The 54,458-nt window shown below is 40.3% G+C and overlaps 2 protein-coding genes across 2 annotated transcripts; one reads left to right on the top strand and one right to left on the bottom strand.

Moving 5' to 3' along the window:
* Positions 1-10,960: 10,960 nt before the first annotated feature.
* LOC112250248 (oligophrenin-1-like) lies at positions 10,961-45,654 on the bottom strand. Its single transcript, XM_024420227.2, has 24 exons — positions 45,227-45,654; positions 42,047-42,142; positions 41,428-41,489; positions 40,895-40,966; positions 35,882-35,983; positions 35,547-35,657; positions 34,461-34,565; positions 34,142-34,271; positions 33,937-34,037; positions 33,634-33,725; positions 32,816-32,894; positions 32,519-32,552; positions 32,303-32,365; positions 31,291-31,365; positions 30,648-30,732; positions 29,847-29,905; positions 28,676-28,781; positions 28,091-28,250; positions 27,407-27,557; positions 25,510-25,839; positions 25,127-25,277; positions 21,279-21,329; positions 12,739-12,787; positions 10,961-12,439 (listed from the first exon to the last, which is right to left on the bottom strand). The coding sequence occupies exons 1-24, from the start codon at positions 45,378-45,380 to the stop codon at positions 12,428-12,430; spliced, it is 2,430 nt and encodes an 809-aa protein (XP_024275995.1). The 5' UTR covers positions 45,381-45,654; the 3' UTR covers positions 10,961-12,427.
* Positions 45,655-46,005: 351 nt separating this feature from the next.
* LOC112250249 (protein YIPF6) lies at positions 46,006-52,266 on the top strand. The gene is made up of 7 exons (XM_024420229.2): positions 46,006-46,107; positions 46,864-46,992; positions 48,319-48,397; positions 48,946-48,988; positions 49,449-49,574; positions 49,767-49,924; positions 50,371-52,266. Exons 1-7 carry the CDS (start codon positions 46,075-46,077, stop codon positions 50,490-50,492), a joined length of 690 nt encoding a protein of 229 aa, XP_024275997.1. The 5' UTR covers positions 46,006-46,074; the 3' UTR covers positions 50,493-52,266.
* The last annotated feature ends 2,192 nt before the right edge of the window (positions 52,267-54,458 follow it).

Here is a 54,458-nt window from a genome sequence, read left to right as displayed (position 1 = left end):
CAACAGATGTCAACATTTATGTTTATGTTCTGTCATGAGAAATTAGCTATTGACCAGCACCTGCCTGCATCATTTTTTTTTTTACCCGACCTCACCAATAAACACTTCATGTGCAGGCAGTAATTAGCCTAAACATTTCTCAGAAAGACATTTTGGTCATTCTTGCATTTTTTATTTAAATGCATTTGGGAACATCTTCCCATACTAAATCAACTAATATGGCAGCTTAATGATTTCAAATGTTTAACCATTATGATAATATTGTGCTACCAGTAAGAGGCGTAACATCAATGATGGTAACACCAATTACACATTTTTGGTAATTGAGGACTTTTGTAAATTGAGTAACACCATTATCTAGGTTTCAATCCAATTGGTAACAGATTTTCATGTGAAAATTCTAAAATACTCATTAAGAAAATATGCACATTTTTCCACCAAATGGACTTGTTGCAGACATTCGCTGCATTCACGTCCAGCATCACTACTCTGGACGGTTCTGACTTGTGGACAACTGTGGACAACTACAAATACCTAGGTGTCTGGTTAGACTGTAAACGCTCCTTCCAGACTCACATTAAACATCTCCAATCCAAAATTAAATTTAGAATCGGCTTCCTATTTCGCAACAAAGTATCCTTCACTCATGCTGCCAAACATACCCTCGTAAAATGGACCATCCTACCGATCCTCGACTTCGGCGATGTCATTTACAAAATAGCCTCCAACACTCTACTCAACCAATTGGATGCAGTCTATCACTGTGCCTTCCGTTTTGTCACCAAAGCCCCAAATAATACCCACCACTGCGACCTGTATGCTCTCATTGGCTGGCCCTCGCTTCATACTCATCGCCAAACCCACTGGCTCTAGGTCATCTACAAGTCTCTGCTAGGTAAAGCCCCGCCTTATCTCAGCTCACTGTTCACCATAGCAGCACCCACCCTTAGCACGCGCTCCAGCAGGTATATCTCACTGGTCACCCCCAAAGCCAATTCTTCCTTTGGCCACCTCTCTTTCCAGTTCTCTGTTGCCAATGACTGGAACGAACTGCAAAAATCTCTATAGCTGGAGACTCTTACCTCCCTCACTAGCTTTAAGCACCAGCTGTCAGAGCAGCTCACAGATCACTGCACCTGTACATACAGTGGGGCAAAAAGTATTTAGTCAGCCACCAGTTGTGCAAGTTCTCCCACTTAAAAAGATGAGAGAGGCCTGTAATTGTCATCATAGGTACACTTCAACTATGATGGACAAAATGAGAAAAAAAATCCAGAAAATCACATTGTAGGATTTTTTATGAATTTATTTGCAAATTATGGTGGAAAATAAGTATTTGGTCAATAACAAAAGTTTATCTCAATACTTTGTTATATACCCTTTGTTGGCAATGACAGAGGTCAAACGTTTTCTGTAAGTCTTCACAAGGTTTTCACACACTGTTGCTGGTATTTTGGCCCATTCCTCCATGCAGATCTCCTCTAGAGCAGTGATGTTTTGGGGCTGTTGCTGGGCAACACGGACTTTCAACTCCCTCCAAAGATTTTCTATGGGGTTGAGATCTGGAGACTGGCTAGGGCACTCCAGGACCTTGAAATGCTTCTTATGAAGCCACTCCTTCGTTGCCCGGTCGGTGTGTTTGGGATCATTGTCATGCTGAAAAACCCAGCCACGTTTCATCTTCAATACCCTTTCTGATGGAAGGAGGTTTTCACTCAAAATCTCACGATACATGGTCCCATTCATTCTTTCCTTTACACAGAACAGTCGTCCAGGTCCCTTTGCAGACAAACAGCCCCAAAGCATGATGTTTCCATCCCCATGCTTCACAGTAGGTATGGTGTTCTTTGGATGCAACTCAGCATTCTTTGTCCTCCAAACACAACGAGTTGAGTTTTTACAGTTTCATCTGACCATATTACATTCTCCCAATCTTCTTCTGGATCATCCAAATGCTCTCTAGCAAACTTCAGACGGGCCTGGACATGTACTGGCTTAAGCAGGGGTACACGTCTGGCACTGCAGGATTTGAGTCCCTGGCGGCGTAGTTTGTTACTGATGGTAGGCTTTGTTACTTTGGTCCCAGCTCTCTGCAGGTCATTCACTAGGTCCCCCCGTGTGGTTCTGGGATTTTTGCTCACCGTTCTTGTGATCATTTTGACCCCACGGGGTGAGACCTTGCGTGGATCCCCAGATCGAGGGAGATTATCAGTGGTCTTGTATGTCTTCCATTTCCTAATAATTGCTCCCACAGTTGATTTCTTCAAACCAAGCTGCTTACCTATTGTAGATTCAGTCTTCCTGGTGCAGGTCTACAATTTTGTTTCTGGTGTCCTTTGACAGCTCTTTGGTCTTGGCCATAGTGGAGTTTGGAGTGTGACTGTTTGAGGTTGTGGACAGGTGTCTTTTATACTGATAACAAGTTCAAACAGGTGCCATTAATACAGGTAACGAGTGGAGGACAGAGGAGCCTCTTAAAGAAGAAGTTACAGGTCTGTGAGAGCCAGAAATCTTGCTTGTTTGTAGGTGACCAAATACTTATTTTCCACCATAATTTGCAAATAAATTCATTAAAAATCCTACAATGTGATTTTCTGGATTTTTTTTCTCATTTTGTCTGTTATAGTTGAAGTGTACCTATGATGAAAATTACAGGCCTCTCTCATCTTTTTTAGTGGGAGAACTTGCACAATTGGTGGCTGAATAAATACTTTTTTGCCCCACTGTAGCTCATCTGTAAATAGCCCATCCAATCTACCTCATCCCCATTTGATTTGATTTATTGATTTATCTTGCTCCTTTGCAACCCAGTATCTCTAGTTGCATATTCACCTTCTGCACACCCTACCATTCCAGTGTTTAATTGCTATATTGTAATTACTTAGCCACCATGGCCAATTTATTGCCTTACCTCTCTTATCCTACCTCATTTGCACATGCTGCATATAGATTTTTCTACTGTATTATTGATTGTATGTTTGTTTATTCAACGTGTAACTCCGTGTTGTTTTATGTGTCGAACTGCTTTGCTTTATCTTGGCCAGGTCGCAGTTGCAAATGAGAACTTGTTCTCAACTTGGCTACCTGGTTAAATAAAGGTTAAATAAACAAATAAAAAATAAAACACAACGTGCCATTGGAACACAGGAGTGAGGGTTGCTGATAATGGGCCTCTGTACACCTATGTAGATATTCCATAAAAAATCTGCCGTTTCCAGCTACAATAGTCATTTACAACATTACCTATGTCTACGCTGTAATTCTGATCAATTTGATGATATTTTAATGGACAAAACAAATGTGGTTTTCTTTCAAAAACAAGGACATTTCAAAGTGACCGCAAACTTTTGAACGGTAGTGTCTGTGTATATATATATATATATATATATATATATATATATATATATACATAGCACATAGCATTTGTTTTTATTTAACTATACAATATATTAAATACTTTTTTTTACTTTCCAGCATTCAAATAATAGATATCTCTTAACCCCAAAAAACATGTGGTAGTAGCTAATAATATTATAACCGCCAATAATGCAATAGCTGCACATAATATAATAACTTTTGCATTTATAATGTAATAAATTATGCTAATGTAATGCATTGACAATAATGTAATAAATATGCTGAACGTAATAATGTTTTTGTGCATAATGTAATAATGCTTTTGTGCATTGATCATTACATTATGAAGTGTGTGGGGGGAATCATCAATTGTGTCATAACTTTAACCAATATTGTAATAACAACCAATTAAACATGTAAAATGAAATGGACTATTTATTTTCATTTATATCAAGTGTAATGCTTCACTAATAGCTGACTATACACCAAACCATATTCCTGAATCCTAGCTCTGAAGCTTACTTGCGCAGTAATTTCAAGACTTTCAATTGACACAATTTACACAATTTACTCCCCAATACACACCCAACAGCCCCTAACCCCCCCCCATATAACCAAGTGCAAAAACTCCTAAGATGCTGTTTACTGTTAAAACAATGTTGAAACAATCCAAGACACTTTCAACAATTGTTTTTATGAAAAACATTTCATTTAATCACTTAATCACTTTAACACTTAACAATCACAGTTTTATTCAACAAATGTGGCACTATTTTAACTTGTGCTCAAATCTCTAATGAACCAAAATCTTTAATGAACCAACATATTAATCTTACAAAACACTTAACCAAACTCTTCTCCACAACTATAACAATTAACTAAAAGGTTATCCATGGGGATTTGGAAAATCAAAAAATAACAAAAAAGGTTAGCCATCTGGGGATACTCCTCTCTGACGGTCATTGGGCTGGTGTTGGTAGTGTTGGTGGGGACACTTAAGGCGGTGTGGGTGGGGCTACGCGCTGCCTCACCACAGCCTGCAGCAAGCGCTGCCAAACAACTATTTTTCTACTGTATGGAGACAGTAGCCTGGTCAATCCTGGGATAAGGAGGAGTGAATATCACTGCAAGGTGTGTCTTTTTTTCTTGACGACACTGGATGTTTGCAATGTCAAACAAGTCTGCTTTGGCAATGGATGCAAATACAAAGTGTTCCTAAAGTGTCAAGTGTGAGATAATGCATTCCATTAAAGAAAGAGTGTGATTTTAGGTTGTTATTACATTATTTGTTTACGTTATTACACTATAGATGTTTAAAATCTACTTTACCATGTAATAATCAACGTTGTTACATTATTACATCAACGTTAAAACGTTATTACATTATGCGTTCAGCATATTTAGCACATTATTTATGACAATAGCAGCATTTATAACATTATACATGCAAACGTTATTACATTTTTAGCAGCTATTACATTATTGGCAGTTACATTATCAGTTGCTACACGTCACTACAACTCTACTCACTACAACTCTACCCCTGTCCAGGGGTATCATCGGATGGGGCCTCAGTGTCTCCCGACCCCTCCTGTCTCAGCCTCCAGTATTTATGCTGCAGTAGTTTATATGTCGGAGGGCTAGGGCCAGTCTGTTATATCTATTTCTCCTGTCTTATCTGGTGTCCTGTGTGAATTTAAGTATGCTCTCTCTAATTCTCTCTCTCTCTTTCCTTCTTTCTTTCTTTATCTCTCTCGGAGGACCTGAGACCTATGTCCATGCCTCAGGACTACCTGGCCTGCTGTCCCCAGTCCACCTGGCCGTGCTGCTGCTCCAGTTCCAACTGTTCTGCCTGCGGCTATGTTTTCAACTCTCTAGAGACAGCAGGAGTGGTAAGAGATACTCTGAATGATCGGCTATGAAAAGCCATCTGACATTTACTCCTGAGGTGCTGACCTGTTGCACCCTCGACAACCACTGTGATTATTATTATTTGACCCTGCTGGTCATCTATGAACATTTGAACATCTTGGCCATGTTCTGTTATAATCTCCACCTGGCACAGCCAGAAGAGGACTGGCCACCCCTCATAGCCTGGTTCCTCTCTAGGTTTCCTGCTAGGTTCTGTCCCTTCTAGGGAGTTTTTCCTAGCCACCGTGCTTCTATAACTGCATTGCTTGCTGTTTGGGGTTTTAGGCTGGGTTTCTGTACAGCACTTTGAGATATCAGCTGATGTAAGAAGGGGTTTATAAATAAATGTGATTTGATTACTACTGGGACAAGCCAATTTGATTCTCCTATGTACTTGAAACAATGCACAAAGTTTTGCAATATAAACCACTTGCATTATGTTTTATCGTTGATAAACAGTTCAATATAAACAAAAACATGTATGATGTGTAACTATTTGTAATTTTCACGGTTGCAAAGCTAAGGGACACAAATGCCACCACAATTCAAGAATGACCCATATCAAATTCAATACAAATTAAATTGTATTTGTCACAAGCACTGAATACAACAATGCTTACTTACAAGCCCTTAACCAACAATGCAGTTAAAGAAATAGAGTTAAGAAAATATGTACTAAATAAACTAAAGTAAAAAATTCTAATCAAATAATGAGGCTATATACAGGTGGTACCGGTACAGAGTCATTGTGCGGGGGAACAGGTTAATTCGAGGTAATTTGTCCCCTTAGGCCAATTACTAAATAAGGGTATCTTCTAATTGGCAAAAACATAATATAATCCAATCTATCTTCTTAATTCTTTCTTGATAAGACCAAAGAGCATTTAACAGGTTATTATGAGTATGCTTTATAGGCCCAGTGCAGTCAAACACGTGATTTTCCTGTGTTTAATTTATATTTCCACACTATAAAGGTTGGAATATGTCAGGGAAAAATTACATACTTACCTGATTTGTTTGATATTAATAGTAAACGGTTATATATTTAACTAAGAGTAAGACTGGCCTGCTAATGCTGAGTTTTTATGGTGTCCACTCTAACTTCCTGCAGTTAGGCTGGGCTTCTGGTTAAGGAAATGGGTTTTGCTAGGGATAGCTTGAGCTGACAATGACTTGGTGATAAAAACCTAAAAGATGTCATTCTATAGACAAGGTGCGGTGTGTGTGACCCGAGATAGAGATAGCCAGGAAGAGTTTAGATCAATGTCTCATTGTCTCATCTTCCTAGCATCTGGGAGACTAAGCCAGGTTGGAAGTAAAACAACATCCCTTGCAGATAACCAGGAGATGGACCAAGGTGGCTTATGGGAACGGTAGAAATGACTGACTGAGCATTTAGGGCCTATAAAATATCTGTTTTTTCATTATCAGTTAAGCTCTCTGCAACACAACCTAGAGTGTGCGGTCGACGGTTTCGTTATTGCAATAATTAATCGATGTTGAATAAAGATGATTGAATAATTGTCCAAGTCGTTCTCAGTACTGAAATTTCCACTACAAATAATACTGTGAAATTGTGAAAATTGTGATAAAGCCCTTTTAGTTTAAGAGCTGTTTGAAAAGACCGCCTAAAAATTCAGCCTCTTTTGGTGGGATGGAGTTTTGGGCTGCCTGGTGACATCAGAAGGTGGTAAATCAGTTAACAGACCAATAAGAAAGAGAGTCCCAAACCTATCTGCCAATAACAGCTAGTTTTCAGTTTTTCCTTCCCCATTCAGACCACTCCCAGACGGTCCTAGCAAAGTTTTTTCTTGAGAAATCTACCTTCTCTAAGAATATATTTTTGTTTCTTTTTCACCTTTTTAATTGAAAACAAACACAGTAAGGTTCATTTTATTTAACTAGGCAAGTCAGTTAAGAACAAATTATTATTTACAATGACGGCCTACCCCGGCCAAACTCAAACCTGGACAACGCTGGGTCAATTGTGCGCCTCCCCATGGGACCCTCCAATCACAGCCGGTTGTGATACACCCTGGAATCGAACCAGAGTCTGTAGTGACGCCTCTAGCACTGAGATGCAGAGCCTTAGACGGCTGCACCACTCAGGAGACCATAATTGTTACCCAGAAATGATTTGATATTGAGATAAATACAGTTGCAATGGACCTTCAAAAATAGAATCTGGCTCCCCTGGATTCCTAAGGAACTGATTCCCCAACATTCTGAAACCTCTGAGAGGAATCTTGGTTGATACAATCCTGCCCTTTAAATAATTACTTTTCTTTCACCAATTATCAGTATTGATAACCGACTCGACCTGTTTTTTGTTTTGTTTTTTCCCAAGTTGAGAACTCCAGAAGGCCAGGTATATTTTGTAATGTGTGTGACTTTTAACCATATGATTTATTGAAAATATGTTGTGGGAAGGACCTGGCTTATGGCCAGTTGATATTTGAGATCGATGATATTCCTGTGTTCAGTGAAATATCTAAGATAATGGCCTTATGCAGGCTGCAGTACCAAGCTGTACTGCTACATGTATCATTGCCACTTGTTCATCTAAATCTCCCTTTTCTCAAATTCTGACGTAATAAATCCATTTTTATAAACTTTCTTAAAAAGGTAATTTGGGAGCAGCAATGCGTGTGTAGTTTTTTATAAAGTATTATCTTGCCCTGGATCTGATTTCTAGTTGTTTTTTGTGTTATAGGGATTTGGATATGACCACACTAGTCCCTTTTGCTCCACTTATTAACCATTCTGATTCCACTTTTCATTGTTATTGAGACAGAGTGGAAAGTTTAAAAAAAATGTTACTTTATTTTTCAATGTTTTCTTTAACCATGCTCATACATGGTAAATGCTTCTTGAAAAACTCTTACAGAATGCATATAAGGGATAAAGAAAAGGAAAATGTAAACATTAGATAAGAAATGACAGGACATTGAAGAGCATATTGGTTTTATACAATCATATAATTTTCAAACATCATACAAAAACAGATGAAAACAGTTGTTGTTCCTGTAAGAACATATTACAGACATGGTCAAGCAGGTCAAACACATAAGAAAATGTATGTTTCATGGTTCAAATGTTCACAGAAATAAAAATGGGAGTTGAGACTCAATTTAAAGATGAAAAACCTCTGGGAACTCTAATGACAAGATCTTAACTGCGCTGTCAACTTTCACAAAATATTCTAAGACAGAAATCATTGAAGACAACAAAATAAAATGCTTATCAACTTCCACACAACCCAGGATTCCTAACAATTCCCTTCACTGCTTAAAAGATTTATTAAAATGTCATTTTCACAACATTCCACAAATGAAACATTCATTAATGAATCAATTAAATTAAATCAAGTTATCCGAATGTAGATAGAAAATATATGTTTTCTAAGGACCCACGTTAATTCCAAAAAAGGTGGTTATAAACATGTTAGATAAAATTGTTTCCTTCATCGTAAGTGTTGCTAAAGTTCAGGTAGGTAAATTACAGTCCTCACATCTGTGATACATTGACATTTTAATACATATTAGCTTTGCATAAACCTCCCCTCATAATATAATGCATTCTTAAAATGACACCGTAATCTCCATTGTGAATTAATTTGCAAGTCTTTGAAATGGTACAAGCCACAAACCGGTATAACAGTTGCTGGTACTGGGAACACACTGGGAACACTGTACAGTACCTGCCAATTTAATTACTATGTACAGTTGAAGTCGGAAGTTTACATAAACTAGTTTTAATGACTCCAACCGAAGTGTTTCAACCACTCCACACATTTCTTGTTAACAAACTATAGTTTTGGCAAGTCGGGCAGGACATCTACTTTGTGCATGACAAGTCATTTTTCCAACAATTGTTTACAGACAGATTAGTTCATGTATAATTCACAATTCCAGTTGGTCAGAAGTTTACATACACTAAGTTGACTGTGCCTTTAAACAGCTTGGAAAACTTCAGAAAATGCTGTTAAGGCTTTAGAAGCTACTGACAGGCTAATCGACATCATTTGAGTCAATTGGAGATGTACCTGTGGATGTATTTCAAGGCCTACCTTCAAACTCAGTGCCTCTTTGCTTGACATCATGGGAAAATCAAAAGAAATCAGAAAAGACCTCAGAAAAAAATCATAGACCTCCAAGTCTGGTTCATCCTTGGGAGCAATTTCCAAATGCCTGAAGGTACCACATTCATCTGTACAAACAATAGTACGCAAGTATAAACACCATGGGACCACGCAACCGTCATGCCGCTCAGGAAGGAGGCGCGTTCTGTCTCCTAGAGATGAACGTACTTTGGTGCGAAAAGTGAAAATCAATCCCAGAACAGCAGCAAAGGACCTTGTGAAGATGCTAGAGGAAACAGGTACAAAAGTATCTATATCCACAGTAAAACTAGTCCTATATTGACATACCCTGAAAGGCCGCTCAGCAAGGAAGAAGGCACTGCTCAAAAACCGCCATAAAAACAAGCCAGACTAAGGTTTGCAACTGCACATTGGGACAAAGATCGTACTTTTTGGAGAAATGTCCTCTGGTCTGATGAAACAAAAATAGAACTGTTTTGAAGCACTAGGGTGGCAGCATCATGTTGTAGGGATGTTTTGCTGCAGGAGGGACTGATGCATTTCACAAAATAGACAGCATCATGAAGAAGGAAAATTTTGTGGATATATTGAAGCAACATCTCAAGACATCAGTCAGGAAGTTAAAGCTTGACCACAAATGGGTTTGCCAAATGGACAATGACCCCAAGCATACTTCCAAAGTTGTTGCAAAATGGCTTAAGGACAACAAAGTCAAGGTATTGGAGTGGATATCAAAGCCCTGACCTCAATCCTATAGAAACTTTGTGGGCAGAACTGAAAACGTGTGTGCAAGCAAGGAGGCCTACAAACCTGACTCAGTTACACCAGCTCTGTCAGGAGGAATGTGCCAAAATTCACCCAACTTATTGTGGGAAGCTTTTGGAAGGCTACCCGAAACATCTGGCCCAAGTTAAACAATTTAAAGGCAATGCTACCAAATACTAATTGAGTGTATGTTAACTTCTGACCCACTGGTAATGTGATGAAAGAAATAAAAGCTGAAATAAATCATTCTCTCTACTATTATTTTTTTTTTACATTTTACATTCTTAAAATAAAGTGGTGATTCTAACTGACCTAAAACAGGGAATTTTTAAATGTATTTGGCTAAGGTGCATGTAAACTTCCGGCTTCAACAGAAAATTATGGTCTTAGTCACACTACATACATGACACTACTTAATAAACATTCATGTTGGAGTGTTGTATGAATGACAGTACCCAAATGGAAATGGAGAGATGCCAACCATCGGCTTCAACAAAATAACAATGGCAAAAACTAGGACTGCTGAGCCTTCAAATTAACCAGTGCTAATTTGGATTCCACTACCCAAAATAATTTAGTTATGAGTTCTTAAAGCTGAGATCTGCATGAGGTAAAACAGCATCAATAGTCGCCCCCAGGCACATATCTTATTTGTTTTGATTATGAAGAGGATAGTAGCATCGTGGTAAAAACAAGTCGTTGTACATACTGTGCTGTTCTATTGTGTGTGCAATGATGTACGAAGGGGGAAAAAACAGTGTTGGTTTTCGAAGTGTTTTTGTTGTTGTAATATCGCAAATGAACATGGCAGTTTCACCACTACGAATTTAGGGGTTCCAGCTTTAACATGGCAGTTTCACCACTACGAATTTAGGGGTTCCAGCTTTAACATGGCAGTTTCACCACTACGAATTTAGGGGTTCCAGCTTTAACATGGCAGTTTCACCACTATGAATTTAGGGGTTCCAGCTTTAACATGGCAGTTTCACCACTACGAATTTAGGGGTTCCAGCTTTAACATGGCAGTTTCACCACTACGAATTTAGGGGTTCCAGCTTTAACATGGCAGTTTCACCACTACGAATTTAGGGGTTCCAGCTTTAACATGGCAGTTTCACCACTATGAATTTAGGGATTCCAGCTTTAACATGGCAGTTTCACCACTACGAATTTAGGGATTCCAGCTTTAAGGGTTCTTAACTTCTTAAAGCATTGTTGGCTTGTAAGCATTCCACTGTAAGGTCTGCTGTATTTGGCACGTGACAAATAAAATGTTATTTGATTTGAGTTATATGATAGTACTGTTGACTATACTCCTTCTGTTCATGATGCACTTTGGTGATTGAAAAACAGACCACAGGAATTCTGATGTGCTGAATACCATAATTAAATTTGGTTAAGCTTAAGGTTAAAGTCCTACTTAACCAACCATGATAGCAAATAATAAGTAATGAATAATGATCCACTCTCTGTCACACTATGTTAGATGCTGTTAGAGAGAAAGTGTCTCTGACAAAAAAATCACAACCATTCCCATGTTCTTAAGAAAAATAAGTGTTAAGTAAAAAAATAGACAAGTAAAAAGTTTAAAATAAAAGTAACAAATAATTAAACGGCAGCAGTAAAATAACAACTGAGACTCTAAAATAATAACTGAGACCTTTGGCTCTCAGTTTTGCATTAGATACTACAGTAGTTAACAATATTGTGCTACAACTGAGTCACTTGCTTTCATTTCAACCTGTTACAGTAGGGTACTACAATATAGCCTACATGTATGTGAATCCAAATGGTATTAGGTAGCTACAGTAGCTTGTTTTCGAGCAGTTTAAAAGTCAAATAACTGTATACTGGAACTAGCCACTTGGACTAGGATTCATTTAGTTAACATTACATCATTCAGTTAACAAGTAAATTGTTTTTGATTAAATTACATCATTATTGGGTTGATCCCATAGAATGTATAAATATTGATCCAGTTGCCAGAATCTCCAAGATTTGGATCAGACAGAGACATGATCCAGTTGCCAGAATCTCCAAGATTTGGATCAGACAGAGACATATAGGCCTCCTTTAATAAACAGATTGTTTTTAATATCTAGACTGGAGCTCCTTTATCACAAATTAAACAACATGTTAATTGGGTCCCTCATAGCAACAGCAGGAGGGTGTCCACAGACAGGACAAAATGCACTCTGTTTCCTTTGTTCCACTACAGTACAGTATGTGTCCAGATGCTCACTGCAATTCCACAGGTCAGTGACAGGAGTAGAGGCCATGGTAACAGACTCATCAACTTAAATTCTAAGAGAAAATAAAAAGAGTGGTTTTGATCACAAACGGCAAAGTAAATTATTTAAAAAACAAATGTGGAGAGGGCCTGGGCATTTACTTCTGGTTTATGGGCCAAATTAGTTCATAAAAGCTTAGCAGGCCTATTTGAAACCCATTTCCAGGTATACTGTACGTATGAAGCTGAGCTATTATCTCAACTAGCTCTAAATCGCTTCTGCAGTAGCTCATTGAAACCATTACTCTCCCTCTGCCTGCTTGTTCAAAGTGTAAGAGGGGAGGGGGGGGGGTGAAATCACAGGACATCATACCTCCTCTTTCACATTGAGTAAAGTAGATGCTGGAGGTGAGACCGATGAGCTACATGAGGAAAGCAGAACAACCCATTAAACATGAAATAAGCAACAATGTCAGATAAAATATTATTTAAAAAATACATTTAGAATTTCTCCAACAGTTACAGTTGGCAAGCAATACTATTGTCTACAGTAACCTGTCAGCTTCAAAGAACATCCCTCTACATTATTATTCTGCATTTGCTTTACCCGCCTGGCTTGTGTATACAATTATTATTTAATTATTAAATAGACTTCAATCATCAATTATAACAGTATAATTACTGTATATACAGGTAACTGCCAAAATAAAGGAAACACTTCAGTAAATGAGGGATACGGCGGCAGCGTAGCCTAGTGGTTAGAGCGTTGGACTAGTAACCGGAAGGTTGCGAGTTCAAAACCCCGAGCTGACAAGGTACAAATCTGTCGTTCTGCCCCTGAACAGGCAGTTAACCCACTGTTCCTAGGCCGTCATTGAAAATAAGAATGTGTTCTTAACTGACTTGCCTGGTTAAATAAAGGTAAAATTAAAGTATATTGAAAGCAGGTGCTTCCACACAGGTGTGGTTCCTGAATTAATTATGCAATTAACATCCCATCATGCTTAGGGTCATGTATAAAAATTCTGGGCAGTCCATTATTTTGGCTACCATGGCAATGCCCCATAGGATGACAATGACCCCATACACAGGGCACGAATGGTTACCGAATGGTTTGATAAGAATGAAAACGAAGTAAGCCATATGCCAAGGAAATCTAAGTCATCCAATCGCAACATAATTGAACACTTATGGGAGATTCTGGAGCGGAGCCTGAGAAAGCATTTTTTACCACCTTCAACACAACACTTGTGGAAGAATGGTGTAGCATCCCTCCGATAGAGTTCTAGACACTCGTAGAATCTATTCCAAGGTGCATTAAAGCTGTTGGTAGCCCAACGTTCTATTAAGACACTTTATGTAGGTGTTTCCTTTATCTTGGTAGTTATCTGTAACGGCATACAATGATTTACTGGATTTGAACCAAACGGTCACTGAGACTACTGATCATTTGACTCTATGCTAAATTTAGGACAAAACAGCCATCCCATCGGTGCCTGAGCTTTATTTATTCTGAAACTCAAGTGGTTCTTTCAAGGTTTAACTCATAGTTACCAGGTCACACCTGACACCAGGAAAACACAACATCACTGAGGGCTCTATTTTAACAAACCTAACGCAATGTTAAATCTTAGCACTGGCGGTTCAGTGGTATTAAAAATATTTTCAATATTTTTTACAACTGGAATTATGGGTGCAGTAGATGAGAGGCACGAAAGGGCTGAGTTTTGATGAATAAACAAGTTGTATGTGTCGATGATTGACTCTTCACTGACCAATCGGAACGTGCTCCATGACTAAATATGCGGTTTCTTGAAGTTGTGTATTTACAGTTTTATGTATTGCGTTGGAATCAACTCCAATTCAAATGTTAGTACGTTATAGGCTAGTTAGTTAAAAATAGTCTACAGAAACTAAATGTATGTAGGTCTATCCCATCTTTTCTAAATATGTTGAACATGTAAGAAGCCTAATTGTATGGCTTCAATATGGAAATATACAGTTTAACATAGCATTCACACTGATATAGGGGCTAGGCCTATAGTAAATTGAATTAATGTCTGCCATGTCTGAGCCATGGAAACGTTGTCAATAAGCAAGATTAAATTCACTATTGATAAGGCTTCAAAAGAGAGTGAATATTTGTAATCAAATGAAACAACTTGTTTTAAATAGGTTGTCTTAATACAGTTACAGGCACTACAATTCAAGATGGCGCTTAACCATACCTCTAATAAACCTGGTTCATTATCAAAATCCTAAAAATAGAGATGTTTCTATGTTAAATGCACATGTTTAGTATTAGTGGATGGAATTTCTTTGCTTAGCTTTACTTCCTTATGTGTTTCCATTCCCCTTTAAAAATAGTTTATTTTCTTGTCTCTACACTTTACATTTTAGCCTCAAGGCAAAAGCACAGAGTTAGCCTACTAATAGCTAACAAAATCTCTTCACCAAGTAATGCTAGCCTATCAAAAATGAATGATTATCCCTCTTATACAAATATAAAAGTACTGTAGGCCTACCTTACAACAAAGCATGCTTAATTTTGATCAAAATCATGCAAATCATTAGGCTTCATGTGGCAAAAGCAAATTGCAACTGAAAACGTGGGTATAATTCACCGGGAGTTGAGATGTTGGCCTGATTTATATGGAAACCCATTCCCGCCACCCAAAAATAAAGGTTGTGTTTCTTCATTTGTGCCATTGTGTGGCGATATCTATCTATCTACGCTGCAGCGGGCCGCTGGTAAATGTGTGGCGAGCAGGCATTTGCCCCAGCACTTTGATTTGGTTTAATAAAAAATATTGACACAAAAGCGTCGAAAAGAGGGTCAAAGCACTGTTGTTTAGACTGATTTGCCTCATGATTTGTTTGACAGGATGTTAATGTTTTCATCCTCCCTAGGGTTTTTCCAGGATTTAATATTTTTTTTAAACCATATGACCAGACCAAAAAATTATTCACATCGTAGGCCATATAAAACAGTTTTTATTTACAGTTGGTTTATTAGTCATACCACCACTCTGGGATCTGTTGTGCCACCTTTGAAATCACCACACAATGTTACAAATTAAAAAACATTCTATTCGTATGATCTATCTCAAAATGTTGACTTATGCAGTTTTACTTGCATATCTCAACATTTTGAGGTAGTGCTTGAGACGTGATAATTTCACAAGTTTACACAACGGTATTGTCTCTAGAGAATCGATCCCTCGAGAACCTGTCGAAAATGTCCCTTTGCTATCGTCATTGTGAAAACGGTCTAAGAGGACTATAGATTTTAAAAGATGAGACATTGAGGATTGTAAACACTGATGTCACATGAGCAAGTCAAACACCTGTGAGTCGAAAGATGAACTTCACTTTTCATGTCATAAAACATATACAGTGCCAATGTTTATGATCACTATGTTTGATGTACAGTTACCAGATGACATGGCATCATTCCCTGGGTTGTTCTGAACAGAATCATGTTTGTCTACTGTGAAGAAAATGTATCACGGCACACGCACCTGAATGCGCTCATGATTCCTTTCTAATCCGCACCAAAATGACATTGTTTCTCTGAATTGCATTGTGAAAACCTAACACTGATATATCGTATTTTATAACTTTGGGTTGCATAAACAACAACAGTAATTATGTGATGGCTGGGATGCAGGGTTGTGTTCCAAACAAAACTACTACAATTGTGCTTGCCCTAGTTCCTTAACGGCAAGGCTAGGAAAGCTCAAAACAGCACCTTATAGTTGAAGACTGTTCTTTGAACCATAAAAGGGCATTGGAATTACTTAGGAAATGTGCGCACTTTGGAGAGGTGTGTGGCCATTTGGAGATATCAGTTAGTACTCTCACTCAAATCCTTGTAATTATTTTGTCTTATGCTGTATGAATTTTCCATGAATATTCTTATCATGTTACTGAATGTATCCAAAGCATTTTCAGATTTCGTTATAAACAAATATGTCAACATACAGTAAATCTAAAATGCACATAAAATCAACAGTGTAATGTTTGGATTCAGCTTTGTGTCAGGTGAAGTGTTGTGTCCTCACATTTGGTCTGATAATTCCCCCATAATCTCCAGTGTTCCCTTTCAATTGCTACCAGATTCTTCTGTACGAAACATTTAAATGTATCCCTATCTGTATAGGCCAATTCCCACGAGTCTAAAGGGTTAAGGGAAAGTTAGGCTATGCATTTCGCTACACCTGCAATAACTGCTAAATATGTGTATTTGACCAATAAAATGTGATTTGATGCTTGGTTTTGTATCAAAATAAACAAAATGGGCAGAAAACAAATGTTATGTTTCACTATATTGTATCACTCCATTATATTGGTATCACTCCACGGTGGAGGGATACATCCGAGTAAGGATTTACGCCCGTGTACACCTGTGTCACGGCTGGGGTCCACCCCTATATATAGACCCCGTGGCCACGACACATGTTCTATTTCATTTTCTCGGCGGACGTCTGTACGGTTTGAGGTACAAACTTTATGAAGTTCGCTTGGTAAGTCACTGGTAAGTGTGTAATATCTTGCGTAGAAGTATACTCACTGGCTGTTTACAGCGTGGAGCATGTGGCTTGGCCACATGGCCAGCTCCTCTTCTTGAGTGCTCCCCTCTTCTTCAGTGCTCCACTCGCTGCGTGCGGTTGATCTGCATCTTCCGCCTGTGGTTTGTCGTGCTTGTGTTTCGTTAGTGTTACACTATGACTCTGTGTCCATCTATTAATATATTGGTGGCTCTTGCTGCCACAAACTGGATGTACCTTACACAAATTTGCCGACTGGCTTGTTTTGTGTGTGTTGTGAATTGCTTTAACATGCTGTCCCCACGCTATAGGCATGGTTTCTCTGCTAATTACCCTACATGGGTTCTCTGCTAATTACCCTACATGGGTTCTCTACTAATTCCCCTACAGGTTTTTTTTGTTCTTTCTCTTGTTCTTTCTCTGCAGAATGTAAGAGTATGGTGGTGGGCTGCCATTACGTTGAGACATTAACTTTGGAGTTCCTTAACGGAGTTACTCCATCATACGGTGCTGTTTTTTGTTTTCTGCTTGGATATTAAACATTCTAGGTAAAATCGCAGTTGGCGTAAAACAAAAACAAAAAAACACAAATCAAATCCATTACCTGGTTGCCGTTTTTTTTTTTTAATTATGGCTGTTTTTCCCACAGGGGCCTTCCCCTGGGTTTGCAGAGGTACTGGGTAATTTATCCCTCACCGGGTTCCTATTCCTCCGGGCGGGTCACAACATAAGCTCTCCCAGGGCGTCGCACCCCTGCTCTGTGGCCTTATTGGCTGAGCTTATGGCTTCCCTTTGTGACAGGTGTCAACCGTCACCGCCATAGGGACGTGCCTGGGGGACCCATGCGCTCAGGGCGCCAGAGGAGAGGGAAGGGTGTGTTCCCTGACACACCCTTCCCCGGCCGCTTCTCCCGGTCTCAAAGGGCAAAGTGGGAAGAGTGTGTGGAGTCCCCTTGGGTGTTGTCCTCAATGCTCGAGGGGTACTGACTCCAATTCCGGTGCTGGCCTCCGTTCTTCAGGGTCCTTCGTGTCACCACGGTGGCCGACCCTCTAAAGAAAACCCTGCGGCTGGAGATTTCCTCACTCCTTGACAAGGGTGTTGTCTGCAGGATTGAGACATCAGAACAGCTAGGTGGGTTCTACTCCACTTATTTTGTGGTCCCAAAAAGAGACGGAGCGTTTCAACCGATTCTGGACCTCCGCAACCTCAATAGGTACTTGAAGGTACTGAGATTCCACATACTGTCCCCAAGACCACGTGTTGTAGGGACCAGTGGTTTGTGACGCTGGACATGATGGATGCGTACTTCCATGTTCCTGTTAACCCAGCTCATTGGCGGTACCTCTGATTCGCTTTCGAAGGGACGGCTTACAAATTCATGGTTCTACCCTTGGCACCCTGTTCTTTCACCAAGTGCATGGGCACTGTCCTGGCGCTTCTCACGTCCCGAGGATTGTTGATCCTCAATTACCTGGACAATTGGCTGATTGTGCACCGACCAGGACCCAGGTCCTGTCAGACAGAGACGTGCTCCTGACACACATCGGTGGGCTGGGCATTACTGTAAATGACAAGAGTCGTCTGATGCCCACCAGAGTGTGGGCTTCATTGGCATGTAACTAGACTCGGTCCTCATGAGAGCATGCCTGCCCACCAGAAGGGTTCAGGCGACCTTATCTTGCCTCAACTACTTTCGGCAGGGGATCCACCCTAACCTGCCAACGCCTGTGGGCTTGCTGACGGCGGCCTCGTTGTTGATTCCCCTGGGCCTGCTCCATCTCCGGCCTCTTCAATGGTGGTTCAACTTCCACGAGCTGCACCCAAAGCGCCACAGTCACCACCAGCTTTGGGTGACCACACAGTGCCTCAGGGCATTGTTGAGGTGGCGCTGTCACTCCTTTCTCTCAGGTGGGGTAGAGATGCTGAGGATGTGCCGGAGTGAGCTGGTCAGCACAGACGCCTCCCAGATCAGCTGGGGGTGTGACCAAGGGCAGGTCGGCCAGTGGCTGTTGGCTACCCCCTTGGAGAGGCAGACTCATCAATACACTACAGCTCCGAGCTATACTGCTGGCCCTGCAGTCTTTCCTTCCACATCTGAAGGGAAGACATGTCCTTGTGAGAATGGGTAACACCACAGTGGAGGCTTACATCAACCATCAGGGTGGACTGAGGTCCCACCGCCTCCATATTATGGCACAGGAGCTCCTTCTCTAGGCTCAGTGATGTCTAGCGTCTCTACATGCAGTGCACATACCATGCATCCGATGCTCTCGAAGGAGGGCCTGCCAACTTGGGACTGGAGCCTACATCCGCAGGTGGTGCAGCACCTGTGGGACAAGTTCGGAAGGGTGCAGGTGGACCTGTTTGCCTCCCTGGACAATGTACACTGCCCCATGTGGTACTCCATGTCGGAGCCACCAGGGCCTCTGGGCTTGGATGCTCTGGCTCACGATTTGCCAGAGCTGGAGCTTACGCATTCCCCCCTTTTTGCCTAATCCAGGCTGTGCTGGACAGGACCAGGATGGCAGAGCATTGTCTGCTGCTGGTGGCCCCATACTGGTCCAGATGACCCTGGTTCAACCTTATCCTGTCCCTGTTGTCTGGGACACCTTGGCAACTTCTCCTGAGACCTGATGTCTCAGGTCGGGTGAACTCTGTGGAATCCGGGGCCGCACCGCCTTAGTCTGTGGGCTTGGCCACTGAACGGCACCAATGGTCCATGTTAGGACTACAGGAGGGTGTAATGAACACCATGCAGAGCGCAAGGGCGCTGGTTACAACCGCGGCATACCAGTTGCGCTGTTGGTTGTTCTGCTCTTGGTGCAGCGGTATTGTGGTATTGAGGTTGTGCCCGAGTCATGCGGGGTGCAGTATGTCCTCCAATACCTGCAGTCTTGCTTGGATGAAGGCTTGGCAGCCTCTACAGAGGGTATTTGGCTGCTATATCTGCCTGCCATGCGGGGTGGATGGGCAGGCCAGTGGGGTGCCATCCCTTGGTCTCCTGGTTTATGAAGAGGGTTTGTCACCTGGGTCCAGCTAGGACCAGCTCAATGGCGAGCTGGGATCTGGATGTGGTCTTGGCAGCTTGGCAAAGCCGCCTTTCGAACAGTTGGAGTCTGCCTCCCTGAAACACCTCTCTATGAAGGTGGTTTTCTTGGTAGTGATTACTTCCATGAAGAGGGTGGGTGAGCTCCATGCTCTTTCAGTAAGTTCTGAGTGCTACAGGATGGACCCTGGGGGAGGAGTATATCTCTCCACCCCAACCCTTCATTCCTCCCGGCAAGCTAGTACCTAGCAAAGGTGCCCATCGGGTAAATGTGGCACCTCCCTCTGCGGTAGGTTCAGTAGTCCTGGGCGGCACCTCCCCTTCCGGGGACTGTGCCGGGACCTACCCCTTCAACATTGACGGCCCCTGCGTCTTGGTCCCGCGCTGGGACTGTTCCGCTGGTTGGCCAGGTCTCTCTTGCACCGACTAATCTGGTACGGGTATACCAATATATTGGAGTGATCCAATATAGTGAAACATAACGAAGGTTACGTATGTAACCACGGTTATGTGAGCTATACGGATCACTCCAATCCTCTATGGAGCTAGAGGCGCCTCGAAAATGATGTTGAGAACGTGTGTCGCGGCCATGGGGTCTATATATAGGGGCGGACCCCGGTTGTGACAGGTGTACATGGGAGTAAATCAGTAAATCCTCACCTCGGATGAAAATGGTCAATTTTGTGCTTGTTTTTAAGGACACACCTCAAATATTGCCACCACTTACAGCTCAGCGCAAGCGAGCTGATGTTAGACTGGTAATTTGCTGAACCTGGCATAAGGGGTGGAAAATGCCAGTGTGTTTGACACTTGCGCCTCCTTAGCGCCAGGCGAAAATAGAGCCTAATCATGAGCGCAATCACTTGTTAAAGCTTGTTCGTGGGAAAGACATATAGGTCTGTGGCAGTTAAAGTTGGGGGCTTATCACTTTAGTCATACAAGCATGGACAGAGTTGTATGGCCAAGTATGGATAATTTTCAACATTCATTTGAGATCATTCAAGACAACCTCTCAGCTCCTCTGTAATTATAAACGGCCAAACAAGCTGAGACCAGGGACAGTGACTACTTCATTTTTAAGAGCAAGTTACTTTCAATAGTTCATCTTTAAAGTGAACTCACTGATTTATTTCTCAGCCATCAGCATGAAGCATTATGTTTAAACAACTTGGCTTGGCAGCATGTTGAGGCCTTGCCAACCATGGCAGTAGCCACTGCCATCTCATCATGTAACATGCATATCTTGCTGATTTACTCTACATAAGGATTTCATGGGGCAAAGGAGCATGTAGAGATTGAGTTTATTTTCAAACCTACCTTCCAAATTGCCTTGAAGCATTCTCAAAAAACTTGGCTTTGGAAGCAACACTGAAAAAAAGAGTAAGAGAAAGACAGATGAATCCCAGATGATCCCTGAGACATGTTAGGCTTACAGCTTACCAAACACTGCTGGAGTACAATGACAAATGTTACGGGCAACATTTTCAGCCCTGGCAATGTGAAAATGACATGAAACTTAGAATAGGATGTTACACAACAACTGTAGTATTTGAAATAGACAGGAGATCACCTATAATACAAAAGGAGTTTGGAATAATACAGCTTGTGACCTCATTGCCTACATCTGTGGAGCACACTGTTCACTTGAGATCCACATGAATGATTACCACAATCACATGGACATTGTAAACGAGAGCTTTTGAGATGCATTACAGTGAAAGTATTATTAGTAACACAGTTTTCCTTTTGTGCATTTTAGCTGTATTTAGTGGGCAGAAAATATCTCCCTAAATCTATTATGGCATTGCACGGCATACCCCTTGTAAAACAACAGGGGCAGGCATGAACGGAGTACAAGGGTCAATGGTGAGTAGCAAAATATAGGTTATTTTGTTGCTACAATGTGATATCAAATAGGACACTGAAGCTGAAATCATAGCGGGGGATTTCTGAAAAGACTAGTGAATAATAAGAAAATACACTGACTAAGACTTCATGTACACCTTTCCAGAACCAAGTCTCTCAACGTTGCCGCTTGCTATAGACCACCATCTGCCCCCAGCTGTGCCCTGGACACCATATGTGAATTGATTGCCCCCCATCTATCTTCAGAGCTCATGCTGCTAGGTGACCTAAACGGGGACATGCTTAACACCACAGTCATCCTACAAGCTAAGCTTGATGCGCTCAATCTCACACAAATTATCAATGTACCCACCTATTACAACCCCAAATCCGTAAACACGGGCACCCTCATAGATATCATCCTAACCAACTTGCCCTCCAAATACACCTCTGCCATTTTCAACCAAGATCTCAGCGATCACTGCCTCATTGCCTGCATCCGTAATGGGTCTGCGGTCAAACGACCACCCATCATCACTGTCAAACGCTCCCGAAAACACTTCAGTGAGCAGGCCTTTCTAATCGTTCTGGCCCGGGTATCCTGGAAGGATATTGTTCTCATCCCATCAGTAGAGGATGCCTGGTTATTCTTTAAAAATGTCTTCCTCACCATCTTAAATAAGCATACCCCATTCAAAAACATTTAGAACCATGAACAGATATGGCCCTTTGGTTCTCTCCAGACCTAACTGCCCTTGACCAGCACAACAACATCCTGTGGCATTCTGCATTAGCATTGAATAGCCCCCGTGATATGCAACTTTTCAGGGAAGTTAAGAACAAATATACACAGGCAGTTAGGAAAGCGAAGGCTAGCTTTTTCAAGCATAAATTTGAATCCTGTAGCACTAACTCAAAAAGGTTCTGGGACACTGTAAAGTCCATGGAGAATAAGAGCACCTCCTCCCAGCTGCCCACTGCACTGAGGCTAGGAAAAAATGTCACCACCGATAAATCCACTATAATTGAGAATTTCAATAAGCATTTCTCTACGGCTGGCCATGCTTTCCTCCTGGCTACCCCTACCCCGATCAACAGCCCATCAACCCCCACAGAAACTCGCCCAAGCCTCCCCCATTTCTCCTTCAACCAAATAGCTGGTGTTCTGAAAGAGCTGCAAAAATCTGGACCCCTACAAATTGGCCGGGCTACACAATCTGGACCCTCTCTTTCTAAAATGATCTGCAGAAATTGTTGCAATCCCTATTACTTGCCTGTTCAACCTCTCTTTCGTATCGTCTGAGATTCCCATAGATTGGGAAGATGCCGCGGTCATTCCCGTCTTCAAAAGGGGGAGACATTCTAGACCTTAACTGCTACAAACCTATATCTATCCTACCCTGCCTTTCTAAGTTAACAAACAGATTACCGACCATTTCGAATACCACTGTACATTCTCCGCTATGCAATCTGGTTTCAGAGCTGGTCATGGGTGCACCTCAGCCCCGCTCAAGGTCCTAAACGATATCACAACCGCCATCAATAAGAGACATTACTGTGCAGCCGTATACATCGACCTGGCCAAGGCTTTCGACTCTGTCAATCACCACATTCTTATCGGCAGACTCAACAGCCTTGTTTTCTCAAATGATTGCCTCGCTTGGTTCACCAACTACTTCTCTGATAGAGTTCAGTGTGTCAAATCGGAGGGCCTGTTGTCCGGACCTCTGGCAGTCTCTATGGGGGTGCCACAGGGTTCAATTCTCGGGCTGACTCTCTTCTCTCTATACATCAATGATGTCGCTCTTGCTGCTGGTGATTCTCTGAACAACCTCTATGCAGATGACACCGTTCTGTATACCTCTGGCCCTTCTTTGGACACTGTTAACAAACCTCGAGATGAGCTTCAATGCCATACAACTCTCCTTCCGTGGCCTTCAACTGCTCTTAAATGCAAGTAAAACTAAATGCATGCTTTTCAACCGATCGCTGCCCACACCTGCCCGCCCGTCCAGCATCACTACTCTGGACGGTTCTGACTTAGAATATGTGGACAACTACAAATATCTAGGTGTCTGGTTAGCCTGTAAACTCTCCTTCCAGACTCACATTAAGCATATCCAAACCAAAATTAAATCTGGAATCGGCTTCCTATTTCGCAACAAAGTATCCTTCACTCATGCTGCCAAACATACCCTCGTAAAGAACTGACCATCCTACCAATCCTCGACTTCGGCGATGTAATTTACAAAATAGCCTCCAACACGCTACTCAACAAATTGGATGCAGTCGGCCATCTGTTTTGTCACCAAAGACCCATATAATACCCACCACTGCGACCTGTACTCTCTTGTTGGCTGGCCCTCGCTTCATACTCGTCGCCAAACCCACTGGCTCTAGGTCATCTACAAGTCTCGCCTTATCTCAGCTCACTGGTCACCATAGCAGCAACCACCCATAGCACACGCTCCAGCAGGTATATCTCACTGGTCACCCACAAAGCCAATTCTTACTTTGGCCACCTTTCCTTCCAGTTCTCTGCTGCCAATGACTGGAACGAACTGCAAAAATCTCTGAAGCTGGAGACTCTTATCTCCCTCACTAGCTTTAAGCACCAGCTGTCAGAGCAGCTCACACAGAGTACCTCATCCCCATACAGTATTTATTTATCTTGCTCCTTTGCACCCCAGTATCTCTGCTTGCATATTCATCTTCTGCACATCTATCATTCCAGTGTTTAATTGCTATATTGTAATTATTTCGCCACCATGGCCTATTTAGTGCCTTACCTCCCTTAACCTACCTAATTTGCACATAGTGTATATAGACTTTTCTACTGTATTATTGACTGTATGTTTGTTTATTCCATGTGTAACTCCGTGTTGTTGTATGTGTCGAACTGCTTTGCTTTATCATGGCCAGATCGCAGTTGCAAATGAGAACTTGTTCTCAACTAGCCTACCTGGTTAAATAAAAGGTGAAATAAAATACAAAAAAGCCTCTTGACTATATAATGCTTTCCAGCTCAACTCTGAAACAGAATAACAAATGTTTGGAGAGGAGTAAACCAGACAGACTATGTTGGCAACAAATGCAGTCAATGGAATCGGTATGGTGTGGAGGGTTCATTAGGAAAAGGGGATACAACTTCATGTGATATTTCAATTTTACAGGAGAAACATTTAACAAGGGACTTACAAGGACTGGAAGAAGACCAAAAGGAAACTCATAGCTAACATTTTGTGATTGTTCTCTTGATTACAATTTGAATCAGTCTGGATGGAGTGTCTGGGTCTGGCTGAGTTCTAAGATCTACTTACTACGACGCTGGGGTGTCCTCGCTGGGGGCTGCAGCGGGGCTCTTGTGGGGTGCAGGGTATCGGCTAGGGGGGTCAGGGGGTCTGGTTGGAGGTCTGCAGATGGCAGGCTTCTCAGCTAGAGACCTCGTTTTTATCATGCCGTCACTTTTTGCTGCAATGCGAGGAAGGAAAATCTTAGGTAAACTGTTGTAAAATGTAGATTCAAAATGAAAAAAGCTAACAATGTTTGAAAAGCCACTTTCCAATTTCTCTTCTCATTGCACATGATATGACATCAATATCACAGACCAGCTAGGCACTGTGGTTAAGCCGCATATAAAAGTCTAGAATTCATAGTGTGTTTGGGTTGTAAGATGATATAGTAGGCTAGATTGTTCTGCTACCTTCTCTGATGACTGCAACACTTCGAGGAGGTGGTCTCCTACATTGGAAGGACTGCGCTCGGTTCACAGTGACTCCTGTCTCACCATTGACTGTTGCTGCTGTATCTGGCCTCTGACCTCCATCTTGTAGCTTAGCGACCAGTTTGGCAACGTCAGAGTCTGAGTGTCTGTCCTGGCGGGTGGATGGCTTGGGCAGGAGGGCCTGCCTTTGAGTGTCCCTATGGAGCCGTAGAGGGGCGGTGATGGGTTTGGTCCTTTGGAGAGGTGTGGGGCTCGTTGGGGTGTCCCCGCCAAAATCCACCCCCTCTGGTCTGCTGCCATTCTGCTCATCTATGTGACAAACAGTTTCAAAACATAGTTAAATCGAAATACAAACAAAGTGCAACACATTTTCAGCATAGGCAGATTCCTGGACCACCTTCTTGTGGTGGGTTTATTGGTTAAGGAACATGCAGGTAATTCCCCACAGTGTCATAATGCAGAGGTTGCTGCTTTAGAACTGACTTTGAACTTGATATGATCATTACTTCTCCTGAGCTCCTACCAATCACGTGTAGCATACTACTATACATGTGGTATGTGTGATTTAACCATGTTTAACTATTACAAACAAATGAACCAAACAAACCAATATATATTATTTTAATTAGTACTTTCATTCATTCATGCATTCTGAGTACTATGAAAGCAATGTCTAATGTGGGCATTTGGGCAGATTTATTTAATAATGGATAAAAAAAACAAAGACTTTGGTGGATTAATATAGTCTGTGATCCAGAGAAAAATTATGTTTTTAGGAAAGAAGATTGCGTATAACAATTATCTATTCATCTAGGAGATTAAAAAGTAAACAGACAACTTCGGTGTACTCTTTGTCTCATCTAGAGTCATGCTGTTGGCCAGGTTTCCAGTGGTACATGCAGTATTCAAATGCTGCGATGGATTCAGACAGGTGGTAGTTACTTGTCATGCAAAGTGGAGCTGGTTATTTGATAACTCCACGCAGGAACTCAGAGAATAGCAATAAATAAAATACCACACAATGAGGGGAGGACACGTAGCAAGTGCTCCACATCTATCCATACCACAGTAAATGAAAGAACTGACTCACACAGAGACATTTAACGCAAAGTTACAAGAGGTATAAATTACATGATTTAGCCTGAAGCAAAAACTTCCATTCAGTGAGCACACAAGACCTCCATCTACCTCTCTAAGTGCAGTTAACAAATAAAATGTATGGTTAAGCTTGACTTAGGAAGAGGTCAGAGTAAGCCAACATCTAGATATGACATTTTTTTATGTTTATTGGTTCCAATTCAACAAAATTGGTTTAAACTTGATAAAATAACTCACACTTTTCCCTCAAAGGGCATGCAATTAATGTAAAGATCAAACATTTAGAAATAAAAGTACATGCTGTATTCTGGCTCCCGAGTGGCGCAGCGATCTAATGCACAGCATCTCAGTACTAGAGGCGTCACTACATACCCTGGTTCGATTCCAGGTTGTATCACAACCGGCCGTGATTGGGAGTACCATAAGGCGGCGCACAATTGGCCCAGCGTTGTCCAGGTTAGGGATTGGCCGGGGTAGGCCGTCATTGTAAATAAGAATTCGTAACTGGCTTGCCTAGTTAAATAAAGGTTATATATATATATATTTTTTAATCATTCTATGCTAGCAATTCACAAGTACTTAGGATTCACACATCAGTAATACTGTGTCCAGAATAAACATCAGCCACCTACTGTATAAATCACCTTACTCATACCAACTGAACACTGTCATAATCTAAATATAATCTGCATTCGCAGTACAAGGGATGGTAATGATAATAATGGTTATGGTGATGATGAGGATGATCATGATGATTAAACCAGAGGCAAATAATTACTCTCAGTGTTCTGGAGCTGGCCACAATTAACTGCTAGGCAGATGCGGAGCGGACGCTTGGCGATGGTGATTGGTTGCCGTTTCCTTGGGGTGATCCTTGGAGGCGGCATCGGTGGGGCTGCGGAACTCTCATCTGGTGCACTGCAGAAGATCTGTAATCACACCAGCTCATCTAAAAGGACTTACATTTAATATACATTACATTATACTTGAGAATACACATTTAATAGTATCTAGATCAGTGGTTCCTAAACTGTGAATCTTGTGCATTCTACTAATACAGCTTTCAAGAGTAAGTTGAATGACCGACTCAGGCTTTCAACATATTCTTGAAAGTTGTAATAGTAGAATACACAAGGTGCAATTTCGAAAATGGGTAGTACATCAGCAGTTTTCCTCTTGTCACGTCAGGCATTGCAGACCTTTGAAAGCCATTTATAACTTGTCAGAAATGTCCAGATCAAGTAGCACATGTCAGCTGACGTTTTCTTTATAGCTAGGTTGTTCCCCAATGATGGAAGGTGTGTGTCCCCCCCCGAGAGAAAAAAGTTTTTTGAGATTCACTGATCGAGAATGTGCCATGGCCTACTTGAATGTTTATGATGCCACAGTGCATAAAATAACCATCACATGACTCTGGACCTCTTTGCAAGGGAGGAGCGGTAAATTAATCTTTCAAATTCACCTTGGTATAGTCCTCAATGAGAATCTCAACAACAATGTTCTGGAACTTTATATCCAACATGGCTGCCACAGTCTCCTCCTTTGCCCTCATCAGGGTGGGGCCAAAGATCACACCCATGTTGGAGGGAGTCATCAGGTTGTCCCCACTGTTACCGCAGACACTGTCAATAGCAATCCAGACAAGTTCGTAAACAAAATGACTCTCTAAAGACATGTCCAATAGGAACAAACATCTCTCAAATAATGAACAACTTAATGCCAGTTAATGTCAATTTATAATTGCGCAACTATCATAAATGAATGAACAGGATAGTGATTATATTGGAGGACTGGACAGGTATTTCCCAATTTAAAAGTACATTACATTTGCACTATACATAGATACAAGTTTCTAGGTCCGATACAGTAATAATCTGAACAGATGCAAGTTAACCCCTTCACTGGGCCCACGGGCAACACAACATATCTGTAATTACACCACAATAAAAGGCCTAAATAAGAATAACCCTTGTGACTGCATCAGTTAGGAGGCAAGGCACAGAGGCTGCGGCACAACAGCGGCACATCATATCAGGTTAGCTCTTACTTGACCAGGTGTTGGATCAGTAGGCTTAGCATTTCTCGATTCTTCCCTGGGAGTTTGTACGTCAGGCAGTGGATTGCACCCAGTCGATCATCTAGATTATCCGATTCTAAGAGACGAAAAAATACTTTTTACATGCTCAATAATTTATATATTATCCTCAACTGAGACTGACCTAAACATCACTGCTTTTCGGGCATTTATCTGTTGCCGATTTTACACAATCCATTATGTATATATGGGGTATTAATTAAACATGCATAGACATTGTGCATGAGCAAATAAATCAGCAAATCCCAGCCAAAACATTTCAGGGGTCCAGCTCCACACAGCTGCATTGTGGTGTAATGTGAAACGAGGACCTCGTTCAATTGAACAATAGGTCTCCTGGGGCATGGGAGCTTGTCTCAGTTAAGAGGATTAGAGCTGGTGTACAACATACCATTACAATGATTTTACCATTTAATTATGGCATTTTCAAATACAAAATATGGAGTTTCACACACCCACTATGACACTGTGGATCCAGTCTGTGGAGAAATGGAACAGAATAGAAAGCAGGGGACTAGAATCCCCCTGCAGGAGAACTGAATAAGCTATCTGGAGGTTGGAACTTCTAATTGATTGGAAAGACCTAATAAAAGAAAATGCCTTTTTTCTTTGTTATTGCTTATGTGAGGAACACACAGATGTGTGCGTGTGTACTTTTTTTTCCCCTTTTATAGCTGTAACCCAGCCTGTAGAACTTGAGAATGAACTCACTCTGATGGAGAACAAATGCACAATGAATTAACTCCACAGAGAGCATTTGGCAAACACACGACAAGATGTGGACGTAAACAACCTGTTGCTCAGCTCCCAAAGCCAACCTTAAAAATGTAATGACTTGTACAATACAAAATGTACAGTAGTGTCAGACAAAATGTGTCCTACAAAAACATGCCCTCACATGACAAGGAAACGTATGTTTTATGTGCAATGAGACTATGCTAAAGATCTATAAATCTGACGTCTGTTATGATAACAGAATTCCATCAGTTTAGGGGACTGGTGCAGTTTCTTTTTAAATGTGTAAGCCATATGCAAATCAGATCATATTTTATCTTGAAGTGGGTTTCAGTAATTGTTTCCCCAATGTTGTTTTGAAATCAGTAAGTGTGAAAACACATCTTACTTGCTGCTAAGATGAGGTCCCTGTTGAGACCGTAGGTCATCAGAGGCTCTGCTAGACTCCTGTGGATGAACACACGCGATCAGGTAAACAAGTACAGTACAAATACTCTAACACTTACATCATACCCTAAAACACCCTTATTCAACCACTGCTACTCATGCACTTTCAGCATCAACAAGTGCTACTCATTCTGAATGAATGAGAGTTCACTGGCACATTTCTCTTTATCAACATTTTTTTTTCCTGATCTGAAATTAGATTTATCAGTGCAGTGTTAAGGCATGAGAGACCAAAGGCCTTGAGTAAGCTCCTTCAAACAGCTGCCTGGCCTCTTCCAAGTGTGGCAAGAAGACATGTGAGTAAATCATCATGATGGGTATTGGGGGAGGATAAAAACCTGGCCTTGAAGCCAAGAGGCCTTGTCACTGAGTACTTCAAACAGCAAACAATTATACTAGGCTCATGGAGCCGAGAAAAACCTCTCATCCTCAGCCAGCATAGATTATTAGAAAGTATCTCTAATCATTACACATAACTAACTTGAAACATACTATTTTCATATTAAACATATACAGTCTGGAAATGCCATAGAACTGCAAAATGTACATACCATACTGTGCATACTGTACACTTCACGCAATACAGAGCCGTATATAATTTTATTTGGCTCTGATGTAGAAGCTGAGTTCTAATGGGCTTCAGACAAAGGCTGGTGTAACACAATTCTATTGAACTTGTTGTTCCAGAGCAGCTGGCTCTTGCGTGTCACCTGCTGGATGATTTAAGAGGATGGGAACACACCTGAGATAAAACTTCATGGCACTGGTTATGGTTTTTATGTCCCATTCACTGCTGTGGAAATCCACATCCCCTGGGCATTTCTGGTCTACAGGGAGAGGAGGGAACCGATTAAAAATAAACATGCAGAAATGGTAAAAATAAATATATAAAAAATATATAAATAACTGGCAAGTTATCCACAGTAGGTTCAGCCAGTTGAAATATCTGAATGTATTGGTCTAGAGTGAATTAAACTACTTTATTAAAATAGTTTATTTTTCTCAGATTATTTATTTATATGCAACCATTTATTGTATTCCTTCATTCAAAAAGCCAAGTAAATATAACATTTCAATGTTTCCACAACATCATTATAGAGGGCTGCAAACATGGATAAAATATTATAAATTAAGCCTTTGCAATGGCACATCATAAATATCGAATCAATTAATTGTCATCTGCCTTAGGGGATAAATTAGAAATAAAACAATATTTACATAGTGCTTTTTAATATTGTTTCAAATCCTGTTGTGTGTGCCATTGAAACAGGGACATTTAACAGCTTAATAATTTTATTCTGCTTCAAAAAAGCCCTTCTGTTTCTATACATTCCTCAATTCCAACTCAGTAGAGGGCACAGATGTTGACTGGGTAATTTCCTCACCAAAAAATACATTTAAAAGCTTCTGGACTTGGATGTTGCTGCCAACAGTTCTGTAGACTCCTTCTTGTGTGAGTCCTGTAAAAGAGAGCAGGAGATGGAGAGAGTGGATGGGGTTGAGGTAAAAGGAAACTAAAAGGGGGAGTTTCCTCCAGAGAAATTCCAAGCAGTGGAAATGTACAGGCTGTTCCTCAGTGCAGGCCTGTCTGAACTGGAGTGAAAATGGGAACGTAGCAGACACCGCCTTGACAACGCTAGCCTACGTCCCAACCTCTTTCAAATGAATGATTTGCTTCACTGCTCCAGTGGACGGCTGGAGTTTATGTTATTATATGATCCCTGCATATCTTACCGGTTGTGGAAGATACAGGGAGCATATCATAGTGCTGGTGCCTCACCAAACTCAGAATTAACAGACAGAGTGTATTTTTACTAAATTAAAGTAGAGTATAGAAGAGTGAATTAGGGAGGGCTGAAGTGAGAAGGCCCATGGAATCTATAAAGAATTTAAGCTGCTTGAGAAATAAAAACAGTGGAACGTGAGGTGCCCACACTGTTAAAAGTGTTCTGATGCCACATGTGAATAGACTCCCTCTGGAATAATACCTTTGTTGCCTACCTGCAAGCATGATTATTAATAAGCTATGCATAGTACTGGTGCATTATTAATAGTTCCATTGATGTAAACAAAGTAAAACAGCTCATTTAGTACGGACTGAAGTACTCTACTGTAAGGAAGTTTATTATGTTGAGCTACATGCCAAAGTTATGCTCTCCTGGCTGGACGTCACATTGGAGCCAGTGTGTTTTTATTTAGTACTGGCCTTTGGTGAGAAGGTTCATTCAGGACAGCAGTGAGGCTTCAGCAGATCTCGTTCCAAACACAACTCATCTCTGCCCTCTAAAGGGCAATGAGGCAAACTGACTAGACTATGACAAAACTGGCATGAAATCTGATCCGCGACATACAAAGCGAAAACACATGGTGGGTACTGGAACTTTCTGGTAACTTTACCTTTAGTTTCAACAAAGTTGATGCATTTTCTCACAAACTTGAATCCAACTTCATTCAATTCCACTGTGGAAGGCAAGTAACATTTTATAGATTTGACAAGCAGTGGCACTACATACACATGTGTGTGTAAGGATGTTCAATGAGACGAATACATTTTAATTCACTGTATTATACTGCAGAAAAATACAAACAATTAACACTGGTAATGGTACATACTTTCAGCTTGCTTGTGAATTGGGGAATGATAAATCTGGAATGAAAAGAACATGTAAGACCAAAAGAAACAGAAATATATGTGAAGCTTTCTGTGGCCATCATAAATGATCTGTATGATGCTGAATCTATGCTATTATTATAAAGAGATGCTGCTTTTATAATCATATTATTGTTTATCAAAACCAAAGTAAACAGCAAGATGAGGACTATAAACATAATGCCTTCACAGTACAGAATAACTTTTGGACCAGGGGGGGTTGTATGGACCCTCCAGTAGGAGGCAGCAAAGAAACTCACAGGCTCTTTTCCATACATGGCCTCCATCCACAACTTCCTGTTGGCCTCCGAAACTGCCTGGAGTGTGACAGGTGTGTTTCTATGGATATAGGAACAAGTGTCACAGTTAGGGCATACATTGCATTTATTCGTCAACAGTTTTGTTACATGAGACCCTTAGTCCAAATTAAAATGAACTTAAATCTACATATAACTGCCAAAAAGAGGAAACACTTGAGTATGAGGGATATAAAGTATATTGAAAGCAGGTGGTTTCCACCACCATCAACAAAAAAACAACACGATGGAATTTCTCATGTAAGAACGGTGTCGCATCCCTCCAATAGAGTTCCAGACACTTGTAGAATCTATAACAAGGGGCATTGAAGCTGTTTTGGCAGCTCGTGGTTGCCTAACACCTTATTAAGACTCTTTGTTGGTGTTTCATTTTGGTAGTTACCTGTATTCGTCTGCCCTGATTGATCAACATTTTATGAACTGGTGTCTGACATCCCTCTGTCTGATATGAAATGTCAGTGTATGGCTTGTGTCCCTCTGCTGTGCATATTGTACAGAATGTTTTGCTTGTATACATATGAGTTCATGGTGTTCCTTTCCCCTAAAATCACTGAGTTTGCCATCTGCTTCCAGCAGGATATAGAGGAGCCTGCTGCCAACTGATTGTTTGGGCTAGAATCCACTCTGTACCCACACACTCAGTGTCCTTGTAAACCACCTGTTCACATCACTGCTCAAACTTGTTTATCCCAAAAGGCATGTATCATCTTATACAAAGTCTACCTCATCTCGAAGTCTGAAAGTGGAGCATTTGTACTAACCTCTCGCAAGTTTCAATATCAAAGCAGAAGCGCTTGTCTATGGACTCTGTCTTTCTGCGGAAGCAAGATTTAAGCTTCAGCTCTGTGGGGCCCTGGAAGAAACCATGAGTGTGTAGGTAAAAGGTGGGGGAGAGAGGACTAGAGAGAATCTCTACATTAAAGCTTTGGAGAAAGTTAATAAAATAGTAAAAACACAAGTAATATATGAGCGCATGTGCCTTTAAATCATTCCAAATATCAGAGATGTGACAGATAGTTGTTCAAGTGTCTTATACAGATTATACAACCCATTTTATGACCTACCTGTTTGGTTGCAGGTTTTGGTTCAGCAGGGACCATGACAAACAGCTTGCTGTCTTTGTGATACTTACAGTAGTACTTCACCCATGACACACCCAAGGCCCCTGAGAGAGCAGGGTGTTAGTTTATCATGTCAGGTCAGGGCTTATTGAATACAACATGTTGAGAGGAATGTAGCAGGTTTACAAACTGTAGCATGCATACTTACACTTCTCCTGAGAGTACAAGTAGCCCTCAATGACTGGTTGGCTGTGCATTTTACCAATCTGGGTTGGATGTTTCATTCTCTTCATCAGCTCCTCCATCTCCTCACGAGTGCTCTCAAAGTGGTTCCGCGTCTGCAGACCACATCACAACACACTCAGACTCACGGTCATGTTCCATGGTTATTGGGAAGCCCTATGACAGCTGCCTGGAGTCCTAACTAGACCCATCACCATTACTATATCTCTCGGCTCCGGGTTTAGGCATCATCATTATTGAGTCTCATTTAACTAATGTTGTCATTACCATCGGTAGATACTCACATTCTGCAAGCTGAGCTGCAGCTCTTGCTTATAGGGCATGAAGTCCTGAGTCATCTCCACCGTCAGGTTGTTGAGTGTCAGGATACTGTGAAGAAATGCCAGCACCTGTTCATTGAAAACAACACAACATACAACTGATTATTAGTATATTGATAATTATTCAAAAATGGTCCTGTCACTATATTCTTATAATAGGCACATTAATTTTATAATACTTTTACAAAAAAAATTATACCCCTTTTTCTCCCCAATTTCGTGGTATCCAATTGTTAGTAGCTACTATCTTGTCTCATCGCTAAAACTCCCGTACGGGCTCAGGAGAGACGAAGGTTGAAAGTTATGCGTCCTCCGATACACAACCCAACCAAGCCGCACTGCTTCTAAACACAGTGCGCATCCAACCCGGAAGCCAGCCGTGCACCTGGCAACCTTGGTTAGTGTGCACTGCGCCCGGCCCACCACAGGAGTCGCTGGTGCGCAATGAGACCCTCCCTAACCCGGACGACGCAAGGCCAATTGTGCGCCGCCCTACGGACTTCCCGGTCGCGGCCGGTTACGACAGAGCCTGGGCACGAACCCAGAGTCTCTGGTGGCACAGCTGTCGCTGCAGTACAGCGCCCTTAACCACTGCGCCACCCGGGAGGCCCTGAATTTTATAATACTTAATGAAGTGTAAGAGTTCACCTCCGTACAACAGTAGCCTTGCGTACCAGACTTCTAGACTCTCATTGCTGTTCAAAGGCTGTTCTTAACACTCACTCATACCGTACTCTAACACTGACCTATTGCTAATCTAGAATTGGGTTCAAATGAGAAATCAAAATCGATGAGATTGTGAGTAATTCTTTCCTAGTGTGCCATGTTAGACTTGCCTGGCTCGATGTGCAATGGTGTTCAGAGTTAATTATGGTTGTTCAGGATGTGTGCCACTGATCCACTGTGGCCGTAGCATATAACAGGTTTCACAGGCAGCATCTGTAGCTGTGTGTGTGTGTGTGTGTGTGTGTGTGTGTGTGGATTTCCATGCAGCAACACAGGGAGGTGTAAACAGGAAGTGTGGACGACAGAGAGGAAGAAAACACTCACAGGCTCCACCACATCAAACTTCTTCCTGTCCTGCACCTGCTGGATCTGGTACACATATTCCACTGACGACTCATAGAAGTTCCGCCTCTCTTTGTCCAGCAGCTCATCAGCCTTTGGAGGGATGAAATGGTGATTACAAAAGCAGCTTGTTTCCGAATAGTCTTAATATTTGTTGTTATTGGCTAAATTTTAAGCCGGTGAGCTTGAGCCAGTTGAGTTATCCAATTAGGGAGCATTAGAATAAAATATTCACATTTTACAAACAAAACTTTTAATCCCTTCAGAGTTCCATTAAACTCTTTACAGGAAGTCTCTGTTGAGGGATTTCCACCAACCTCCTGCAGCTGAGTTTCCTTCTTCTTAGCAGACAAATTCAGATGTTTATCTAACTGAGAGTAATATTTTTCACTCTCTTTCTCAAACTTCTTCCTTCTTTCCTAAAAGACAGACAGAAGTTTATTCAATAAATTACACAATAATTCAACAAAACATTAGAGATGTTTTTCAGTGTGAGACTTCATCATGTGTCAACAAGAGTAATAGCAAGATCATAATGTCATAATCGTAACAGTTTGTACATGCACATGTTGCTCCACACAGCCATAATTGGCCTTGATCAGTTGAGATCATTATTTCCCAAACCTCTCCCAGGGGACTACAAAACAGTCCACAGTGTTGTTCTCGCCCTGCACTGAACCCTCACACACCTGATTCAACTAATCAAGGGGCTCTATTTTTGTCTGGCACTAAGGTGGTGCAAGTGTCAAAACACAAGTTAGCTGGCAATTACAGCATGTAAAAACTGTCACTCTGGCATTTTCCAACCCTTGCGCCAGTATCAGCCACGCTTGCACTGAGGTGAAAGGAGTGGCAATATTTGAGGTGTGTCCTTAAAAACTAGCGCAAAAGTGACAATTTCATTCAGTATAAATAGGGAGATTTGACTCACCAAAAGTAGGTCTTAGCGTTAAAGCGTTTGGTTATTTAATATCCATGACGCATAGTGCCCAAATGCTCATGGAACAACAGAAATGTGCTCTTTGTGCCCGTGTACATATGAATGAAGGCAGTTTTTTTCCTTCTGCCCAATGCATTCACCATTACCCAATACTATCAATAAAAGGTTTGGCTCGTGAGACCACTTTGAAATAAATCTTAATCACCAAAGCTTTATTAAAAAATAACGTTTGGGAGCAGCAAAACAGTAAGCGAGCATCCCCTTTTTATCTACAACAGGACAGAATAATTTGAGTAATTTTGGAGGAGCACGTCTTTGGTAACTAGACAAGAGGCACTCTTTGGAAATGGGGATGGATACAAGCAAAATGGAGTATGCAGGTAGGCCTACTGTATGTGAATAACGCAAAAACATGCCAGTAAAAGCCTCACAAGATGACCATTTAGACACCTTTTATGATAGGCCACTTTGCTAATGCATAGGCCAGAAAGACAGCAGACACATTGCTGTTTAACCAGCTTTCGTTATAGTAGGGTAAGGGTAGCCTCCTGAGGGCTTGGTTTTTAATCTAATGAAAATAACTTAGATGTTTCTAAATACAGCACGTGTGTCACCGTCATCGTCTCGGCTCTCATTCCATGATAGGCATATGTACATGTAGCCTACGTGAGGCGCGTTCACACTGCACCTTAGCCCAGGGCTAAGGGAGATTTTAGCTTGGTGCTGAGCGAGTGTTCACACTTGCACATTCTAAAGTAGGCAAGCACCAACCTTAGCCCAGGGATAGCTGGCCCTGCTCCTGAGCAAGGTTAGCGCTGACTTTTCAGGGCTAGCCCAAGAAACATGGTTCCAAAATAGCCCGTGTGAAATGGGCTCAAGAACAACGCATGTAATTCTCTGGGTAACAATTAAGTACTTTATTGTAATAGAGTTCCATTAAAATGGGCAAAACTAGCTTTTTAGCAATTTTTTAAAACTTTTCTCAAGAAAGCATTTAGCTAGGACTGTCTCTGGGACCTATCTGAATGGGGAAGGGAAAAATGAAAACTAGCTGTTATTGGCAGAGAGGTTTGGAACTCTTTGCTGCTATTGGTCTATTGGCCAATTTTCAGGATGGTCATATCACCATGGACAGCCAAAATGCCACACCCATGCAAGACTGCTGGTTAGAAGGTCCTGTGTAGATTGTGTTTCCAAACAGTAACTATTCGGCAATAACACTGATCAAATTGATCAAAGGGAAAAAAATAATTTTGACTGCATTGGGCCTTTAATAAACGGATGAGGACACAAATATTCCGTGCCCCTAGATGAATTGGAGTTGATGACAATGCAAAGGCAGTCAATAACATACACAACTTGAGACAACCGCATGCAATATTAATCCTTGGAACAAGTTGATTAGCCAGTGAATGGTCAAGCCCTCGTCCAACAACTCCCACCTACAACTTATATATTAATCAAAACCCAGCCTTTTCACGGTACTATCACCTATTGTGCCCATTAGTCCTGCTGGGAAATTAGCACAAATATTTCTGACACACCCCCGGACCTATAGCGCTACCGTCAGCGCTAAGATTTACCATTGTGTTAGTTTGTTAAAATATAAGGTTTGGGCGTTGAGTATTGGTTGATTAGATGAATCAGGTCTGTTAGTGCAGGGCTATAACAAAAATGTGGGCTGTCTGGACATCCTCAAAGACAGAGGTGGGAAACCCTGGTGTAGATAGTACTGCCAACACGCTTGGAAGGCCTAGCATTTGTTTGAGCTAGCTTCTCAGCTGAGGTCATTACAGATGATTTACAGATGCCAAAGCACTACAGTCCATAACCTATGTTGGACTAGACCATAGCTTCCTTGGCAAAGGGAAGAGAGTCACACAAATATTTAGTTGGATAAAGAGAATCTACCACTTCTTGAAATCAATGTCCATGTATTTAGTACAAATGCTGAGACTAATGTGTGTTAGATAGATCTGGACACACTACATAATTTCAACGTGGATAATTTGGTCGAGACGTTGATCAATGGGATTACAAATTATATTCACCCTCTCAAAAAGACAGTTGAATTTCCTATGTGTTATCCAAAAGCACAACCAAATTCCCATGGAAAACAATGTCTGATATTTGGATTCGTTGTCACCCAAATATATAAAAGCCCAGCAAATTTCAAATGGGAACAAAATATCAGACATTTTGTTTTGTTAGACAACAGATTAATGTGACATCACTGTGATTAATCTAATAGCAGAACCAAATGACTGGGATTGCAGTTGAGATTACATTAAAAGTACATGGTGCAAGTGATCAATGCCATTTGAGATTCAGCGCAGATTATTATAGCAATGGTGAAGATCTCCACAGACCTGTGAGGACTTAAGAATGTGATCTTGAACATAGTTTATATGATTACATAAGACCTTTATAGTTTTAGTAAGCTCAACATGTGGCCACAGATGTGTTAACTGCTTTTAAGGGAGAATATTACATTCCTTTGTAAAATAGCCTAAATTAAGGAAACTATTTACTGCATTACAAAGGTAATATAAAATTGTGTTTGGTTGACAATGCAATCAAATATCAACATTTAAAGGAGGAGATATATCTACTGCTTGTATATTTCCATCTGAGCCACAGGCTTAATCACATTATTTTACATTTGGTTTTGTGTGTTATGTGAATCCAATATCATTTGTTAACTTGTCAACAAGTTAATAGGCTATTTATTGGATTTCAAAAGTGATAGTGTGTTTGGTTGTCAACACAACCAAGTATAAACATTTGAAGGTGATGTATCTTATGCTTGTGTAGTTCCATCTGTGCCACTGACTTTAAATGCACTATCAATAAAGTGTGATGAGTTAGTCCTATACTTTCACTTACAGTGAGCTCCAAAAGTATTGGGATAGTGACAGATTTGAGTTTTGGCTCTGTACTCCAGCACATTTGATTTGAAATGATACAATGACTACGAGATTAAAGTGCAGGCTGTCAGCTTTAATTTGAGGGTATTTTCATCCATATCGGGTGAACTGTTTAGAAATTACAGCACTTTTAGTACATAGTCCCCCATTTTAAGGGACCAACAGTATTGGGACAAATTAACAAGCTTAGTATTTGGTCCCATATTCCTAGGACACAATGATTAATTACATCAAGGAATGTGGGACCAAACACTAAACTTTCGACTACTTTAATACACATAAGTGAATTTGTCCCATTACTTAATAATTCAATATCACATTCAATTTGAAATCAACCAGAGCTTGAAACCTCAAACAATTGTTGTTGATGCCTTTGTAAAATACTACATAGGTCTAAATATCATTCTTGCTGAAGTATGGCCACATTTCATTTGCTCAGTTCTTATTTATTTTATTTAACTAGGCAAGTCAGATAAGAACAAATTCTTATTTACAACCTGGACGATGCTGGGCCAAATTGTGCGCCGCCCTATAGGACTCCCAATCACAGCCGGTTGTGATACAGCCAGGAATCGAAACAGGGTCTGCAGTGATACCTCTAACACCGAGATGCAGTGCCTTAGACCACTATACCACTTGGGAGCCCAAACCAACCTGGACTCAGGGGTAGATGTAACATAGTATATTTAAATCTAGCTAACATGCTAAGTAGTTGCAAAGTTGCCAATGAGTTAAAATGCTAAAGTTGTCAGCGATGACATTCGAACACGCATTACCCATAACTGTATTTCCCCATGTTGATTCCATATCACAATACGTTGAAAAATGACTTTGATTCAATCAGTTTGTGCCCAGTTGGAAGCTCCTTCCTCCAGAACTTGTCTTTCTACATTTATGTAGTTGAACACTAGTGGTGTTACTCCAGCACATCTACTCACCTTTGGCTATTTATTCACTTAATCTAAAGGCTCAATTCAATCAACCTGCATTGCAGTAGGACCAAGTATATATAGAACTAGTAAATTTGAATAGTCTTTGCAATGGTAAAAAAGTTTAAAGTGGATCAACTGGGTCAGTTTATGGTTGGACTGGATAGGTACACTAAAAACAAATAAATTGTGTTTGACTGAATGTCTTGCTGAATAAGTAGGTTGGTGTCATGAGCTTCGTGCTGAATTTTCACAACAAGCAAATCTGGAGGAGATGGAGAAAGGGGAAGGGGGCCCGTGTCACCTCAGCAGCACATGAGAGTGTGATTTATATGCACTGCCAAAACTCAGATCCTGTTTATCTCCCATCTAGTTAAAGTGAAAAAGTGCTACATGAGCACATGACTGTTCAATGAAAAGTAGGTATACTCAACAATCCAATCCAACAACCAATAATTTTAAAATGTAAATACTGAAGTATCCACCACACTAAATATTATAAATAAATTAATATAAAGCTAAATATGAATTCACCTTTGTCACTCCTATTTGCTCCTTGCGAAACTTCTCCAGTGGCTTGATAAGCAGATCACAAGCATTCTGAACCTGAACGAGGAAAATACATGAAACATTGAGTGTTCTGTTGGCCATTTGGCAAAATCATGCCATGCATTACATTACAAACATGCAAGATTAGTTATGATAAGAAATGGGATGAAAAAGGGAACCAAGCAATTAGAAGCCTAGAAATGAACAGGGAATTATCTTGCACTCCAGCAGGTGTTGCTCTTCTTCCCCTCAAAAAGAGCATCAGCTGTAATTATAGAGTAGCTGTGTTTTAGAAAAAAATCCTTAAAGCATCCAGAAAGCCCAGTATAACAGGATCTGCTGCTTTTCACTGCACACTGATAATGTAGTGTCATGACACCACTATTTATATTGCACAGGCCCAAAAGGAGGACAAGACCAGAGACAGAGTTCACCCCAGGAAGCCAGTTCCAGTTGGAGTTTCTCTTATTTCCACCTCTGGCTGTATGAGGGTCAAAAAGGTGCTGCTGATAACCTACCAGCATCATCCTGTCATCCTCCACTTCCTGTAGGAGACCAGCAAACTCCTGGAAAGACTCCGCTGTAGACAAAGAGAAAGATAGATATTAGGTTACATATCATAACTAGGACACACATGTACATAACTACATATTCTTTAACCTTGGACACTGTTTTGACAAAAAGGTCATGTGTTATCAAGACATTCTAGCTGTGAGCTGGTGTCACAATACATTTACAGTCTTGTAATGTCACATTACATTATGGTGTGGCCTGTGTTATGTAACTGTATAGTGAATATATTTGGCAGAGGTCTTGTTTCGTTATTATATAGTGTAATTAATGGGGTACACATTTTCCCTAGAAGATGACAGGTTCATACGCACTGAACAAGGGAGGAAGTGAAATCAATAAAGGCTTTGTGCCATCACCAACAACAAAAAAATAACTTCCTAATTCATGAAGTCAAATACACTGAAACTTTGAGAAACATTAAGAAATCTATTGCCAACCAGTCAATGCTGGGGAGAAAAGTAATAAGGCTGACTAGACTAGAGCCATATAGAGATATGCAGAATATGGCTTTCAGGCTGACCAATACAGTAAGTGTATGTATGACAAAGCACTATATGAACTTACCAATGTTCATCTCATCATCTGTCAGAGAATCACCAATGAAGTCAAACTGGAACACACCGAGTGTCTGGGAGAACTTCTGCACTGCCACTGAATAACCTTCATAAAACACACATTACACATCGACACAATCAACATCAGAACAGTAGCACTTTACATTTAGATTTAAAAGGATAAAGTGTGTAATTAGGACATTATCAATTAAATTGCGATATTTATTTTGGTGATTGCCAAACATGGGGCTTATATGTGATTGAACTGTTATCATTACAGTTCAGCCATAAATAAATAAGCACAGTATTTGGAGAGCAACTAAACACAAAAGGTATGTTTGAGGAAGTCATGCTGCCTGGAATAAGAAGAATAAGGAGGCCCACCCACTTCCCCTTAGACAACTCTTGGTTTGGGCTAACTCAGGACTATTGTCAAAGTTAGAGACAGGTACTGGTTGGTTCCCATGACTAGCCCAGACAGGCAGCATGAGAACACATCAAATAGTTTCTGGTTGCTGAATTTCACCATCAGAAATACAAATAATATACTTAAGCAATAAGGTCCGAGGGGGTGTGGTATATGGCCAATATACCACTGCTAAGGATTGTTGTGCACGACGCAACGCGGAGTGCTAGGACACAGTCCGTAGCCTTGTATATTGGCCATATATCACAAACCCCTGAGGTGCCTTACTGCTATTATAAACTGGTTACCAACGTAACTAGAGCAGTAAAAATAAATGTTGTCATACCCATGGTATACGGTCTGATATACCACGGCTTTCAGCCAATCAGGATTAAAGGCTCGAACCACCCAGTTTATAAATCATCTATTTTCAGCATTCTAATGAGTGAAGACAGTCATTACATTAGCATAGGTGTGTCAAATTCCTTTTACCTCAGGGGTGTGCCAATGAAGAGGCAGGAAATATCAGACAGACTAGTCCAACAATAACATAGCCCATCCTTTCAGTTAAAGGCAATTCTGTAATTAGGGTTTTCAATTTTTGATAGAAAGTCAACCTCCTCACTTCAGTGAATAAAAAAATAAATTATATACTATACTAGAGGACTTGTGTTTGCACCCAGATGCGTGTTAGGGTTATGATTTATATCATCAGGGGGGGGACTCTTATTTCAGCTCCTTATACCTCAACAACAAAAACTCTCTTCAAGTGACCAGTTATCACCAAGACAGAATAAGTGGCATATCCTATACTCAGCAGCACTGCATCTCTCCTTACAATGACAGTTTCTGTTTTCGAGATAAAAAGCTTGACTTTTGTAAATTGGGCTACAGAATGGAATCTCGGTGGGTCAAACAATGCAAATACTGTTCCAGTAAATTTGGTCTTATACCAACAAAGGCAGCGGTACTCATGGAGAACATCCAAGAGCTGACGTTTGGGATTAGCACAGTGGTACTTTGGTGACACACTGAGGCTAGCCTTCAGTATACCATTGGCCCAGTCTAGCAACCCATCTTCCAGTCACCCCTCAACTCTCTCTCACACACACACACACGACTGGAAAACATCTCATATCATCCACATCCCGAAAAAGCCATACCCCAAGGAACACAATGACTACCAACCAGTGGCCCTGACCTTTCATTTGGGTGATTAGCAAGCTGGACAGTCAAGACACTGTATGAATGTAGGTCCATTATAATTTCTACAGCTTCAATTTGGTTTTAAAGTATATTTAGTTTGTGTGTGTCCCCCACCTGCATCACTGCGTGGTAGAACAGTGTCATTGTACAGGCAAAAGCCAGTGACAAGTCTGCTGAAAACTGCCTGAAAAAATGATCAGCAACCCAACCAAAAAAACTTTTCTGGACAGCTACCACACAAATATGCTGAAGATGGTAAACAAAATAGCAGAGGACCTCTCCCATATGCTAAACTCAGAGTGTGTGCTCCTGCCGTCCAGGAAGCGCTACAAACTTCCCTGATGCAAATGAACTAGGTACAAATACTAATTTGTGCTACACCCACTGACCCTTATGAACAAATAAGGACATTAGGGGCTGACTCACTCATTCAGGAATGTGCAATAATGAAAAGTGATAAGCAAAATGTAACTGTGTAAAATAATCATGCAATCATTGACATTGAAAGTATAGGGTTGTGCAATAACATTATGCGCAATGCTCAGGGACCTTGGACAGTAAGGGGGGGGGGGATGGGTAAGAATCCTTAAGCTGCACTTTTTCTGATCTGCAAAGGCAGCATTTTCTCCTTATATGTAGAGTAAAATATCACATGGCAGTGGTTTTGGTGGAGGAGAAAACAGGAAGGAAAAGAGACAGGACCATGGCATGGATAAGGCACAGCACGACAACAATGAAAAAACTTTGTTTATGCTACAGGTTCATATGTTGCTTATGCAGTTGCGTCTAACAAGGAATCACTGAGGAATGCCAATGTTCACTTATGCTTTTTTAGCATGTGGTTTGGGTTTGGTTATTGACTGTGCAAACATCAGGTCATATTTTTTGTATGACTGCAACAAACATTTAAGCCTACCTAAAATGCTCTGTGGATTTTGACTGACTTTATGAAGCACAGTAAAATGTCACATGCACAAGTCAGCATGGAATGAGTCATACCTACCAGAGTTCCCCAGAGTTAAGTTACACTATAGCTGTAGGTTGTCTGTCTATTAGGTCATGTTTTTTACATGTTATGTTAGTTACATAATTGATAGTCTGCCACAGCTCCAACAGATTATAAACAGTCTGGTTCGAGCCACGAATGCTGATTGGCTGACACCCGTGGTATATGGTCTGATATACCACGGCTATGACAAAAACATGTATTTTTACTGCTCAAATTACGTTGGTAACCAGTTTATAAAAGCATTAAGGCACCTGAAGGGTTTGTGATATATGGCCAATATACAAGGCTAAGGGCTGGATCCATGCAGGCATTCCGCGTTGCGTCGTATGTAAGCACAGCCCTTAGCCTGGTATATTGTCCATACTACACCCCCTCGTGCATATTGCTTCATTATATCATATCAAAGCAGGCTTTGTTTTTTGGAAACAATTGCTCAACTAATTTGTATGTTGGCTGTGTCTAAACAATGCAGGTTCCTCCTCTTCGACATACTACATAGAAAAACATTAAACCCCACAAACAGTCTATATAGAAAGTAGTAAAAAGGGTGAAGAAAGAGAGAAGCTTACCCTTGATTGCATTGATTACACTGTTACCGTCTTTGATTACATCTTTGAGAAATTTGCTTGTTCTTTCCAATTCTAATTCATAGCATTTTAGTCTTTCTCTAAAATCCGGACTATCCTCATAGCAGTCGCTGAACTCAAGAGGAGGATGCCCCATTGCTTATTTTTGGAATGATGTACAGTAGCCTAGATGTTGAGGTTAGAAATCTGAATTAATGCATCGAATCAGTGCAGAACATTGTCGATAACATTTCCAGATTGAAATTTGAGTAGCCCACTCCTCCAGATATGAATGTTGTCGAATCCTTGGACCCGTGGCACACAGTGACTCTTCTTTGGTTCCTTGACGCATTAATTCATTAGGTAAACAATGTTAGCTGATTCTTGTTACAATGTATTTTCGTGTCTATCTGGTTCGGTGTTGCCAAGGACCTCCTCCTTTCACACCCATAGTATAATTCTTAAAGGAACAACTACACCAAATATTTTCCATATTGTAATATTTTACTTGTAGTTCTTGTCTCTTACTTCATGTCAATTTGACAATATACTTTGATCCCCTAACCCCACTTAGCGCAGCGCCCATTGAAAATTGCAACGCAAATCCCTCCATATTGGCATCAAACATCCCATTATTTGCATCAGTCACTGTTTATACTAGTATTACATTCTAACTGGAATATATTCCTTTTGAAAATGTGCTAATCTTAGACATTCTGGAGGCCATGCAAACATAAAAGTGTGTCTACTATGTCTAGTTTCTGTACGTTTAAAAAAATCTAAAGCATGTTATCAAGCCACGTGACATCATGGTCAAAGCATGACGTCTCTTATCCGTCTGGACAGAGAAAATGGCGGAAGTGGATGAGTTAAGTAAACCTATGGTAAGAATAAAGTACATCATGTAAATACCGGTATTCTTGTACAACGGTGTATGAATTCTTTAATATCTTGTTTTTCATATTATACACGGACGTTTTATTAAGCGTTTCTGATGCCAATATTAAAAAGAGATAGCTAGTAAGGGAATGTCAACATGGGTGTTCAAGTTAGCTTAACTACAATAGCTAACAGTTAGCTAACGTTAGGTAAACGCGTCAACACAGAGAGAGCGAGAGAGACAAGCACTCCAATGAAAGTCACTGTCCATGCAAAAGTACTAAATGTCTTCCAAAACCTGAGGGAGAACTATAGCAACTGTAACGTTAGCTGTCTAATGTTAGCTAACTGTATAACTAACGTTACTAACGTTAGCTAAAATACAGTAAATATATTTGCGCTAGCTAACAAAATGTAATAAGACTCTAGTGAATTAGCATGTCGAAAGTGCATTGGCTAAATGCCAAAAATCGGTTGTTGTCATTATTGAGAAACAAGTATTTATGTGTAACGTTATCTGTGTTTAGGGTGTCAGGTAGCCTAGTGATTAGAGCGTTCTGCCAGTAACCTAAAGGTTTCTGGATCGAATCCCCGAGCTGACAAGGTAAAAATCTGTCGTTCTGCCCCTGAGCAAGGCCCCGGGCGCCGAAGACGTGGATGTCTTTTAAGGCAGCCCCCGCACCTTAAATTCGGAAGACACATTTAATTTGAATGCATTCAGTTGTACAACCCCTTTTTCCTTTTCCTTGTATTATCTCCAGTTTGCAGGTCTGTCAGATGTATCCATATCAAGAGACATCCCTGTTGAGGGGGAGATCAATGTGCCGGTTGGAACCCCCAGTCATGATGACGAATACTCCACACTGGATGAACCTGTCAAAGACACCATAGTAATATTTCCCTCTTCATACCATACTGTGTACACTTCCATCTTACATAACCCCTTTTTAATTTGGCTTACATTATATGTTAAAGGCCCAGTGCAGTCAAACATTAGATTTTCATATGTTTTATATATATTTCCACACAATGAGCATTGGAATAATATTGGGACAATTATAATAATACCCTTTTAGTGTAAAAGCTGTTTAAAAAGACTGCCTGAAATTTCTGCCTGTTTAGGTGGGATGGCGTTTGTCTGCCTGGTGATACCACCAGGTGGTAAATTACTGTTGTTAACAGACCAATAAGAAAGACAATTGTAAACCTCTGTCAATAACTACTCGTTTTCAGTTTTCCCCTCCCCATTCAGACCCCTCCCAGACAGTCCTAGCAAAATTCTTGCTTGAGAAATTGTTCTTTGCCAAGAAGCTATTGTTTTATTTTGACCATTCCAATTGAAATCCATCACTATGATCATGTTTCCATCCACAGATTTTAATGCGAGTAAAGTCATACCATATCATTTTTAAAAATCACTACAGATGTGATGGAAACAGGTAGATTCGGTACATTTTAAAAAAAATGCCAACAGATAATTTGTTTGTTTGACATGGTGGGATCTTTTTGTGTCTGTAAAATTAATTATGTGAGAAGTGGAGGTGGTGGAAATGCCTTTATGCGCAAATCATATCGAGGTAAACTTGATATGGTGTGTGGTCCTCCCACTATGACTTGGAAACCATGCAGTTTATTAGGCTACAGATTAAATAAGTTATGATACATTTCACAGGGTGGTGAAAGTGCACAGTGATCTTGATGCTCCTTTCCAATAAATATCGAGGGTCTTATTCTGGTGACATGATTGATGCTTGACTACCGTTTGACAAATAAAAATATTCCTTATCCATAATGATCTCATCATGTAGACTAGCCTACCCGCACTGTATCTGTGAGCTGTTGGCAAGAGTGCACATGCCAAGACCAAAGTAGACACATTTGCTATTTAACACAATAGTTTTCGTAACAACTATCAGTAGAGTTTTGTCACTTTAGATTTTTCTTCGGTACATGATAACTTAAGAGTACATTTTGTGTGCACTATGTCATCACGCACAGACTTTTATCCGCAACGAGTCAGTTTGGTGGGAAAATGCACATCTTTTCTTTATACAGATTTTTGAATATTTACATGACAATCTGTTGCCAATTGAATAGAAACCTAGTTAGTAATGTACTTAATTGTCACCCAGAAATGATTTGATATTGGGATAGAAACGGCTGCATTGGACCTTTTTAAAACCTCTTCTAAAATCCCTCTCATGTCTCATTTACAGTTACGAGATCTGAAAGCAGTGGGGAAAAAGTTTGTTCATGTGATGTATCCTAAGAAGAGTTCAACGCTACTGAGAGACTGTGAGTACTATATACTTTGAAAGATTAATTTATCTTTTATACTATTCCAACACAATAAATTGGTATTACATCATGTGACCTAGCTGTATTTTACTTAGTGATATCTATCCAACACATACAAGAATAACAGAATGTATATAACAAACATGATTTAAACTGACATTTGTAATAGTACCTAGGAAAATGTGACAAACTAAATGTGCCAGGTGTTTGGTCATCACTACCTAACACAGCCACAAAGTCATAATTATGGCTAAACCAAGCCTATTTCAATCATTTCTCTTTATAAAATCTGATTTTAAACCTAACCTTAACTCTATTGCTAACCTTATGACTAACTTTAAATTAAGACCAAAAAGCACATTTTTGTTTTCAATAAATGTTTACAATATAGACCATTTTGACTTTGTGGCAGTGGTAACTAGTGAAAACCCAGGTGTTCTAGTAATATTATTTTAACTTCCTCCTGTACTACCTAGACAAATGTGACAATGGTAATTGTGTTTGATGTTCTAGGAAGATTGTGTTAACTTCCTCCTCTTTTCCAGGGGACTTGTGGGGCCCATTATTGCTCTGTGTGACACTGGCTCTGTGAGTATTCGTGTTTCAGTGTAGTAGCAGAATATGACTGACACTCTTTTAAAGGGGCAATCTGCAGTTTCTACATCCCATTTTTGGACTTATAAATGAATCATATGTACCCATTGATTCTTGAAGAATATAACTTGGAAATGCCTCATGAGCTTGGTTCCACTGTCATACCCCATCAGAACCCAAAATGTAAACTTGTTTTACTCCAATGTTTGTAAACAAAGTAAATGTAAGCAAACACTATATAGCCTAAAAATATGGTTAAGATGATCATTTTGATGTAATAGATGGTCTTTGTATCCATAGCCCTGTATATGAATTTGAGAGTGGTTGCTTTTTACTAAAATGGGGGTAGGTAAAATTATTTGTTATTGTTTCAAGTGATGATTGCCATTTATGAATGAAGGACGACTGGAGAAGGATGCGCTATGGATTTATATTGTTTCCTTCCTGTTTTCAGGATGCTGCAGGGGGGTTCAGTTGACAGTAAGGAAGATGGAGGGCCCCAGTTTGCGGAGGTGTTTGTGATCATCTGGTTTGGATCTGTCATCATCACACTGAACTCAAAGCTGCTGGGAGGCACCATGTACGTATCTTTCTAGCCAGCTTCCAATCATTATAGTCAAATTAATCAAATAAAAATATAAAATGCTTTTGAACATGCAAGTACTGTAATATGATTAGTTCCTTAAGAGGTGAATTGTATTTATTAATTGAAAACTTAGAAATATGTGCATTTAAAATTCCTGTTTAAAATTCCTGTCTTTCTTTCCTCTAGATCATTTTTCCAGAGCCTGTGTGTGCTAGGCTACTGCATCATGCCTCTGACTGTGGCAATGGTTGTCTGTAGGCTGGTGCTGCTGGGTGGGTCTGGGATGGTCAGCTTCATCGTTCGACTAATTGTGGTCACAGCATCATTCAGTTGGTCCACGTTTGGTAAGGAAAGTCGTTTTCATAAGGAGACAACTATATTACACGTCTTATTTGGTTGACTACGTTTATTGGTGCCAACACACCTCTACAAACTCATTGACTGTTTGCAGTCATACTGACTTACAGTAGGTGGAGCTGTTGCATAAAGATTAAACTTGTTCAAGTGTTCCTCATAACATTAGTACTACATTTTAATAGATTATACAGTCTAATCTTTATTATAACCTGGGTTGTTCGAGCCCTGAATGCTGATTGGCTGAAAGCCGTGGTATATCAGACCGTATACCACGAGTTTGACAACATGTATTTTTACTGCTCTACGTTGTTAACCAGTTTATAATAGCAATAAGGCTCCTTGAGGCTTTATGATATATGACCAATATGCCACGGCTTATTGCTTAAGTCACTGATAACATGTAACTGAATATATGTATATTATTTTCCCCCAGCCTCTACAGCTTTCTTAGCAGATAGCCAGCCTTCTAATCGCAAAGCTTTGGTGGTATATCCCGTCTTCCTCTTTTACTTCGTTATTGGATGGATGATTCTCACGTTCTCACCGTCTGCGTAACAGTGGACTTGTCTCTAAACTGAACTTAACACAATCCGTTTGGAATAGAAGGATACAAATCAACACCATGTAATTTGTGGAAGATGAGGACCATGATGTGTTGGGGGTACTCTTAGTGTAAAACGTTGTGCATTTTCCTTTGGTGCCACAAGGAAAGTAGTAAGATTTGACCAAAGTGCACAGTGCTTTGCCTCTCTCTCTTTTTGTTTCCATTATTGCTAAGCTCAGCTAAGAAATACAGTGGAGTACAGTGCATACAAAAGAGTCAAAGTGAGGCTTTTCTGATATCCTTACAGGGACTATCTGCTTGATTAAACAGGCTCTCTGTGTCTCACATGAAGAGATTACTTCTAGTACACTAGCAGTAGTAAAGGGGACCATAAGATCTATGTGACATGGTCCATTTACCTATATCACTGACTAATATGTGATGCCAGTGTGTATGTTTACTGTACACTGCCTTATGCCCCATTTTCAACATTTCTTAGGTTTTTGTTTTATTTAGATTATTTACAAGTAGTATTCTCATTTAAAAATTCAGATTTGATTATCCAAGGATAGTAAGTGGCAGTGTTGCTCAATTTTCATATGAGCAACATTTAAAATGATGTACAGTAGGTGGCTGAAGTTAACATTTACTGGGGAAGGTTATGTTATTATATATTTATAAATGCCCTGTTCTCTTTCAGTAATTTAATATAATTATATTTAAACAGAAATGTGAAAATAAACTGTAATTCTCCAAAATCTGAATAATTTGTATTTGGTTCTATAATTGTTTTTATTTTTATATTTGGTTCTGTAATATGGTGCAAAATAATTTTTTCTGTTCAGATGCCAGTCAAGATCTCCGTGTAGCATGAATCACAAGGTACACCTTAAGTACAGCCATCAAATGTATTGTACATGGGGGTAATCGCTCTGCCATTTACCACTTACAATTTACCATTGGTCCTTGTGGTTAGCTGTTACATAAAATACCTATACAGGTGTGCTAAGATCGGGCATGCGTCAGGAAAGCCTGGGCAGAGGAACAGGCTAATTTAAAGCCGAGTTTAGACTCATAACTACTCAATATTACTTGTAGATCAGTCAGTCACCATTTACCCATGATGCATCACGGTTTTTATGCTCTCTAACACGGCCACTGATCACATCTGGTGTGCATTGTGATTTTTTAAACATCTATGAGCAGGCAAAGGTTAATAAGCAAAAGTAAGTTTATGTTGAAAAAGGGTGAATTTACCCCTTAAAACTGACAGAGGCATCACGCAGAGGGATTCCTGGCTTGAATACATTGGGCTTTAGTGGTACGTTTTAGTGGTAAGCCGGAAGTAGTTTACAAATAAAGCCGGAAGAGGCACATATGCATCTGCTGTCGGACGACTTCTGCTCTTTCTAGGAAACGCGTCAGTGGCAGACCATGGCATTTGCCTTTGTTATTGCCGACGAGGTGGATGGTATTGAAATTCCACATCTACACAAAGCTGAACATGATCAGCATAGTCTAAGGAATGAATATCCTGATAAAGAAATTAGACAACGGTCCAAGCTCTAACATTCACAATACTTGTTTTGTATCTGTGATGGTTTTCTCAAAATATAACCAGGAATTGAGTGCATAGGCTACTAGAATGAGAACATATGTGTTATTGCATTATATGGGATATGCTCTTATTTTTTGTCATTACTTTATGCCCTTGAACCTTCCTCATTATTTGTGATTGTGCAACATGGAATTGTAACAGATGTGATTAAATATGGTCCACAAAGATTCTTACTGTATGGTAATTATTGCATGTCAGCATCACTACAGCCTGTAGTGTATTTATTTAATTCTCAACCTTTATAGAACACAGTTGTATTTAATCACAAGAAGGACAAAACACACTGTACAGAAAAGGATTAGACTATACATGTACATCACTTCACATAAGTTACTGGGTAAACAATATGAAAAGCAGTCAAATGCACTAATTGACCCCACGACTGGTCTGGGGTAGTTTCTCATTAAGGGACTCATTCCTGGACACAGATTAAGCCTCTAAAATTGCCTTTGTAGAAATCCCCTACAACCCATATATCCTACAATATCTATTCCATTTTATTCACACATACTAGACAATCAATACATTTGAATGTTTGGTGACATTATTACAGACAAGACATTGTAGGCTATGACGTAGCACATTACATTCCAGTAACATTGAGATAGCTATATTGTTGCAAGTAGGACATTTAATTTATTAATGTGGATCACATGAAGGCCTATGTGATTAGATTGTAAGGATGTAGAGCCTGTGCCCTTTGCTTCCAAAAATCCGAGAAGGTTGTCTCCCACAATGCTTTGGTTCCGACTTCAAGTTGCTGTTGGTAAGGATCAAATTTCCAGTCGACTGCAGTAGAAAGTTCATGACCTTTGATCACATGGTTTTGTAAAGGTCATACCAAAGACATGTAGTGTTTTTGATTTTGAATGGTTCAAATATAGGGATTTGGAAGAATAAAAGTCCTTGCCTTGGTATGTGTTTTTCATGTCACTAATAATACAACTCCAATGTATGCAATAAGAACTGAGGAATACAACATCAGCGGTTTAACTAAAAAGCATTTTTGCATATAATACAGGTAGTTAAATAACCTCTGTGAAACTTCTTACAGTGAACAGCATTTTCCACCACCATCAACAAAACACCAAATTATGAAAATTCTCGTGTAAGAATGGTATCGCATCCCTCCAATTGAGTTCCAGACACTTGTAGAATCTATGCCATGGTGCAGTGAAGAAACTTTACGTTGGTGTTTCCTTTATTTGGCAGTTACCTGTAGCTTGTCTGTAAAAACAATCTTTAGCAATGCAAATGTTTCTGCCTGCATCATGAAGTTTGTACTTATATAAGACTAACTACACCTAAAATAAGTGAAGGGAAGAAAATGCATGTTCCCTTTTCTGTCAAATTAGTAGTTTTCCGGAAGCTACTTAGGCTACACGGTGCTGAGTTACACTGACTAATCAGAGTATTGTACATTTTCATCCACTTGTATTTTGGTAATAAAGTGTGAGATATCCCTCAAGAAGTATTTTCTAAAGTTATCTCAATGACATATTGCATTCAGTGTAGTCTACAAAACATGTTTCAGTTAGATGGGTTTTTCTCTCCACTGTTACTGAACTTCCCACAAATACACGAGCCACCCTCTATTATCTGACACTCATCTAAAGTCCTTGATTGGACTGAAGACCATCACCAACAGAACAAAGACAGCATAGATCCCACTAAAGCATTTTAATTGAAGTTATTTCCCCATCACCATCTCACCAACATTATATAAGTCCACTAAAGCTTTAGAGGGATCTTTGTAAAATGAACTATATTGGCCCAGGAAGTGATAGTTTGATATTCTTGTAGAGGAGAAAAAAAGCAGGTAAGATTGCCACTTCCCCTGAGTCGAGAGGTCAGGCTTAGCTGCCTGCCTAGCAGATGCTTTTTCTATTGTATCTGTCTATCAAATCACCCGCTATGAATCTGTTATAACAACCTCAACAGTGTTCTAGAAATGTCACTCAAGCAGCACTGTCATTTTTGTTGAGTGGACATGTACATTTAGGAGAAGAGTGAGGTATGTTCAATTATCAATGGATTTCTCTTATAGCAGACAACACACATGCACATTGTATCATTTGTGTAATGAAAACAAAGACATGTAATGAATGCACGTAGTATAGAACATTTCCAAAAGGCACTGTGATGAATTCCAAGAGCACTTGAGAAATTCTAAGTATGACTGGCATGTAATCCCTACCAGGTCAAGTGTTTTCTGATGAATGACCATGAATATATTGACGATGAATATATCCCCACAATATAGAACAAATCCATTACTGTCATTGTTGACAGTTCATTACTTATTCTGCATTATGCTTGTCAGTCTGTAAGGTGATAGCTTCTCTTTGCATTCATGATA

Source organism: Oncorhynchus tshawytscha, linkage group LG30 (assembly GCF_018296145.1).
Source record: "Oncorhynchus tshawytscha isolate Ot180627B linkage group LG30, Otsh_v2.0, whole genome shotgun sequence".
NCBI lineage: Eukaryota > Metazoa > Chordata > Actinopteri > Salmoniformes > Salmonidae > Oncorhynchus > Oncorhynchus tshawytscha.
Note: the sequence above shows the minus strand (reverse complement) of the source record. Positions and strands in the feature narration are given on the sequence as shown.

What these genes read in the sequence shown, in the direction of transcription:
- LOC112250249 (XM_024420229.2), top strand. Translation starts at nt 46,075, where the DNA reads ATGGCGGAAGTGGATGAGTTAAGTAAACCTATG. An exon ending in TTCAACGCTACTGAGAGACT is followed by an intron (nt 48,398 to 48,945) that starts GTGAGTACTATA and finishes CCTCTTTTCCAG; the next exon opens with GGGACTTGTGGGGCCCATTA. An exon ending in CTCTGTGTGACACTGGCTCT is followed by an intron (nt 48,989 to 49,448) that starts GTGAGTATTCGT and finishes TCCTGTTTTCAG; the next exon opens with GATGCTGCAGGGGGGTTCAG.
- LOC112250248 (XM_024420227.2), bottom strand. Translation starts at nt 45,380, where the DNA reads ATGGGGCATCCTCCTCTTGAGTTCAGCGACTGCTATGAGGATAGTCCG. An exon ending in CAACTTTGTTGAAACTAAAG is followed by an intron (nt 31,366 to 32,302) that starts GTAAAGTTACCA and finishes TCTCTTTTACAG; the next exon opens with GACTCACACAAGAAGGAGTC. An exon ending in GCTTCAAGGCAATTTGGAAG is followed by an intron (nt 12,788 to 21,278) that starts GTAGGTTTGAAA and finishes TTCCTCATGTAG; the next exon opens with CTCATCGGTCTCACCTCCAG.